This window comes from Juglans regia, chromosome 10 (assembly GCF_001411555.2).
Source record: "Juglans regia cultivar Chandler chromosome 10, Walnut 2.0, whole genome shotgun sequence".
In the NCBI taxonomy this organism is placed as follows: Eukaryota; Viridiplantae; Streptophyta; class Magnoliopsida; order Fagales; family Juglandaceae; genus Juglans; species Juglans regia.
The window spans coordinates 8,837,255-8,909,343 of record NC_049910.1 but is presented as its reverse complement, the minus strand read 5'-3'; the positions used below and the strand labels follow the sequence as shown (position 1 = coordinate 8,909,343).

Genomic DNA, 72,089 nt, shown 5'->3' with positions numbered 1-72,089 from the left:
GGTTTTCTAGTAAAATTAATCCCACCCACTTCCATCTGCATCTGGTGGTTTTGTACTTAAATGACTACTGCAACTCTGGTCTTGTGAATACAACAGTTTAGGCAGCAAACTGATATTCTTACCATATTCTCTCATATTTAGAGTTATTAGTTGGCTTGAGCTATACTATGAACCATTGTAATTGATGGACGATTGAAATGTCCAGAAGGCCAATTAAAACGGCTTTTTTTTGGTCCTTTTTTGTTTAGGATCCCCTTTCTTGTTTTGTTATGCTTTGTCCTTTTCTTTTTAAGGAGTGTGTTCCAATCGATATGCAATGACTTCTTCCCCATTTGTTGATGTTAAGTTCAATAAAACATTTGCATATATTTTAAAATTTAGGTTGCATGGGAATAATTAACTTACAGGTAGATTTTCTATCATAAGTTAGTGGGTCTCATTCCGGTCTAGTTCCTGGTTGAATTAGCCTCCGAGAGTTGCTGTACTTTGTGGACCCTAATCACTATATCCTTTCTTATGTATGTCCTATTATTTAAATTTTGGCAGGCTGGCTTGAAGATGCAGCTTATTTTGCTGCTATTGACAACAGTATAAATGCTTTCAGTTGGTATGAGTGGCCCGAACCCATAAAGAATCGCAATCTTGCAGCCTTGGAAAATATTTACCAAAGCAAAAAGGATTTCGTAAGATCCAGATAAAATATGTTATTATATTATTGGCTTATAGCTACTGAAGCATCTTTCATGATGCTAAGAACCCTCATACAAGCTCATGGTTTTTTTGTTTTCAGATAGATAATTTCATTGCCCAACAGTTCTTATTCCAACGGCAATGGCAGAAGGTTCGCAGTTATGCCCAGATGAAGGGAATCAGCATAATGGGTGACATGCCCATTTATGTAGGTTACCACAGTGCAGATGTTTGGGCAAATAAGAAACATTTTTTGCTGGTGAGTAGGTCCTTAATGAATCATGGGAATTGTGAATATTAAAACATGCTTTTGCAGTATCCTACCCTAGTGTAAAATACTGAATATTTATTTGTCGAACAGGACAGGAAGGGTTTTCCACATCTAGTTAGTGGTGTTCCCCCTGATGCCTTCAGTGCAACCGGTCAGCTGTGGGGCAGGTTCATAGTACACTTGACTCTGCCATGAAATCATTTATTCACATAAAATTATTTGTTCTTGGACTTTATTTTTTGAAGACATATATGTACGTATAGTAAGGTCAGCAGTCTAGTTTGACAGGGAATAAAGTTCCTTATTTCATGGCGATATCTCAACCTACTGCACATGATGATTGCTTTGTACATTTGTTTTTGCATAAAATTTTTCCTTCTTTTCCTCCATATTCTGCTTTGATTTGTTCTTTTTTATGGGGGACGTAGTTCTTACTTGACTATGGAATTTGTATTTGTCATTTCAATCACCTAGACCATGTTCTGTCCAGAATTGCTCACTGAACACAAGGAAATATACTGGGTTTTGCCACCAATTCCTATTCAACTAGATATGTTGTTTTATTTTGATATCTTTTGCAACAAGCCTGATCTTCCTTGTAACTCATGTTTACTCTGATTACCCTTACGTAATACTTAATCCTTTAATCCTTTTGTACTTTGCTTTCTATATTTTTCAGCTTATTACTTAACAAAAATAATTTTCAGCTTATTGATTAACTTCACTTCTAATTTAAAAGCCCTTTGTATGATTGGAAAGCCATGGAAAGAGATGGATTTTCATGGTGGATACGCCGCATTCGACGTGCGCAGGATCTTTATGATGAATTTAGGATAGACCACTTTAGAGGGTTTGCTGGCTTTTGGGCAGTCCCTTCTGGTGAGAGAATTTTAGATTATGTTTGGCTGATGGTTGTTTGTGTATGTTAGTCTAATACATTGCATTACTGTGCAGAAGCAAAAGTTGCAATGGTTGGAAGATGGAAGGTGCACTTTTTGCAATTCAGAGCTAATTATAATTTCTCTTGAGTTATCCCATTCTCCACTCCAGATGTTATTTTGTGACAGTAGGTGGGACCTGGAAAATCCTTATTTGATGCAATCTCCAGAGCAGTTGGGAAGATTAATATAATAGCAGAAGATTTGGTATGTTTGATCAGATACATTTCAAAAAGAACTTATTTCTTCACCATCTTTTTACCTTGATGTTGATATATGGCCCAGTGGCTCTGGTGGCACCATATTACGTGCTAACAATCATTGGGGTATAAAATCCTATGTTGCGGAGGCCCAATTTTAGCAATTTTAGAAGAAATTATGTTGTTGATGCGATAATATATCAACTTGAATAAAGTGACTTGAAAGCTGTAATGTTTTGTCATCTTATGGTCTATTGCACAATTTTGGTAGGAAAATAATGTGAAAGTGAGTGTGTGTGTGCATTGTGCTACGATTGTTGTATAAACAGTTGAGCTCAACTGAGCATATTTTTCTTGTTCAGACTTCTGCTCAGACACAGTCAATCAAAAGTGTCATGGTCATGATGCTCCCTTGTTTTGTTTTATAGCATCATATGGTCATGATACTTAGAACTTTCATTCAGGTTTGAACAGGTTTAAATACTTTTAGAACATTCACTGGGGTTTGAACATGTTAAATACTCTTTCTTTGGTACTGTCAATGGCTATTGTGAAGATTACAGCATGTGGCCTATGCAAAGGGAGCATCCTGCTTAACATATCCATTGATTTTGTTTCATATTTCTCATATCTTGTACTGTCGTGTGACAGGGAGTTATCACGAAGGATGTTGTCCAGCTTAGGAAATCCATTGGGGCTCCTGGAATGGCTGTCCTCCAGTTTGGTAGTAAATTATTTTTATTTATGGTACATTTGCCTTTTAAATGGCTGTGTTTGTGACAGGCCTTGAATTTTATGTGGTGTAATTTGTCGCTTTTCTGTTTTATGGTCCAGGTTTTGGAAGTGATGCTGATAACCCTCACTTGCCTCATAATCATGAACGCAATCAAGTGGTGTACACTGGAACTCATGATAATGACACAGTAAGATGCTTCCACGCTATCGACTTCTTTCAGTTTGTTGCTGGATTTGTCTTCTTAGTTGTGTAAAATGGGAAAATGTTTCACATGATATTATATAACATACCTCTTTGTGCTTGCATAATCTTTGAGACCTTTAGGCCTGGTTTTGTTTCACAAACATTTGAAATCATCTCATCTCAACATCCAAAACACCATTTAAATACAAACATTTTTAATTTTAAATTTTCAACTTTTTCATCTAATCATTACCTAATCATTACAATTTTTCCAAACTTCTAAATAAAACACAAAAAACAATTCAACCTTTTTAAATCTCAAAACAAAAATAATATTAAAAATATATATTGTAACCCTCTTTTAATTTTATAACTTTATAATTTAACTTTTTCTCTCTCGTTTCCCAAAACTCCATAACATCTTAACTTAAACCATTTCACTATTATTTTCAAATTATCTCACTACAATTCACAGATTTATCATCTCAACTCATCTTATCTGTGTAACCAAATGAGGCCTTACTGCTCTTTGATCCAATGCATATTTTTGGGCTTGTGAATTATATCTCTGGAAGATTTATTCCAATTCTGTGGTTCTGATTTCAAACTTTTCTTTTTTGAAATTTTAATGGAGCCTAATAACTGTTGTTCGTGTGTTTTATAGATCCGAGGTTGGTGGGACCTTTTGAAGCAAGAAGAGAAGTCCAATGTGTGTGGTTTCTTATCGTACCAATCACTCATCAACACCTGAAATTTCAGATGTACTTGAACAGGTTCACTTCTGCTAGTATTCTTATGTAAGTTGATTGTTATCTCAGGTACTGAACTATCTCCCAATTACGGAGGAAGATCATATCCCATGGGCCCTTATCCAGTCTGTGTTATCTTCAGTGGCCCAAACTGCAATCATACCTATGCAAGATGTTCTGGGGCTAGGTAACTCTGCCAGGATGAATATTCCTGCTACTCAGGTAAAGTATTGCTAAAACCGATTGAGAAGATAAGGGTATTGTGCAGCTTTTTTTTTTTTTTTTTTTTTTGTTTTTGAACCAGAAGGGGTTGATGGCAGATAATGTAACCTAAACCACAAAAGGGGATAAAATATTGCAGGCTCATAGGCCATCGAATCTCCCAAATCATATTTTTCCTCCGCTCAGGAGGAGATCATTCTAGCCGAGTCTATAAACTTGAACTAGAAGTCTTTATGCCCATCCTGTTTAGATAACACGAGCAGTGGTACCTTCGAATTGCATATATAGTCAGTTAGAATCTAGGAGCCATATCTTTGAGAACGCCAAGGAACCCGTTTCTTCTTACCGTTTGGGTTATAGATCTATCTTTTCCTTGTCTAATATAAACAACAGCTTTTTGGCAATTATTTCTGTTGATTTTGTCTTCTAATTAAAATTTCATGCTGTGCATATGTATAATTTCTTTGTTCTGAACGTAGCTTGGAAATTGGAATTGGAGGTTGCCTAGTTCAGCAAGCTTCGATAACCTGGAGCCTGAAGCAATGAAACTGAAGAATATGCTTTCTATATACGGCCGACTGTAATACTTACATAGAATGTATGCCGAGTGTAATAATATCATCGATGCTGAGATTTCTATAAGCGGCTACAACTCGACCCCCGGGGGGATGGCGGGGGTTTGCCATCCGTCTTTTTATTTTATTTTGTAATAGAACTACGTATATACAGTAAACCATGTATCCATAAGAAACTTTGTATAACTCAAAAATAAGACCTATGAACAAGTCTGGCTTTTTCTTTATTTGCTGATTTCATCTGTTGATTAGCCAGTGATCAAGTAAGATAGCATCAAATTCAATCTCTTCTGTAGCCAAAAACTATATAGATAGACTTTATTGTAGGCAAACAAACTGTTGTTGAAGTTGCAATCTCTCAGAGCATATAACAGCAATACCCAAGAGCATATATATATATATATATATAATGTATAATTGTTAATTAATTACATATAGGGAACAAATATTTTGTAGCCTAGCAGGCAAAGGTACTCTTGAAAACCATCTACATTGCTTCCATTGCAAAAATGACTCGAGGCCAAGAATGATGAAAAGCTACATGTTTGAAAGTTCAAGTATGATGAAGATTCTGATCTAATAACTATGAAGCTTTTTCAATGGCCTCAATGCACTCCAGCACAGTTGCCTTCTTTGACATTGCTGAGATTAGGGCATCATGAATCACCTTGTTATTTTTTAAGAGGGATCCTGCAAACAAAACCTGCAGTGTTTTCCCCAACATCAGATTCTACTATCTAAGTGCATAAAAGAACTGTTTCCGGATAATAACCATCTAAAATTTCAGTGAAACTGGATACAAATCATGTTAGGAACTTACAGCCCATCTAGTGAGATTCTGTTGCTGTTCTTTGCTAAGCTGTGGCTTGCTTCTGTTAATAAATCTCTATAGAAAACACAAAAAGAAAAGTAAATTTATGACTATCAATCACCAACTGTTTCAGAACGTAAAAACTCAGTCTTAGACAAATATTGGATATACACCTGAAGAGTGAAAAGATCAGCTGATTGACCAACCACTTTGTCATATTTCAGACCTTCTGCTGCCAGTCCAGCCATTGCTACCACTGCCAACCTGAGAAAGCCATGGCAGTTTATTTCTCCGACACCGGTCATATATAAGACAATTCAACATTATACGAATCTACAAGAATGTCTCCCCTTCTGTTGACAGTAGTTTCTTAACATTTCCTTTTATGCAATATCTCTTGGCAGTACTAATGCAAACCTTCAATACATATTTCAATATAGTGGAGTGTTTAGTGAGCTTCTTCTCAAACGTTGAATGATAAAGTGATGGCATATTTAATTATCCACTCGTATAGCTTGCTTAAAAAACCTACAAACTTAGAACTTATGAGACATAGAAACGCATCCCACAATTTTTGGAGAAGGATAAGAGACTCATAGAAACTGTACGAGGATACCTGTCTAGTTCCTTGGTATCAAGCTGCCCACTGTATATCAGCTTTTCCAGCCTTTCATCAATGAGATTGACATGCTCTTTTCCAATATCCAGCGAATAGCCCAGAATGGGAAGGCCAATTAAATAAGCAACTATAAAGTTTATGGAGAACATTATTTCGTCAGAATTGATCAATTAGGTGCCTCTTATCTTTGGCACGGGCATTAATGCAGAGAGTACCTAAAAAATGAGCTGCTTCATGACTGGTAATCCTCTCCTGATAATCAGGAAAAAATGATGAAAAGCCACCAATAGCAGCCTGAAGAAGCCTACAATATAGATTAGAGCAGCATTTATAAATGCAAAATCCCTGAGTTGTAGACCAACTACAAAAAGTAATATCTTGAGGACTTCACCCAAATTAAAATTTATATAGAATATTTAAGGAATAAAAATTATAATCCTCTAGAGCTATTTCTTACCCAGGAGAAGTGCTTCCCACAGCCAAAACAACTAAAGATATGCTTCCAATCAAGTAAGGCACAAAGAAACCCCAGTCCTACGAATGGTAGGAACAAAAGATATCAGTATGGACTCTTCAATATTTTCCCAGCAATTTATTACAAAGTGAAAGCATCCAAAATATTATAGCTCCAACCAAAACACAATCACATGAAAAAATCTCCACGGTGGGCATGAAAAGAGAACTTACATAAACCATAGGAAGGATTCATTTGAATGTGCTATCACTTGAACCATAATATGTACTCAATTAATGTAATAACAAATATATTCAAAGGCTGATACAAAGATGCACATGCAAAGAGACTCCCTTGCATTTAAAGTCCTAAATTTACTTCCTAAATATTGGTCTTGACAGAATTGGGTATTTGAGGGGTTGCAGGACAGTAATTAAAAAAAAAAAAAAAAAAAAGTGCAGCTCTCTAGTTCACTTTGATTTCTTATTCTTTGTCTAGGCATGTGGAGGGTTTTTGTTGCTTTTCCGGGTTTTCCCTCCTTGTGGATATCGCTTCTAATTATTCTGAAGGCATATAGGAGTTGATAGTATAGTTTAAAATAAAAAATTCTAGCAATTGTGGCTCACATCTACATGCAAAATTCTAAATAATTCTTAATACTCTTGGGAATATTCTTAAAATAGCTGAAGAGGAAGGAAAATTATTTCATGAATCTATACTAATTGTGCTTGTGTAAAGATATTAGCTTCATTCTTTAGTGAAGATCTTAAACAAATTGAGAGAGGTTGAAGTATGTGAGCAATCAGATCAAGTACAGAGATTTTCTCTCATAGACGTTTCTTGGTTGCCTATTTTTCTGAATTTTCTACATAGTTGCATGTCCACAATTTATGTAGAACAAGATTTCAACAAATATGAAAGGCTATTTTCCCAAATTCATTATTCTCCCGAAAAAAGAAATAGGAAGTGAGAATCTAATACCAGTTTTGTTATGATTTGTAGCCCAAGCAGAAATGAAGTGAGATTTTTTTTTTTTTTTATAGGTAATCAAGAAGTTTTTTTCATAGAAGTAGGCAAAGGAAGTGAAAAATTATTTATTGTATTGTTTAGTGATCCAACACTGTCATGACTCAATTAGCAAGAAATATTCCAACTTTCTTTCTCGATGAGCATTTTGCCCTTTCATATCAATGAATGAGAAGAGGCTGCTTGAATCTAACAATGCAAATTGATACAAGACGAATATGCCCTCTCAATCATATTGTTTAAGATCATTTAAGTTACATGCGGATATACATAACGGGAAAAGGGATATAATAAAATTTACCCCAGGAAGCTGACCAGCAAGAACGCCTAAAAATCCTGTTGTGCCAACCACAGTGAAAAGGAAAGCCGCCTGTCTCATTGAAAATTTTCAATTTTATGAACAGCAGCTTGAACCAATTCTTTTGCCGTGCAAAGAATAAGAATTGGAATGAAAGTGTACCCAAAGTTTCAGGAAATTTAATAACTTTATATCACCACCTCAAAGAAGTCCCATTGGCTATGGGTATGAAAATAGTAGGAATTAAAGAAAATATCAAAATATTGAAAATAAAAATTTGAAATCCAGATGAAAATAGTCAAGAATTTCGCTTAATTAGAACACTTGGATTGAAGCCTTTTTAAGTTTTATTTTTTTTTATATCACTTATTAGAAAAGGTTGCAACATTTTTCAAATTAGTCTCTGCACAGAAAAAAAAAAAAAAAAATCCCATTCTTTTCAAATCTATCTGCTGTGGATTGAAAACTAAACAGGTAAAAGCTATATACAAAGTACAAGTCAACAGCTAAAAAGAAAGAAAAAGATGACTAGAACATAAATCTTTTGTTCACCCTATTGCAACAAGCACAACTATAGTGTGCTAGTGTTGGATATATACTTACATCATTTCTGACACTTGGGATTGCAAGGTTCTCGGCATTTTTCATTCCAAGAGTTGTCAATTCCCGAAGAGATGTCTGGTGCATGATGAGATGGTCAAACTATTTAATCTAACAAAGGAAGATAACAGGATAAACTCAAAGCAGTGATATACGTTATTCATATACATGTATGCATGGGTTTGAAGGTGTGGCTAATGTTTTGAGTACCACTTCCCAGAACTTCATACTTGTAATGGAGACTGACCATACGGCGGGAAACATATGGCTGAGAACTCCATCTCTTGGCCCAACCAACTTCATTCAGCTGATCAAGTGCCTCTTTAACGGCAGTGCTATCTTTCTACAGCAAATATAGATACGTCAATTGGAAACAGTTACAGGACTTAGTATGCCATATATTGTTTATATATATATATACACACATATATGTATAAACAATTAAACCTATAAAAGAGTTTCTTTGAATCGGTAAGCACATCCAATTGACCTAGCATGCCAATGTGCTTGGGTCTTTTGAGAAACAAATGGATATAGAATCGAGTCTTCTACAATGATAGACTATTCGTGTAGGGTATCAATCAGATTATCAGGACATGGAAAGAATGAAGGAAAAGACAACGACAAATCTCAGCAAGTCCAAGAAAAAGAATAACTCCAATAGAGTCAAAGAGGTTCCAAATCTAAGAACCAAATTAAATCCAAAGCGAACAACCTCTCCTAACGACAATTGGAAAATACATTTGATTGTAGACCGACTCAGCCAAACCATATATAGATAGCTTCACAGGCAAACATGACATGGAACTTAGACGCGAGAAACGTGCAGTGAAGTAATGAGTTGTATTCTCAAAAGAACCTTGGCAATGGCGGATTCGAGGGTCTTGAGGTCGACGCCAGGGGCAGCAGAGGAGGCTCTGATTCGAAATTTCTGGCGGATGAATTTGGAGCATTTTGGGTAGAGAAAAAGTTCACTGGTGGCAGGCTTTGAGAGGGAAGCCATTGTTAACGACATCGTTGTGTTGTAACCTCTGAAACTCGGGGCACTGACACGATAAGGCTTGGTGCTTCGGGTTCACTGGTTTTGTTTGGCGCCACAACGACATCACGTGGATCTTACGATAGAGTTATCGACATACAATCATCATTTCGTATTAGTACATGTAATTATTTTTAAAAAAATTTTAAATTACGATAATATTTTTTTTTAAATAATATTCTTTTTTATTACTCTCATTTATCAATGGGATTGCGTGTGCAATCTCCGCTCAGAAATGTAAATAAAATTTCTCCACACGATATCCGACTTCCATTTCAATAAGATTAGATTCCTTTATTTCTTAAAGAGTAATGATACACATACACCTATTTTAATACTACTTTACTAATCAATTCTTTTTATTTTTTTATTTTGCCATTTGAATCTAGATTAAAAATCTCAGATATGACTAAGAGGGTTTTCCCCCCCTCTGTCTTAGTGGGCCAGAGAAGGGTAACTAAGTAAATAAGAGATGAAGGCCCAGTCCAGAACGAATAGACTCTTCAACCCGGCCTACAGGTAAACTCCTCTGGACACAACCTCCATAAGGGAGCGTAGGAGGATGAGACTCGCCATTCTGAAGGCCCTTTAAACAATGTCCAGCCCTTGAATATTTGTCCACGTAAATGGGCGGGAAATAAGGGAGACCCTCGATCCTCTAACAATGAGACATCGACGGACTACAAAGGATGCCAGCTAGGTAAGGCAAATCGAGGACCCACTCCACATTAATGGCACCACTACCCGAGCTACACGCCACATTAATGACACAATCGCAAAAGCACGCCGCATTAAAAGAATCTAACAAAAAGAATAGTAAAAAGGACGCGGACTCCATTGAGGCAGACACAATCTGTCCCCCCCCCCCCAAGACTCCCAGCAAAAATAGCAACTTCAATGTATGATAAAAGCTCTCTGATCTCTAAACTCTTTCATTATTTACAAACTTCCAAAATACTCTATTAACTTTGGCATCTGAGACTCCCTCGCCCTCAGGCCACCCTCTACCAGTTTCTTTCTTCTCTATTTCCACAAGCTCAGTTCTGAAGACCTAAGTTGCTAGAACCTGACCTAAAGGCGTACGAAACACGGCGTTAATAGTAGCGCCGTCTGTGGGATCCTTGTAGATCTTGCATGTATTCCGTATACCTATGACAACCCGTTCCAGACAACTCAGAAAAGACACAAATGAAGTTATGGAAACAAAACTGAAAGCTATGGAGAACTGGGTGACGAAGCAAGGGTAGAAGAGGAGGCAGAGCCTAGCGATAGCGAGCACGTGAAGTCCCGAAACACAGGAGCTAGAGCAAACGTGGAGGAGGAGGAGAGGAAGAACATGAAGACGAGCTCCACAATCTCAAAGGAAAGTATGAAGAGATTGTAACGAAAGTGGGCACATTGTTATCGGTGGACCAACTGCTCACAAGCACTAGTCTACCCTACAAGGAAGAGGTGATGGTTGTGCCCTTACCACCAAAATTCAAGATCCCTACCATGGAGATGTACAATGGAGGGAGGGACCCCTTTGAGCACTTAGAAACCTTCTAAACTCACATGACATTGCATGGTTTCCCTGGGGAAGTGGCACGCAAGGCGTTCCTGCTGACCCTAAAAGGGCCATCACAAGTATGGTTCAGATCTCTAGCGCCCGATTCCGTAAACAGTTTTGGTGAGCTGGCTCAACTATTTTTGACCCAGTTTATGTTAAGTCGTAGAAGGCGATGCCCAACAACGTACCTGCTTACCATCAATCAGGGAGATAAGGAAAGCCTGAAGACGTATCTATCACAGTTCAACAAGGAGCGCATGACCACCGATGACTAGGATGAGAAGATAACCCTGGCGGTGCTTTTAGGAGGGGTTTGACCATGATCCCAGTTCATGGCCGAGCTAGCGAGAAGGACTCCCGTGACACTGTAGGAGTTTATGGACCAAGCTAATAACTTCATTAATGTTGAAGACACTCTTCAAGCCCTAACTAAGCCAATGAAGAAGGAGTTAGAGCAAGCGAAGAGGAAGGCAAGGGCCCCAGCCAAGACTAGGGCCCACAATAAGCCAAAAAAAAGCTCCCACGACAAGAGAAGGGAGGAAGCTCCGAGCAGGGGACCGGGACCTCACTTCGATCGACCCGCGTTTACCATCCACGAGGCCAACACCTCCGCCGCCCAAGAAGACGATAACCGAGGCATTGTTCGCAGCTACTGCACATACCACAGGTCCACCTCGCACAATACTGAAGATTGCTTCTCCCAACAAAGGAGGAGGGAGCATGCGGAATGGACAAGGCAACGTTATCCCCCCACCCGAATACTGAAGCAAGAAAAGATGGAAAGATCAAGGAAAATGAGCACAAACTTAGTCAACCGACGCAAAAGGGAAAAAAAGCCCTCGGCAATGACCACCAGCATGAGGGCCGTAACAAGATCAGCCCCACTCACCACTGCAGGGGGGACCTCCACTCGGAGAAATCTGAACCATGGCGGGAGGGTTGCAGGTGGGGGCACTTCTTCCTTAATCAGAAAGGCACACGCTAGGTGGGCTCAGTACCAAGAGGTGTATTCGGTGGAATACCACCCTACCAAGCATCGAAGGGGTGAGCCGACTCCAGTCATCTCCTTTGGGGAGGCTGACGAAGAAGGGGTCATGTACCCCCACGATGATGTGCTGGTGGTGACCATGTTAGTCGCCAACTTCACCACCCAGAGAATTCTCATTGACAATGGGAGCTCTGCGGACATCCCGTTCTGGGAAGCCTTCACCAGGATGGGAATAGATGCTGCCAATGAAGGGCTTCTCTAAGAATATGGTTCATCCAGTGGGAACCATCGCACTGTCGGTACTTGCAGGCAGCACCCCCTGCACTGCCTTAATCATGGTCAACTTCCTAATGGTGAGAACCCCGTCTTCCTACAACGCCATCATCTGAAGGCCCACCCTCAACAATTTGCGGGCGGCCACGTCAACCTACCACCTAAAGATGAAGTTTTCGACTCCTCGTAGAGTGGGAGGAATCCGAGGCAAATAGGTCATGGAGAAAGAATTTTATGTCCAGAAACTGAAACAAAAGGATGATGTGGTTACCCCTAACGGCACCTCCAGGAGAGAGTAGGTCATGCACCGCTTGGAAAGCCCTGGCAAGCTCAAGGGGGAGCAGGAAAGTGCATGGTCCTAAAGGCAAAGGCAGAATAGGTGAAAACTCCCCGGCTGAAGGCTCCAATTCCCCTTATTTTGTAATGCATTATTTAAATACTGTAAAATCTTGTTGTTTAATGAAAGGCATGATTTTCGAGGACAGTGCAACTCACCTACTTCGAACTTTCGTGTTATCGAAAAAATACCAACAAGACGATCTCCAATTAATATAATTTGCAACGACAAAATCATCGTCAAATCAATGCATATCTTCCCTACGATGTCAACAGGTGAAAGCGGGTTCAATTTTAAACTGCCTGAACAGCGTACCTCCCTCGGGATCAAGGGGAGAGCTAGGCTGAAGGCCGCTCTACCCCTGCCGCTATAGAGAGTGGGTTTTGCCCCCTCAATAGCCCAAACAACTTACCCTAACCCCTATTGCAGCGAAAAGCGGACCAGCCACATCGCTGTCCGAAAAAGTTACCTCCCCCACAAGGTACCAAAGGGATGAGTACGCTAGTGGCTGCTTCATCCTTCCTGCAGTGGAGTGCGGGCCAGTTCTCGGCGGCCCAAAGACAAAGACTTACCTTCCTTGAGAGCGTCAACAGGCAAGAGCAGGTCTAGTCCCAAATTGCCCGAACAACGTACCTCCCATGGGATCAAGGGGAAAGCTAGGCCGAAGGCCACTCTACTCCTCCCCAATGGAGATCAGGTACTGCCCATCCCCCCCAGCGGCCCGAACAACTTACCTGACTTCCACTACAAACGAAAAGTGGGCTCAACGCCAGCCTGACCCAAATTTTACATTTCTTTGCGATGTCAACGAGGGCAAGCGGATTCAGTCTCAAACTGCCCGAACATATTACCTCTTCGCGGGATAGTAGGGCCGAGTTGTGCTAGAGGCAGCTAGGACCCTCTCGCGAAGGAGAGTGGGTCTAGCCTTTCGACTGCCCAAATACTTACCCTGACTCCCATCGCAAGGAAAGAGCGAACCAGCCCCACAACCATCCGAAAAAGTTACCTCCTCTGGGAATCAAAGGGGCGGGTTTGATTTAAGGCATCCCGACCTCTCATTGATGGAGTGCTGGCCTAGTCTTTCGATTACCCAATGTGAACAAAGTCTCCAAATGTGAAACGTCGAAGCAATGGATGCGCCAACTCAAAGGCCGAATAGCCTAGCTGAATAACAGACTGCACGATGTGAACGAGAGGGAACGGGTTCAATCCCAAACTTTCGGAACAAATTACCTCCCCGTGGGGTAGCAGGGAAGAGTCATGCCAAATGTCGCTCAGACCCTCCCATGGGTTAAAGGGGCAAGTTGGCCTAAGGCATCCTGACCTCTCCTAGATGAAGAGCGGGCCAGTTCCTTCGACTGCCTGAATACTGCACCAAGGAATGCGGACATCAACAACTCGGTAAAAGCGGTAAGCAAATTGCGTCACAGGCCAGAAGGCCGAGGTTTGTGAAGGCTAACTCCTACAAAGCTAAGGATAAAGTTATGATGACATGTCTATCTTTCAATAAGGAAGTAAATATGCAATGCCAATGGGTAGGAGCGGGTCCAGTCCCAAACTTCCCAGACAACCTACCTCCCCGCAGACCAAGGAGACGGGTCGAGCCAAAGGCTGCCTCGTCTCCCTATAGCGAAAAGCAGGATCATCCCCACAGCTACCCAAATAATCTATCCTAGCCCCCAATGCAGTAAAGAGCAGCCCGAATTAGTTGTATTCAACTCAATGACCACGATGCTACTTGGAGGATCATAGAGGAAGTTACATACCAAAATGAAACACATCAATGTAAAATGGAAAAACTAAAGGATTAGGTGGGGTAAAGTGCATTCAAGAGACAAATGGAAAAAAGGAGGAAATTGGCGTAAAGAATAAGTTGAGAGACATCGGTCTCTTCAAACAATATCGTTAAAGGCCCTAAAAGGACAACTGCCTAACAAAGGCGAACGCAGACAGTATAAGCACAAAAGCTGTCGGCCAGTGGGGTCATCAGAAATAGGTTAAGCGCTGGCAGGGTGGACTACAAAGCTCTGTATGACGGCAATCCCCCTACCTAACGCCAAGCCAATAATTTCTTATGACAAAACATCAGAGAAGAACACATAAAGACAAGCACCTTGACACAACAAAATATAAAGCAGTTTCATTAATGATCAGAAGTTACACATGAGCCACATAGGAACGGCATACAGGTGTATACGTTTACAAAAAGAAAAAGAAAAAGAAAAAGAAAGAAGAGCAAAATGAAATAATCGTAACAACACCAAGAAGCTAGGACGTAGTAACGTCAAACACCATACTTAGAGACCTCGGTATTGGAAGCGTCAACCTCAAGATTGCCGTGTTCAGGAGAAACAAGCTCGAGCATGGCCGGGAAGGCAGGACCCGTAAAAGTATTAGGGATCATGTTCAACATGTGACCAAACTCAAAGGCTTTTCTGTCAACGACGACTTGGGTAAGGTCAAGATCCTGCAAATATTTCTCGAAGGTACGTGAAATAGCTGCAAACTCTCCAGAATGTGGTCTCGCATCAACCTAAGGCCATCAGCACACCCATATGCCCACACGAAATTGCGAACACCCACAGCCAACTTCAGCTGGCTGTCCAGGCAGGAGGCGATGTCTTGCACTCAAGACAGGTTGCTCCGAAGATCTGCAACAAGTCGTTCCAAGCCCCTCATTCGTTGGGCGTCTTCCCTCGCCTTCTTCTTTAACTTCTTCAGACGATGGCAGAGCTTCTCTGTTTTCTTACTACCCTCCTCCAGGGCAAGCCATACCCTCCTGAGCTCTTGCTCTAGCTGTTCCCTCTCGTCCCTTTGCCACAAGCGTACCGAATGGCAGTTTGGGTCATCGCACGAAGGGCCTGGTTTTCCTGCTCAACAACCTCTTAGCGATCCACAATGAAGGCTACTAGATGACAGGAACTCTGACAATAAGAAATGTTAACATGAAACGGTCAGTAAAAGGGGGCAAAAGAAAGGAAAAAGACGGAAAAAGAAGTTGTCAAACCTTCTGGAAGAAGCCAAACAAACACTTGACGACCTAGCTAATGGCTTATGCATGGCACCCTCCCCCCTCGCGTTTCCAACCGAACCAAAGGGGGTATAACTTCTACCGAACCCTCTGCATCTGGCGCTTGTGCAGCCGCCTCAGTCCAACGAGTTCTATCAGCAACCTCCCCAGTTGCAAGCGTCGAAGGCTGACCCTCAATGCTTTCTATGTCAGTCGAGGCAACCCCTTCAGCAACCATTCCCGCTTGGACAAGCAGATCTTCACACAGATCCACCGAACCCTCGCCAGCTACAGCATCTAGAAAGAGACCACCTTTCGCTTGGTGCTCCACCTCCGCGACATGATTATTGGAAGTAGAGGCTACCGCCCTTTTAATAACGGAGTCCAAGCCTTTGAGCAACTCAGACTCCTCTCCACCCACTGCAGAAACTGGATCATCCCCTCCCACGGCAGCGAGTGGAGACATTGCAGATAACGATACTGCAGACCTGTGGCCCTTCAAGCAAGCCTGGACCTCACCTTCAAAAGAGAGGCTACTAGCGACAGAACGAGCAGAAGAAGTGGAGGGACTGCCAGAGGACGCTGCCCCGCATCATCCTGCCAGGGAACCCAGACCACTAAGGTTTTCCGGAGTAGGATGGCAAGGTCATCAGTTTCTGGTAGCGCGCCACAGACGCCAGTTTGTGGGGGCGACACTACAGGGACCTCAGTCGAAGGGCCTCTGGCCGACTTATCCAAGGGCTCTAAAGAAAAAGATTATGCCGGCACCTCCGCGCCAACAGCACAACATGTCATTTCCACCTGCGTCGCCGGGATGACAGGACAATGGGCCTCAAGTGTAGCCAATGCCCACCCTTCAGAAATCGAGGCTCTGGAAAGGAGCTTGCTGTAGACCCCAGCCCCCTCCAAGAGAGGATTCTTCCCCTTGCCCGCTGGAGAAGGATTCAAGGGATGCTTCCGAGCGGGAGTGACTAGAGGTTGAGCAAGAGTCACCCTGTCATCGAAAGGAACATGACTGAGGGGAGGCAAAGAAACCCTTATGCTTTCCTCGAAGGGAAGGGCTTCCGAGAAGACGATGTTGGAGTTCTTCTTCACTTACTCCTTAAGAATGGCGATATGCCTTGACTCGATAGGGGTAGCCTTTGGACGCACCGCCTTATCCTCAGGAACCTTTCCCCAGTTAGTTTGAACCAGGAACTCGCGACGATTCACCTGACCAACCTAGAATTTCCATCTGCAGCCGGACACAAAAAAGAACTTCAGAGACCAGTCCTTCACCTTGCGATATCATAACTCCAGATTGACTAGGGCATGCGTCGCCCTGAAGCTGCAAGCTTTCTCCTTCTACCACAAAACTTTGTGAGTGAGGAGGAACTCACGGCCGGTGAGATCAACTTGCTCCAGGTCCGACACAAGCAAGGCACGTTGCCAGATTATGTTGCAGCAAATCAAAAGCCTCCAAGCAGGTGAAGCTGGGACTGGGCCAGACCGAGATGATCCAGCAAATTGCGGACAGGGCGAGGGAAAGAAAGCCTCTAGCCACATGAAAACATAGAAGGGAAAAGTGCAACTCTGGAAGAGTGACCCTTGGCGTCGACGACACCATCATGTGGACCAGGGACCTCGCAGATCACAGTTTTCGAGACCTGGTAGGTAAGGGCCAGAGATGCTAGCGTTGCCACTTGGATGTTTGAACGCCAAGTGTTGCCCAAGTAAAACGGTCTGGCGTTGCCAACCTCTAGTGCATCTCCCACACTTGAAGCCGTGGGTTGTGTGGATCTCTCATGGGCCATTAACGAAAAGGAAGAATGTAGTAGAGAAATGAGAAATGAGTATAAGGGAAAATGAGAGGGAGTTAGAAGAAAATGAGGGCGAGAGGATTATAGTGCAAAGAGAGGAGACAAGACCATGACCCAATCGCACTTATAAAGGAGGAAGGCAACGGTTAATCTCTCATGCCCCGTGGTAGAAGGAAGAGGTACAAGATACTTTGAATCCCAGAAAATACGCACTACGAAGCGACGTGAAGGCAAAGAGTTGCCTGACGCCCTTGATACTAACACAACTGAAAATACGCCATCAAATACTAGCATAGTTATCAGGAGACGTGCCAACAAAGGCAGAAAGGGTAACGGTACCAAGGTTGCCAAGCAACAAGGAACCACCTCAGACTTCGGAGCCAAGCACACGTCAGCAAAGGGAGCTCGGCCTTGACATACAAGGTGGGTTTAAGATTTAAAAGAATTCCCACCATATGAGTCCGATGATAATTAACGGGGTAACTTTAAGGGATTTTCCCCTTCTATCTTAGTGGGCCAGAGAAGGGTAACTAAGTGAATGAGAAATGAAGGTCCAGCCTAGAACGAATAGACTCTTCGGCTCGGCCCCCGGGTAGACCCCCTAGACACAACCTCCATGAGGGAGAATACTGCAGAGGGATTGGACTTGCCGTTTTGAAAGCCTTTTGAACAGCGTCCAGTCCTTGAGTACTTATCCACGTAAATGGGTGGGAAGTAAAGGAGACCCTCAATCCTCTGACAATGAGACATCGACAGACCACCAAGGACGCCAGCGAGGTAGGGCAAATCAGAGAAGCACGCCGTATTAATAGCACCACTACTCGAGTTACATGCCACATTAATGATATTGTCGTAGAGGCATGCCGCATTAAAGGACTCTGACAAAAATAATAGTAAAAAGGACACGGACTCCAAGTGGGCAGACACGATCTGTCCCCCCCAGATTCCCGGTATAAATAGCAACTTCCAGGTATGAGAAAAGCTCTTTGATCCTTGTACTCTTTCATTATTTATAAACTTCCAAAATACTCTACTAACTTTGATGTCGGAGACTCACTGGCCCCAAGGCCACCCTCTCCTAGTTTCTTTCTTCTCTATTTCTAGAGGCCTAGTTCTGAAGACCTGAGTTGCTGGAACCTAGCTCAAAAGTATACGAAACACGACATTAACAATAACCTTCTTGCATAATCTAGAAGAAAATAAATTCAATCAACTAATTAGTCATGTAATTTAATTAAAAATAAATTCAATTTTATAAAAATTGACTCAAAGAGCAAAAGAAGGTCAATTTATAAAATTGAATTTATTTTTAATGAAATTACATGTTTACATTAGTTGATTGATTAAATTTATTTTCTTATAGATTAAGCAAAAAGGTCTTGTTTTGAAACTTTTAATAAAAATTAAAAAAAAAAAAAAATTGGGTAGTAAAAGAAATGTAAGGGTATTATTACCCTTTCTTTAATTGCCTATCTCCTCTTCTTTAAAAGTTTCAGTCAACTTTAGATCCAAATTAAAGCTCTGTTTCGATAGTGAAAGTATTTCTCATCTCATTTCATTATTACAAATTTTTTAAATTACTGCATAAAATATAATAAACAAATTCAAAAAAAACTATTGTAACAATATTTTATTCAACTTTTAACTTTTATTTCATCTCAACTCACTATTCAAATGGCACCTAAAACACTTTCAACAAATGAGAGACACAAAACTTTTAGATTTCACTATATAAAATATTGAAAAATCACATCGTTTATGGGCAACATTAATATTGTAGAAAATATTTAGATCGAAAAATTGTAAAAAAAATCTCAATTCCTATTATAATAGGAAATTCCACTATTAATGTCCTAAGTAACACTTGTGCAATATGTCTAACATGGTAGCTAGCAATCAAGTCATTTTTATTTATTTTAAATTAAGGTATCAGGTGTATAAAATCAAATTATGTCAATAATGGGATGGCATTTCATTGATGTCAAGCTCCATTAATCTTGGTGTTCAAGTCCGGATTGATGATTGACGACTACTCTCATTGGGTAAACAGACGGGTATCCTGGTCGGCCCATTTACGACCGACCATCGGATAAGTATAGCCCAAACAAACCATGAGTGTTTGGGCTATAAATCAAATATCTACGAGCCCCGCTTATTAGGTTCACTCATAGATACCCAATCATCTACTCGGGGATTTGAACTGTTTGATCTGCCGCTGTTAGAACACCATTCCATAATCTTATTTAAAAAATAATAAATCTAAATGTTGATAAGAAATGACATGTCAACATGGTGCATGGGATGATTAATGAAAGGACAATGAAGGTAATATATATATATATATAGAAAATGATATTTTCACTGAAAAATATTATCCAGAAAAGTTACTGATTGTAATTTTATTTTTATTTAATAATTAAGAAAATATTTTTTTAATTAAAAAACATAATTAAGGAATTTAAAAAGGATAATACTATTAAGACCGATAATTAACCTGTGAAATTTAACTGATAAGTGTAAATATATATATTTTTTCTTTTTTTTTAATATTTTTTATATATCTTTAAACAGTTTTAAAAATTAAAATTAAAATCAATTCATTAATAATCATTTCTTTAATTTAAAAAAAATAAAAAATTCAATCTATTCAAGTAACATTTTTCATTTGAAAAAGTGTTCGAAAAAAGAATTCACACTCGGTAACTTTTATCGGTAGTAGTCGGTGTAGCAGTATCATCTGTATATATATAATTTCTGAGTTTTAATTTGTGAAAAAATATCTCAGGTTCAATGAACTCTGATACCAGTACTCGCACGAAAGTTCAAAGGGAGGCAACCAGATCAGTCACTCCATCACATCAATATATATATATACATATGGACCATGTCAATGTGCATGGTTTGCATGCATGCATGCATGAGTAGAAAACTTTTTTGGCACCGACATAAGGACAAGCAGCTGGATGCATGCTTCTTTAGTACTCTTTGTAGTCCCATTCGTGTTCCTCAACACCAACCAGCGCGAGGCATGCATACGGCCCCAAAAAATAAACAACAATACAAATTAAACGAAAATACAAACCACATGATCAAGTTGAGTCTTTTCAACACATTTCTTGCATTTTTGGGTAATTCAATTTGAGTTTTAAGGGTACGTTTGAAACATAAACTATTCTCAATTCATTTCAATCTATCATTACAATTTTTTCAAATTTCAATACAAAATATAATAAACAATTTAAATTTTTCAAATTTTAAAATAATAATATTAAAAAATAATATTCTAATAATATTTTATCATCTCAACTCAACTCACTTCAACATCCAAACTCACATTTCAATTTTTGGATAAACCAAATCAATCTTATTTGGATGCAACACATTACCATACACAGGATGGGCCGAGTCAAGAAGGGCAAAGTTGGCCCCAAAAGCCCAAAGATGAGCAGCAAAGTCGAATGCGTGAAACGAGAATCCTTGAATCAGAAGGCTTGACATTACTACTGGCCAACAATCTCTATACACAATGTCAAGGATAACCCTAGTCCTTGGACACTAGTAGCCAAACAAACTTGGAAGGTGGGCGCGCCAGGTCGAGACCATGTCACATTTAATGAAGTTCTGGGACGGGCGCGCCACAACGTGTATCCTGGACTGCCAACGGTTGCCACGATCGATTGCCACGATCGGGCGTAGACAACCTGTTGCGTGGCAGAACGTAGGAAGAAGGCACGACCAGGGTACGAAGCGACATCACCATAATCCGCTTGCCAGGAGACCACTCCAACCGAGTATATATCCATTTCACTGGGGCAGAAAACTCTCTATATACTTTCATTTGAGTTACCTTAATCACATACTGAGAACCCAAACTGATTTAGGTATCAGAAGTATTTCTCACCACCTCGAGCTCTCATTTCCCATATTTGCATAAACAAGTCGACCCCTTGTGGAGTTATTCAAGCTGCGAAACACAACATTAACAATTGTCATCCTTTTTATCATTAATCTTGTACACTGCTTTGCTTCTGCATGCCCCCATGCACTGCCTGAAGTCTTTTGCCTACCGTCCACATGCGCCATGTGCCATAGAGACTCCTTTTGTTGGGTTGTCAGTTGGATCCCCAAGTCCTATCCACTTGGCCGGCAACCTAATCTTATATGAGGAATGCTACACACCCTCTCATATTTTACATACTACATTTTAAAAAAAATTTAAATTTTTTAAATTTTTTTTGAATTTATTCTATTTAAACTAATTCAATTTTTCTATTCATTATTCATATATTAAATATTTGATAAAAGAAAAAAAAATAAAAATTAAAAAAAATGTGATGTGTGGAGGTTGTGTAGATTTTTTGATCTTATATTACCATACTTATAATATATTTATAATTTTCTAGCATGTGTATGGTAATATGACTTATTCTCTATTATTGGAGTCGTTTGGATTCAGAGATAAGTTATGATCAGTTGAGATGGTTTGTGAATAATAGAATAAAATATTTTTAGAATATTAATTTTTAATATTATTATTATTTTGAGATTTGAAAAAATTGAATTGTTTATTATATTTTGTATGAAAATTTAATAAAATTATTTTTGAATTTAAAAAAATTAAATTATTTATCATATTTTATGTAAGAATTTAAAAAAATTATAATAATAAAAATGAGATAAATTGAGATAAATTAAAATAGTTTATGAATTCAAACAACGCCGTCTCATTACTTTTGTATATTTTTATTTTTTTCTAACCTCATTCATAAAGAATATATATATTCAACAGCGCTTAGAGAATAATAAATTAGATGCAGTGATTGAAGTCTATTTTTCTTTCCTCTTCTCTCTTTTTTGTTTTATTATATTTTCTAAAATTACTAGATTAGATAGGTCCAGTAGAATTTTTTTTTTTTAATGGCTTTTTAAAAAGTAAACTGGTTTTGTTTTTTGCTTGGGATAAATACTACCGACAACTATTATCTTCGATTGCTATGTTCAACGGTCCAAACAAGTCAGCATAACTCTTTCCTCTATATATGAGTAAAAAAATATTTTTCTCTATCGATCTGCATATATGCTGTGGCCCCCATCAGCCCTCCTGATCTGCTGCATGCATTCAGTAGGGCAACGTCGTCACTGCATCACCGACTCCGATTCGTTCACTACTGATTACCATGTGTCCTACATGCCCTTGATCACGGCAATTCTGTGCCACGTCATCTTCGAGTCAGATTCACTGCTTGGCACGTGATCTGATATGTTCGCGTTTAGCACTTTCACACTTCCAAATATCGATGAGCTGAGCTCCGTATAATGTCTCTTAAATTCTTTAATTAAAAAAAAAAAAAACGAGAGAGAGAAAGGAAAGAGCTCCCTATCATGTCAATGAACCTAGAGAGAAGTCGTTTTACAACAATTTGGAGCTATGCCTGTCTCAGACTCTCACCTGTCACGCACGCTCTTGGCTAGTTTCAGGGTGAAAGGCAGGCCAGCATGCGGCCCATCATTTGAAGGAAAACAAAGGGACGGTTGAATCACAGCGTGCTATATTATGCAGAACTATTGTGCAGAAACGTCCCAGAAAGTGCATATATACATTAAGGATACTGTTTCTTATATATAGGTTTGTATATATATACCTTATAACCTATTGATGTGAATAAAATAAATCTGAATAGTTTTTCGGTGTACGAAGGAAAATAATTATGGAAATGGGATTTTGCATTATGAAGTGTTGCAGAAAGCAGTGTATGCATCGATGCTTTTAACACAGAACAGGGTCCAAACAAACGCCTTAAAGCTACACTACTGCCAATGTCGCTTTGACCAATAGCATTATAAATATAAGGAATAAATAATGGATGGATGGTCGACATTGTCTTGAATGACAGTATGACACCAACTTTTGGCACACACTCCATCCAAATGCAAGGCCAGGGCTGAACTCTTTTTTAACTTTCTCAGTATTCGCGTCGGCAGGGATAGTACAGTCTGATTGGTCAACTCACATTGCTGGAGTAATCTCATTGCTGCGAAGTAATCTCCCAACCGAACCAAATGCGTTGGCATTTATTTTCAGCACTTTTACTCCAAAACTACACCCGACACGGCTATCATGATCCTACACCAAGCTTCTCTCTCGTAAATGAAATGAAAGGGACGTAACTGATGACAAATTTAAGAGGAGTGCAGTAAATAATTGCTATTTTCACGTGGTTTTGTTGCTTTTCGATCTCTGAGCTTATGTATGCTCTCTCTCCCCCTCGTCTTTGTGTGCTTCAAAGCCGTGAATCTGTGTCTGACACTTGCCAAAAGAACGAATCTGGATCTGACGTGCAAAACAACGACCCAAGATATTGATGGGCACTAGGGTTTAAGCAGAGTACAGAGTACAGACAAGTGAAAGTGATTATCGCGGTGTAGATCACCAGCTGGCCTAGGTCTGAGAAGAAGATATAGTAGGATCCTCCAAGATCGTGATGATCACTTTGTGTGCTCTGAAATTAAAATCGTACGATTATTGTTGTGGCCAGACTTGCCGAGTATCCCCATCTATCTGCACTACAGCTTTAGCCTTTACGTAACGAGAGATATTTTTCTTGGGTTGCGAGCAAAGTATGGTATATCTGACAGAGCAACACTGCTAACTTTTTTTTATTTTTTTAACCACCCTTATCAAACACTTCATGCAATATGTAAATATTATGAAATTATTTAAAAAAATTAAAATTTATTATTAAAAATTTATTATATAAATATCATATTTTTTTAAAATAATTATACAATATTTATTACTGTAACTAATATTTCTCATCAAACACGTACATAAACGTATCCTGAGCCTCTAATCGCCAAGAAAACAGTAAGGTCAAGAAAAAGAAAAAAAATATATTTTAAGAAAATTAACTGCTGTACCGATACATCTTCTTTATTACTTATATATATAAATTATCAATTAATAAAGAGGATATGATTTCATAAAAATCTTATCCAATAGAAAGGCTCATGCAGTACCGTTAGAATGATACATGCACGGTGCCATTTGCAAGCACAAATCATTAACTCTTAACTCTTATAGGGATTTTTATCCAAGTGGGTGGTTCATGAATCTCTCAACTTGATTATAAATATAAGCTCTCCATACTGATCTCGGTTTATATCTTCTTGGTGTGCTTGTGGGCCGTGGCAAGAATGGATGGCAAAGCATATTTTGGCTACAAAAGTATTTTAAAAAAATAAATTTATAAATTGACATAATTTGATATAATATGTTATAATATTATAATTTTTTTTTATAAAATAAAATAAATCTAACGTATTATATTAAATTATATCAATTTATAATTATCACTGATAATTATTTAATAAATATATATAACATAAATTGGATGAACCATATTATAAAAGATATTTTATATAAACTTGAAACTGGATGAACCAATTTTTGATAAGGTAACGAAAGACGGTAGAGTGAAAACTCTGGGCCTTGGCCTAGCCATCCATTGGCGGGTGCCCTCGTCCGGATGTCGGAGGTGGATTGACCCTCAATGTTGTCAACATGCCGGAGGAGAGAGAGAGCCGAGGTAAAGATCAATGCACGAGAAAATTTAAAAAAAATGATTTTTTTAAAAGAAAATAGTAGTATGATTTATAAATGTGCCTATCAAATATGTTCACTCGTATATTTTTATTTTTTTAATAATTTAAAAATTTTTAAAAATATTTGAAAAAAAAAATCTATTTACATTAGTTCGCATATTTGGACTGCACCCTAACACCACAGCGGGAGCCTGGATTATCAAACTTGATTTTTCGTGTTTCAAAGGGTTGGAGGATGCGTTGAGTTGGATTTGCGGCAAAGAACAACTTTTTGACCTTCATAGGATATCGATGGGCGAAAGGGTCGCCTTAGCCAAATTTCACCTTGAGGGAGAAGCAAATGTGGTTTCAGTTATTAAAGCAAGAGTGCCGCGTACTCACTTGGTCTGACCTTGTCGAAGGGTTGCAAGTGCAATATAGGGTCATGCAATTTTTTGACCCCTTCGCCAAACTAGTCAAACTCCAACATGAACGATTAATGTTTTATTATCAACAATGTTTCCAAACATTACTGGCTAAGGTGGGGATTATGCCGCTTGAGCGGCAAATAAGTTAGATGATTTTAGATAAAAATTAAAAGTTAAATAAAATATTATTAGAACATTATTTTTTAATATTATTATTATTTTAGAATTTGAAAAAGTTGAATAATTTATTATATTTTGTGTGAAAATTTAAAAAATTTGTAATAATTAGATGAGATGAGATTATATAAGATAAAAACGTTTCTATATCCAAATAAGATATAAAGTAGATGTTACGAGAAGAAGGCCTCAGACCCTCTCTATGGCGATTGATCTTGCCCACATTTATGAAGCAAGTAATTCGGTTTTTAGAAATCATCTGAACGTGAAGCAAGAAGGCCTCACAATGAACCACACAACACCAATGTTAGCACACCCACACCTATTAACGCCGAATAGAATTTAGATTAATTCTGACAGTTAGTTTTAACAGATAATCAACACAAAGAATACAAGAAATTTGTCCAAAAATACAAAGAAAATAACCTTGATGTTCAATTGAAGATTATCAAAACTCAAGAACATCAAAATCAACCCACAAGACAAGTTGTAATAGTTGTAATTCGAAAATATCATATTTTTACCAAAAATATCAAAATTCTAATAAACACACAAAAAAAATACATAAATAAAGAAGTAATCTGCCAAAGATCTGGCCAAAATCGGGTTCAAAATTATTTCATAAACGAGAAATAAAATATTACCATAAAAAGCAAAAAAATATCTAATAAAGGATATTCGAAAGGGAAACAACTGATTTTGGCCTAAAAACCGATGCACACCAAGCATAGTTGGGTGACAACAACGTGCGCATCGAAAAGAGTTTTCCAAATTGGGGCAATTCCGATACTCATAGTCAAAGTAATGGTCAAAATACTGACACCTACTCAAAAGTGCAAATCATGGAAAGATCATTGTTTCCTATTATACTTGCATTGATCTGTCGTCTCAAGGTAGTTCAGTGTCATCAACGTGCAATCTGACAACTCAGTATCATCTGACTCTCACAAATATAGCATTTTTTCAAAAACTCCATAACTTGACGCTGCAACTCTTCAGATTCTTTGGGACTGAGCCGATACCTAGGTCAATTTGGCAAACTCGACCTTGGAACAAAGTCAATCAGATGCTGAATATCCCTCGTTGGTGCCAGTCCAGGAGGAAGATCTTTAGGTATCAGATTAGAGAACTCTGTTGCAGCTACTGCACCTTTGGTGGCAAATCTGGGCCTATGTCTGCTACACTAGTCCCACAAGGTAGCAAAACATAAATTACGTCTTCACGCTCAATCACCTCTAAAAACCTGAACATAGAAAACATGTTAGTATGATTGGCTATCAGGGTAGGTGTGGTTCCTTTCCAGCGAGGTCCCAACACGATTTTCTTCCCTTTGATACTAAGGAAATATGTATTCTTCCGCTCATCTTGAATAACAATGTGATCATGCTACCAAAGTTTGCCTAATAACACATGTCATGCATCCATAGAGACGACATCGCACAAAACATTATCAAAATATTTTCTGTCGATCGAAAAATATATTTGGCATTGTCTATCTATTATTAGCTCATTGTCCTTATTCGGCCACAACAACTTTTACGGCTTTGGATGACGGTTTGTCTTCAATCAATTGTAACGTCTACACAGCTTTTTCAAACATCACTTTTTCACAATTTTCACTGTCAATAATCATCTTACAAATTTTATCGGCAGCTGTGTAGGTAGTGTGAAAAATATTGGTTCTCAACCAATCGTCTCTTGAATTGAAAGCCAGTAGACTCTTGTGAACGACCAAGGTCTCATGACCACCAACACGTCTATATTCTCATTTCATGGCCCCGTTCCTCAGGTTGGGCCAAAGCCAACCCAAATCCTATATATATATATATATATATATAAAAGATTTCGTTAACCAAAACGATGTCGTTTTGGTTATGAAATCTTTTTTATTTTTTTAAAAAACAAACGCCAAAACGATGTCTTTTTTTAGGGGGGTGTTAGGGTTCCACTTCCCTCTCTCTCTCTCTCTCTCTCTCTACATGTGTCGTTTTGAGCTTCTCTCTATCGTGCGCTGCTGCCCTCTCTCCCTCTCGCAGTGGCCACGACAGTACGACCCACGTCTCCATCTTCTCTCTTCTCCGCTCTCTCTTTCCTCTCTAGTGGAGTAGACCCATGGACGACGTTTAGTTTCCTTTTTTTTCTTTCCTCATATCCTCAAACTTCTGGCTATTTTTGGTTTGATATGGTTGCTAGTTTTGGTTTTTGATGTGCATTATTATGGATTTAAGATGATTTTGTAAATTTATTGTGGATTTGAATTTTGTTTTACATGTATTTTATTTTTGGCTGGGATAACTCAGCCATGAGTGGCGGTGGACAAGGGGGTAGACGGATGAAGGGTTCGTGCTCGCCCTTAGCAGGATCGCAGGGGCGGAACCCCCCGCCCCACATGCAGGGGCAAGGGTTGGGATGGGGAAACCCCACCCTGTAGGGTGCGGGTAGCACCCCTACCTCAATTTCATCATACAGATTCCCCTAACTCAATTTCTTCTTCCACTTCTTATTCAATCAGGAGATTTTTGTCTTTTTGATTAGCAAGTTTTCTACACTCAAATGATCGGTGTCCATCTTCGCCACATATGAAACATCTGATATTGGAGTCAAAACTTGGCCTTGCGATGACTTGGGAGTAAGAAGATATTCTTGAGGGCGAGCAACGCGATTGTTTTGATCGATTTTGATTATTAGCCTCTTGATCTGCTGTTTCTCCATAGAGAGTGAAGATTAAGGACATCCTACATAGGGTGAGCCGCAAGCCACTCAAATAATGTGCCACCATCTGCTCCTCTATCTAAGACATCATTTTGGTTTATCAATTGATAGAACCAAAGTTTTGAATACCGTTTCGGGTACCATTTCGAGATAGTCTATAAATAATAAATTAATTATATATGTATAAATTATATTTTAAAATAACATCAATGCAATTCTTAAAAAATTAAAATCTATATTTATAAAATTCAATAATATTTATAAGTTCCCAATCAAACTATTTAAAAAAATAATTACTCATCTTCATTAATAAAATGGAAGTAGAGATTTTATTTTTAGTTCTCTAGAAAAAGAGATTAAAAAAGGTTAAGAAAATAGTTTTCAGTTTTGAGAATTGGAGTGAGAATTATGAAAAAGTCAGAATTTTTATATTAATTATCAAAAAAAAAAAATAGCTTGTACACTGAAAATCGACCGATATTGACCGAAACGCACCGGTACGACCAGTATTTGACCCGGTATGAAACACATACCTTTCATGTACCAGTCACTACCCCGGTACGATAAATTCTAGTCGTACCAACCAGTACGGTACAAAATTTGAAACATTGGATAGAACTATTCTGTGTAATCATCAACTGATCTCATGCCTTATCTCAATGTGTGAAGTTGCTAAAACAAGATTTGAGTGTAGCCAAAAGAAAGTGACCCTTCATCTCTTTCTTCATCTTCTCTCAATTAGTAATCTTGGACTTAGCCTGCCTATCTTGTGATCATTTGAACTTTGCTCCCACCAAGCAAATGCTTTACTCTTTAGCTTGATGGCGACCAGTTTTACTTTCACATCATCTAGGACTTCCTTATAATAAAAATTTCACTCTACTTCATGCAATCAATCAATAAAACATTCGGGCTGTAACGTATCAAAAAACTCGGGCAGATCCACTTTGAAATCGAGGTCCCAATGACGCTCCTCTCGACTATGGTGCTCCCAAAATAGAGCACGATTATGATACGAGTTCTCAAAACTGAAATCAAAATCATAATTTTTCATCTCACGACCACATATCCTACATCGCTATACGCTAGGTTAACTCTGTAACCTGTCTCTTCAAATCTTTAATCATCACATCCTGAATACTACAATCACAGTGTGAGACTTCCTTGTTTAGAACCAGTCCACGAAGACCACGACCTCCAGCTATAGAAACTAATCAGATATAACCCTGGAGAAGATGCTTAAGAAAGATGACTATTTCCTGTCCTTGCGCATATATTTGAATAGTTCATAATTTTTCCACTCATGCATAGTTCATTTGAGCAATGGCTTAAATATCCACCTAGATTGTACAACAGAATTGTCATATGATCATCTGGGAGCAACAGATGTGCTTCCATTTGCCAAAAACGAATTACCATCTAAAGATAAAGTACCACGATATTTATCCTCCAAGTTAAGACGGTATGCATACAATTTATTTATTTCTCATCTCGTCTCATAGCAATCTGATTATAAACACAGCAGGTTACCCACAACCAAATCAAGTTTAAACATTTAAAGACCAACACAATATATATGGTAGCCGATTCCACACTTCATTCATTGCAAAATTAGTAATTCCACCACCTATATATATATATATATGCTTAACAAAATGTAGGACTCCAAACAAACCCTTCCAAAACTGGAGCCCCCACTTTCCACTCATTAAGACCATACCGGCCTCTAACTTCAACCACATATTCTAATAATCAAGAACGTCCGGAAAACAGGAATCCAGTATATTGTAGCAAGATATACAGCTAGCTTCCACATCAAACCCTAACACCCATTGACGAATTAAAATAAAACCTAGCTTAAAAGCAAATACCAGCGACATTCCTGCGAACAGCTATAGCATGCAGAGGATACTTCATTTCGCAAGACAGCTTCAGAACCTCACTGAGATTAACTGGGTGAACAACGTCTTGAACCCACCTATATTCCTGCACCAACCTGGCCACCCAGAGTGTGACCGTAACGAGCCCTAGGTTCTTGCCCGGGCACACCCTACGGCCTGCGCCGAAGGGTGCCAGCCTCGTATCGCTACCCCTCACGTCCATGTCTGCACCGCCGACCTCGGTCTTCAGAAACCTCTCCGGCCTGAACTCCAGTGGGTCCTCCCACACGTGAGGGTCGTGGGTGATGGCCCACATGTTCACCATGGCGGTTGTGTTCGCGGGAATAAGCATACCGTTGCTGAGCTGGACGTCCGATGTGGACAGGCGGGCCCAGGAGAGAAGTGGGCCGGGCGGGTGGACACGGAGAGTTTCTTTCACCACAGACTGCAGGTAGGGTAGAGCTGCCACGTCAGCGTCAATTACAGTTCTATTTCCCACTGCGCTGTCCATTTCTCTCTGTAGCTTTTCTTGGATCTCTGGATGTAATATCAACTCGGCCATCACCCACTCAGTCAACAGGGCGGTTGTGTCAGTGCCCCTGAATATCATTTCCTGCACCACAAAACTCGGTCGTTAACTCAGTGAATTAATACTAAAGAAAAAAACACAAATAATTAACTAACAGAAAAAGGCAGCGTATATACCCATAAGACAGCAACCATGTCATCCTCTTGAAGCTTCTCTTCGCCTTCCAGAGAAAGCAAAACATCAACGAAGTCAGCATCATCAGAGATCTTTGTCGATCTTTTGACTCGGTGTTCCTCGATTATGTCTCGGACGAGTTTTCTGACTCGGGGAACCAGCTTGGAGCAACGTTCATTTATACGAAACGGGTCGTAGAAACAACTCATCCACGGAAGATAATCAGACCAGTTAAAAGCGCCCAAGAGCTCAAAACCTTCTCGGACCATGTCTTTGAGATCTTCCAACTCCTCACTATCACGTGCCGGGTCGTACCTTTTGCCAAAAACGCTCCCCATGATGTTGTTCAAAGAGGCGGCTTGGAGGTGCTTTCTTAGAGATACGGTGCCATGGAGTTCCTGTTCGGTTGCTATGTTGCTGAGCATGGCGGCGCATTCTAACTGCCGGCCAGATTCGTGGGCCATAATGCGACGGGGCGCGAAGAGGTAGGACGAAGCGATCCTTCTCAAAAGCCGCCAGTAGGCGCCGTTGGGGGCGAACCCAATGGCTCGGCTGAACATGAGGCTCTTAGCAGACTGCTTGAGCGGGCGGTCAGCAAAGTGCGGGGATGCCAGGATTTCTCGGGCAGTGCAGGGGTCGGAAGCCACGACCACAGGAGTTGAACCGAGGCTAAAAGCCATGAGGGGAGTGTTACCTCTGCTCCAGGCCATTGCCGCTAAGGAGCGATGTGCCAGGCCACGGCTGAGGGTGAATAGGCTCCCAAGGATGGGAAGACCCCGAGGTCCGGGAATGGAAAGACGACCTTTTTGGTTCCTCCCGTTTTTCCACGCAATCCCACCAACCGCGAAAGCCCATGTGAGAAGCGCAAGGGACACGAACGCCATAAAGATCGCGAACAAAACATTTCCGTTGAGAAGGTTTTTGGAACCGAGAAAAGCTGGCAGTGTAAACACCCACCAGCTTGTATCCTTTGCGTCCAAATTCAACATCATTCTTATGCAAAAGATACAGAAAGATAGAGAGAGCTGCTCTCAAGTCAAGTATACTTAATTCGTTTGGTTTTTTGCCTGTTGTATTAGAAAATGATGGTAAGTAGCAGAGAAGAAGGATGCAGACTATATATAGGACTATTTTGAGTAATTAACTGATTGTATATTCATCTGAATCATCTCAACATTTTAATACGTTGAAAATATAAATATCAGCTTACTGTTTATCGAAGCTGCCACACATTTAAGTTGCATTTGAATGTTGAAGTGAGTTGAGTTGAATTGAGTTGAGATGATAAAATATTGTTAGAATATTATTTTTTAATATTATTATTATTTTAGGATTTGAAAAAGTTGAATTATTTATTATATTTTATGTTGAAATTTAAAAAAGTTGTAATGATGAGTTGAGATGAGTTGAGAGATGTTTGTCATCCAAACGAAGCCTAATAAATTAAGAAACAAAAAATCTGTATGGTATGCTGTGACTTTTGACTGATACGCAACATCGTCCTTTAATTTATTATTATAATTTTTTTAAATTTTAATATAAAATATAATAAATAATTTAATTTTTTTAAATTTAAATATGATAATAATAAATAATAATATTTTACTATTTTAACTCAATTTAACTCAAATCAATTAAATATCTAAACTCACTCTCAGAGACGCATTTAGGAGACATTTGTGCGGCGGGGCGTGATCAGTGGACGACTTTATGACTTGAAAAAGACTTATTATTTTGTCCATTGAGTCAATTCAATAGTTACGAAATAGTTAAACCATTGACTTTTAGGTTTGGTAAATAAATTCATTTTAATTTATCTTAATTTTTTATTATAATTTTTTAAATTTTAATATAAAATATAATAAATAATTTAATTTTTTTAAATTTTAAAATAATAATAATTTTAAAAAATAATATTTTATCATCTCAACTCAACTCACTTCAACATCTAAACATAATTTAAAAAATAAATCTGTAAGCAAAAACTTGAATCTTGACAAGAATAAAAGTGTAAATACTCTTAGAAGAGAATGAGTTGTACAAATTCGAAAAGAAATAATTTGTATAAATTTTATATAAATTCTTGTAAAAATAATAGATTTTACTTTAAAAAATATAAAAAAAATTATTCTTTATTAATGAGATTCACTTTTTTATAAAGAGCTTGTATTGAGATTGTCTATTTAAGACTTATACTTAACATTACTCATCTATAAATGTTTAGGAATGTTTGGATATCAAAATTATCTCAATTCATTTCATCTCATTTTATTTAATAGTTATAATTTTCTTAAAATTTTAAATTAAATATAATAAATAATTGAATTTTTTTAAATCTTAGAATAAAAATAATATTAAAAAATAATATTTTATTTAATTTTTAATTTTCATCTCAACTCACAATCCAAATATTTCTTAAAATTTAAATAACGTAATGAGATTTGTGATGATTTTAATTGAATGTGCAACGATTTGTGATAGATCCCAAAAAAAAAAAAAAAAAAAAATCAAACTAACTAGTTTCTTGTAAGTTTTATAATTATTATTATTATTATCAACTCTCACCGCGAAAATCATAAAAATAAATTATCATTATATATTTTATTGGTAACCATAAGTGTATACTTATAACTATATGTGTATGCTATTTATTGATAAAAAAAATTTGGGAGTCAGAGGAATCAGTGTGGAATATTGTTGGGTTAACATCAACCGTTCTAGCAATATTGTATCTAAATTTATGACTTAACGATAGGAAAAAGAAAATGCATGGCTTATTTATGAATGTTTGTAAATTTTTTAATTGTTTCAACGGAGACAATGAGGCAAAGACTTAGGTGTGATTTAAATAATAAATTGAGATAAAATGAATTGAGATGAAAATTAAATAAAATATTATTAAAAAATTATTTTTTTAATATTATTATTATTTAAAAATTTAAAAAAATTAAATTATCTATTATATTTTATGTAATAATTTTAAAAAAATTATAATAATAAAATAAAATAAAATACTTTCATTAGCTTTATTTTGACAACAAGAAATTAAAAAGAAATATCATTTATGAAGTAGTGTGGATAAAGGTTTTTTTTTTTTTTATTTAAGTAATATGTCATGATGATTTGGAGTTAAAATGGGCTCGCATCTCAATGTTTATGTGTTATCTAATGGATATAACAATCAGCTCACATAATAAATGTTCTGAGCATTGTAACCAAGTTATTCGGCTTCTTGTCTTCTGAGACGACATAAAAATAAATAAATAAATAAAAACAGTATTATTTATAAATCTTATAATATATTTACTTAAAAATATATCATTTTATTTTATTTTATTTATAAATATATTTAGAATCATTTTTATTAGGTAAATAATAAAATAAAATAATATATTTTTAAATAAATATACAAGATGTGAAGTTTATATCTAAAATTTTTCAAAAAAAAAAAAAATACTTCCACAAGACAATATATTTATGCTCGGATAAGTGTTATGTGACTAATAAAACACGAAAAGGGATAGATGCACCAAGAAATGTTGGTCCCTCGTTTCATTTGTCTTGACGTTATGCCAAGAAAATGTTACCTTAGGTGTGATATTTAATAAGAAAAGTCTTATAAAATATACTTCTACTTCTAAAAAAATGTGTGATTTTTTAATGTAATGAAAAATTGAATTACTGTGAGAAGCCCTTTGTGTTATGTTGTCAAAATGATTTCGGCTTAATACTCATTATTCCACATTATTGAAGGAAGAAGATTATAGTTTTTATAAAACCGGATGCAAAAGACAGTACAGCTTAGCCTATCATGAATATCACAAACCGTTCATTTTTAAAAAAGTTGAATTATTTTTTATATTTTATTTAAAATTTTAAAAAAAATATAATGATTAAGTAATGATTAAATAAAAAAATTTAAAATTTAAAATTGAATAGCATTTGTGTTTATGGTGGTTAGATATTAATATGAGATGAAATGAAATAGAAATATCTTGCTATCCAAACAGGTCTAAGTGCAACTGAGATTGTATTTTAACACAATATATTTTACAATATATTTTACATACAACTATGTTTTAAAATAAGAGATTTTTATAAAATGGTATTACTTTTCTAGGATATTTGATAAAAATATCTCAATTTTAAAAGATAATTGTGTAAAGTATCATGAGTTTATCATTTTCTATTTTTTAAGATTGTATCTCTAGCTTGTCATCATGTGTAAGTGATAACTCTTCAGAAACTAACAAATCCAAAACCAAGTCAACAACATCAACAAACACTCAAATTCAAGATGATGATAACAACAATAATATCCAATTGAGATAACAATGTGATAAAGTGTTTTAATTTCAAATTTGTATTTCAAATATGTATTATTATCTTTGTATAGAATTCTTATCTACAAATATAAAGTTTTCACCTCTGTTATGGTAAGGCAAATAGTTTATTTATTGTAAAACTCTCATATGATATCAAGAGTTTAAAAAGACTCACGTCATTTTTTGATCCTCATGACTTCTTCCTCCTTTAATGACGGCTCTTATTCCCACCACACCCACCCCAATTAATTCGCATTCCTTTATCAATTGTCACCATCAAACTCAACAAATATCATTATCTCTTATAGTGGGCCCAAGTTGTTCCATATCTCAAAGTCACTCACTTGTTTGGCTATGTCGACGATACTATGCCAACACCATCTTCCTCCATTAACGTTCAACTCAATGGTCAAGATGAGGTTCAAGTGAACCCTAGTTTTCACCACTGGCACTTACAAGATCAATTGATTCTCAGTGCTCTCAGTTCTTCTCTTTTTGAGAAAACTCTTTCTCATGTGGTAAAATGCAAAACCTCCCGTGAGATGTGGCTCTCTCTTGAGCGCATGTTTGCCTCCACCACTCACGCTTGGATTACAAATATTCTTTTCCAACTTGCAACGTTGAAAAAAGGAGCTCTATTCATTGCTGATTATTTTCAGCAATTCTCCACTCTTGCCGACACCTTGGCTGCAGTGGATCGACCTCTTAATGATTATGAACTCATCTATTTTCTTCTTGCAGGACTTGGCCCGGAATATGATTCATTTGTGACATCTGTCACAACCCGAGTTGAACACCTCTCTGTTGAAGACCTTTATGATCATCTCTTGGCTCATGAAAAAGCCTTGAACAGCACCAGTCGATAGTTGAATTATCTGTTGCAAGTGTACATCTTACTTCTCGCAATTTCACATCTCGTGGTGGATGTGGTTGTACATATTCTTGAAATGGTTGTGGCCGTAACTCCAAAGGCAGGGGGCGTGGATGCAACTCCACCTCTTCTTCCAATCAATCTCAACCAATTTGCTAAGTATGCTACAAAGCAGGTCATGTTGCTTTAGATTGTTGTCATCGGTTTGATGATTCTTATTAGCGAGACAACACCCAAGCTCAAGCATTTTTGACAACTCCTCAAACCCCATATAATGCAAATTGGTATCCTAATATTGGCTTTACACACCATCTTACCTCTAATTTTGAAAAAATGAATATCAAAGCTGAGAACTACAATGGCATCAACACAATTCAAGTTGGCAAGCAGTTACAATTTACTCCTTCTTTGACCCAAATAAAAGTACCTCTAGAATTAATTTATACTAATGTATGGCGCCGTGCTCCTTTTTGTTCAAAATCTGGAATGAAATATTATGTCTCATTTTTAGATGCTTTTAGCAAATATTCTTAGCTTTATCCCATTTCTTTAAAAAGTGACGTTAGCACTATCTTTCTAAAGTTTCAAACATATGTTGAACGTTACTTTAATTAAAAAATTAAAGCTGTTCAGTTTGATTGGGGTGACAAATATCATTCCTTACACAAGATTTTTGAAACTTAAGGTATTCTTCATCTTATTTCTTATCCTCATACACACCAACAAAATGGTGGCATCGAACGTAAATATCACCACATCGTCGAAATTGGTCTAACGTTATTTCACAAGACAACATTCCTCATTCTTTTTGGGATGATGCTTTCCTCACTACATGCTACTTAATAAATCGCATGCCAACTCCTACTCTAAAAAATCGTTGTCCATATGAAGTCTTATTTAGTTCAACGCCTGATTACTCCCTTCTAATAGTTTTTGGTTGTGCGTGTTAGCCAAATCTTCGTCCTTACAACTCAAACAAATTCCAACCTCGATCTCTTCAGTGCGTCTTTCTTGGTTATAGTCCTCTTCATAAGGGTTACAAATATCTTCATATTCCATCAAGTCTTATCTATATATCCCAAGAGGTTATCTTTGATGAATTAGTCTTTCCTTTTCCAAATTCAAATCTAATCCACTCGAGACTCTTTCTCATGTATCGTCTAACTCACACTATCTTTTATCTCTTGCCCATTACACTCGGACCCGGCCTGCAGCAGAAGTACCTCCAGCCAACCCATCCCTCAGGAGCCAAATCATTCATCTCCAGCACCTTTACCTTTATCATCTCCTTCATCTCTTGAATCAACTCAATGTCCCATTACTGAACCCTCCTACCAACCTCAAAATCCCATTCTTTAGCCCTCACCTCCATGTCATCCCATGACAACTCATTCTAAAAATCAAATTTACAAACCAAAACATCTCCATTCCGGCATGATTCGTTACCCCATTCCAAAAGCCATTCTCGTTGAATCTTCATCCAACCCAACTGAGCCAACCTGCTATACCTTAGCTATCAAAGATCCATTGTAGCGCCAAGCAATGAACCTTGAGTTCGATGCATTACTAAAGAATCGAACTTGAAAATTGGTTCCTCTCATTGCTGCAGGTAATATCATTGACTGCAAATGGGTATTTTGAATCAAACAAAATGCCAACGGTTTAATCGAGCGATATAAGGCTTAGTTGGTAGCTAAAGGCTATCATCAACAGCCTGGTGTGGACTAAGTGAAACATTTAGTCTGGTTGTTAAACTGGCAACGGTATGTACAAGTCTCTCCATAACTATATATGCTGGTTGGACTCTTCACCAAATTGATATTCAAAATGTTTTTCTTCATGGCACTATATCGGAGGAGGTTTACATGTCTCAACCTCTTGGGTTTACACACCCTCAGTTCCCACATCATCTCTGCAAATTACAAAAGACCCTGTATTGTTTGAAACAAGTCTCGCGGACTTGATTTGCTAAACTCAATAACAAATTGATTGACATTGGTTTTCATGCTGCTCGATCAGATTCTTCCCTTTTTATCAAAAGAAATTCATCTCTAACCATGTTTATTCTTATATATGTGGTTGATATTGTTATTGCTATTTCAAGTCCTACTATTGTTCGTGACTTATTGGCTACACTATATCATGACTTTGTTGTCAAGGATTTGGGTTCTCTACATTTTTTCTTAGGAGTTGAAATTGTCCGATTTTCCACTGGAAGCATTTTATCTCGACGTAGGTATATCATGGATATCGTCAAACGTACTAATATGCTGGAGGCATAACCAGTAAGCTCACGTATGGCTGCTTCTGCTCGTCTCTCGGCTTATGAATGTGATTTTTTCTCAGATACTACACTGTATCGCAATACTATTGGAGCCCTGCAGTACCTTTGTATTACACAACTAGACATCTCTTTCTCGATTAACAAGTTGTCTTAATTTCTTCAACAACCAACTACTCTTCATTGGCAATCAGTTAAACGCTTTTTATGTTATCTTAAATAAACTGTCAACTTTGGACTTCATGTTTGACCTTCTTCTTCCCCATCCATTCAAGCATTCTCAGATGCTGATTGGGTTGGTAGTAGCATTGACGATCTATAGGTGGTTACTGCATCTCCCTCGGTGATAATCTTATATCTTGGAGCTGCAAAAAGCAAGTGGCAATTGCTAGATCTAGCACTGAGGATGAATACAGAGCCCTTACCAATGTTGCTACTTAATTGTCTTGGATTTCAACTCTCTTATATGAACTTGGTGCTCTACCAAAAAAAGCATCCTATTCTCTGTTCGTGATATGGTTACTAATGGTAACATTGAAGTACGTTTTATCTAAGTAAGGTTTAGCTTGCAGACAATTTCACCAAACCCATTTCTTCCCTACGATTCTCTTTATTTCGGGACAAACTCAATGTTACCTTTGCCCCGTTGAGTTTGAGGGGGTGTGTAAGCGATAACTCTGTTTCAGCAACTAACAAATCCAAGACCAAGTCAACAACATCAACAAACACTCAAATTCAAGATAATGATAACAACAACAATATCCAATTGAGATAACAATGTGATAAAGTGTTTCAATTTCAAATTTGTATTGTTATCTTTGTACAGAATTCTTGTCTATAAATATAAAGCCTTCACCTGTGTTATGGTAAGGAAAATAGTTTATTCATTGTATAACTCTCATATCATGTGTTACTGCTTCATTATACTTTTTAAATATTTCGCTACTCTATTATTGCTCATTTTCCTCACAATTATGTAATCATCTTTTCATCAAATCTCTTAATTAGGAGTATAGTTCATTACTTCATTTCTTTTTTCGAGTGCCATTGAAACTTGTACGTGTTGCTACCTTATATACAATGCTACACTAAAAATAGAAAAATTTAAGGTTTTTTTTTTCTTTAGTTAAATATTTTTATATTAGACCTTTAATTGGTTTAAGTGATTAATTTAAGAATTCACCTAAAACATGATTGTAAGCATATTCATACCTCGAATGTGTCCTAGTGGCTTAACAAAATGACGAGCTGCTAATGAAAAATCACGAGTTTGTGTAATCGGTTCTACTCAATTTCATGAAACGAGTGGAATCTCATTTCATCATAATAAATAAAACATAGTCACATACATGAACGTGATAGAAAACACTATTGAAATCAAGGCGAGCATTCTTGAATTTTTTTAAAAAATTACTACATACCACAAAAAATGGAATAACACTACGATTAAGCAAGATAAAAACAAAGGCTTGCAGAATAAATCTGTAAAGAAATACAAAGATAAATGTCATAATTGTGGTATGAAAGGGCATTGGTCACGTACCTTTTGTATGTCCAAATATTTGGTAGACCTATAACAATCATCAATGAAGGAAAAAGAAATGAGTCAAAATGAATTATTGTCCACAATGTTCTAGAAGATTATCTAACTTATGTATATAATTGAAACAGATTGGACCTAACACATCTCGATGTTGTTTATGTCTATGTGGATCATAGTGAAAATAATGATATTTTAATTAGTAATGCATATTGCCATAACAATTAATCACATTATATTTGAGTTCTTATTTTTTAGTACATCTTGACAAACTTTTTTTGCATTAATAAAACTTTATACATATTTTTGTTTACAAGGGGATATGGATTCTATTGTTACATTGACCAATTCCAAAATAATTGGTGGAGATCTATGTTTGACTGATAGTTGTACAACACACAATTCTTAAGTATAAGAAATATTTTCAATATTGAACATTAAATAGAGACAACGTCAATATAATATTTGGTTCATCGAACCTAATTGAAGGCTTCGAAAAAACCAATATCATATTACCAAAAGGAATAAAGTTTTGTATTGACAATACTTTGTATTATTCAAGATTTAGAAGAAATTTACTCAATTTTAAAGATATTTATCGTAATGGTTATCATTTTGGAACTACCAATGAAGATAATTTTGAATATTTTTATATTATAACAATAAATTTGGGCTTGAAACACATTTTAAAAAAACTCTCAGCTTTATCTTTTAGGTTAAGTTATACAACAATGAAAACAATTGAATCTCATGTTATAACATACTATAACTACTCTGATCCAAAGATCTTTATGTTTTGGTATGATCGTCGTGGTCATCTGGAATCAATGATGATATGTGACATAATTGAGAATTTATATGGACATCTCTTAAAAAACCAAAAAATTATTTTTTCAAGTACTTATCCATGTGTTGCATATTCCAAAATAAAAGTAATTATCAGATCTTCCCATTCCTAAGGTAATTATTGAGTTTTCATTATTTTAGTAAAAACTGTATGGAGATATATGTGGATCTATACATCCACTGTCCATGCGGGGGCGAGGTATCCCGTCTGCTGCCCGGAGTGTGGGGGTGGACCTCCATTCGTTCGCCCTCCTGCCCCTATTGGGCCTTTATCCCAGTTCAGTTATCTGAGCCCAAAATGGACCAGAATATGCTTTTGTACCATTTTGGGCCCAAACTTTAACTAAAAAAATAAAATATTTAAAAAATAAAAACAAAAAATAAATTATATAGATATAACTATTAACTATATATTAAGTTTCACCTAATACTTTTAAATATTAATTAATAGTCATCACTAAGGCACTAAACTGTTACAAACTTACAATTATACAAAGTAAGATAACTAATAAACTATTACAATATTACAAATTCATCTAAAAATAGTAAATATTACAAATTGTACTATTAACTATTGTAACAACATTATAATTAATTTGGGGTATTAAGAAAATCATAACATTTCAAATTTGATCAATTTGGGGTGGCGGTGAGTTCACTAAGACTAAGTTGTGTCAACTGCCATGCGACTGAGAATCGAGATCATAAAAGTATAAAACTTGCAATATTAATAAGTTAAAAATAAAAGAAATTAGAATTATAAAGTTATAAACATGAAACAAAAATTTAAAATACAAAATATTAAAAGTACTATGCAAGAAGAGATTGGGTCTTTGGGATGAAGATGAGCATAGATCATTGGGTCCTTAGGATTTGGATTTGATTTCGGCATATGTATATTGAGAATCTAAAAATTAAAAAACATACAAGCAAAATAATTAGATACTAAAATATTATATAAAATTATAAATGCAAAAACAATTAATGACAAATTGTGCAAACCATGGCAATGGTGGGTCCAATACATACAAAGTCATACTGCATCGGAGGTAGTCGTAGACGCCATCACATATATCACTATAATAATTAAATTTAAAATTAATACCGATTAAATAAAAATAAATAAATTAAAATAAGAAAATTAAATTCAAGTCCCACGATTACAAGATCCAGGCTGATCACCACCCTCCTCCTCGATGTTGGCATTCTCATAGTTAAGAACATATGGAATATGAATTCGAGTCCCCGTAATCCAATTCTGCGTGCAAATCAAGACCTCCACAGTGGTAGGAGCTAATGAACTCCGAAATGAATCCAATACGCGCCATCCGGTGCTAAAGTCCGATTCTGAGGCTATGGTACTAATATGTGTGGCCAAAAGGCTGCGGGCTATCTCTCCAAAGATGGGATATTTCACGACATTCACTTTCCACCAACTTAATATATCAAACTCTCGTGAAAATGGTTAAAGCTTCGCTTATAAGTATCTATTTATCTCTGACTGAGCTTCTGTAGAATTTCGGACGAAGGGGGTTTGCTGCAAACTCTCACCCAAGCCTAATTTACGTCTTTTCCCAACCTTGGCTTCTAAAACTAATGGGGGGTAAGTGTAGGTACTGCAATATTACCACGCTGGAAGAATGTAAACTCAACAAATAATCTACCAAGGGTTTCTCTAACCCATGCTGCAATATGTTCCGTCCATGCTTGCCTGTACGCAATTCCCAATCCAAATACCATGCCATCCACCTTAAACCGAGGGTCAAAGACAACAACTATATATAACAAAATATTAGCCCGAGTGAAATCTCCCCAATACTTGTCGTACTTTGTCCTCGTAATCAATGACATCTCCCGCAGCCTAATGTGACCATTTGTGACCATGTCATCTAATTCTTCTTTTACTCTATATATTTGCTGATAAAATTGATGGGACGTAAGGTACAAAGTGACAGATAGCGTCGTGGTTACCTCGTAGAAAAGTCTAAAAAAATCTACAAAAGTAGATACAACTTTCCAATCATCATCCACCGGTTTCCCCAATCCCCTGTGATCATCAAAATATTTTACATATTGAATGTCTTCATCACTCAATAATGCAAATGCCAACTTATATTCTTGGGCCGCCTTCAAGATAAAAAATGTTGAGTTCCAGTGTGTAAGCATATTAGTACCAAGGTCATTCTTGGATGTTAGGCCTGCAATGTTGTGCCTCCACTACTCCTATCTGCCATTTTTTTAAGTCAAATTTCTAACCTAGGTTGGCTTTTCTCTTGTAATGATCTTAATATTGGACTTTTTTTGCATTGCTCTTTTAAGTGCACCTTTAATTGTGAGGTACCATGTTTCATATAGTGACATCCATAAATTTTTCCACAGTGGTTACACTTGGTTTGGGGGTTATTGGGGTCACTACCCTCTAGTTTTGTGAAATGAGACCAAACTTTGGAATCAAGTTTCTTACTAGGCTTGGGGGCGGGATAAGGTTCCATAGGGGTAGGTGTTGGGCCACGAGTAAGAGTAGGAGTAGTGGTAGGGGTATCCTGGGCCTGGATAGTGGCTCTCGTCTTAGAATCTGCCGGGATATCCATGAATTCAAGTAAACAACAAATATGAAATTATAGCAAATATAACAACACGCCAAACAATTAACATCCAAGTATTAACATCCAAACATTAATTATGTTAATGAAAGTACTTCATCGTACTCTTCGACTACGAATGATATAGTACTCAATTTTTATACTACATGTCATGTAATTAAAATCTAGTAATACAAGAAATATAACTAAATACTCTATTATAGTTAATGGATCAACTAGAAATTAGATAGTACAAATTGGAAGAAATTGGTAGTTATTTGGTTTTGATAATTTGGAGACTTGAAGTACTGTAATTTGATAAAAAGGAAAAAATGATAATTTTGAGTTGCAAAATGAAATTAACCAAAAAGAAAAAAAAAATCAACAAACAAAAAATAGTTAGAAGCTTCTGCTGATGCTTTCAAGTTTCAATAATTTATTCCAAAATTTCAAATTAATTCATAGGCATTATATTCACAGAAGTTTGTATTACAGCCGCTACCTTCTTGTGATTCTCATTCAAGCATATTGCAAAATTTACCATCCAGAAACATATAGAAAAAAATACTATTATTTTCAGAAATTATTGTTCCAGTTGAACTCAAAAAACTTAAAACATTTTTAACAAAATATATATTGTGTATCTTATACGAAATATTACCTATATTAACTAGCATTTGAACCATATATATATTTGAACCATCAAAGTATTAACATCCAAACATTAATTATATATAAGGGTCGGCTTGTATGGTTAATCTTTTTTTTTTTTTTTTAAAAACAAAATTTTCAAATTTAATCCAAATATCTTTAGGATATTTAATTCGAAACCATAAATTAATTTAGGGTTCTAATCAGAATTAATTTAGCCACAAAATCACTATCACTGATTCATTGAATCACTATCACGTATTCAATCATCAAAATTCAAAACACATTACATAATGCAAACCCACAAAAATCAAAATCATACATACAGATTCACACACATCAGTTCATCAATCATCAAACCAAATGCACAATCAAGTCTCCACAACACGCAATTCACAAACACAATCCCATCCTCTATCTCCGATTAAACCCCATCATTTCTCCAATCTCTATTCCATAAATCAACAAAAAATCAAAATTTTAACCAAAATTCTTACATTCGGCGATGGAGATGCAGACGGAAGGCTATGATGACGGTGTAGTGGGAATGACGACGACGTAGTGGCGTCTTCGACGGCGATTGAGAATCAGAGATTCAGAGAGTCAAAGTAAGCGAGACTCAGAGAGAGAGAGAGAGAGAGAGAGAGAGAGAGAGAGAGAGAGAGAGATTCAAAGAATTGAGAAGGAATGGGCTAACTTGCGGGGTGAGGGGAATCTTAACAGATGACGCTGTTTTGTTATTTGTTATTAAGTAAAAAAAATCCAGGCATGCCTTTTTTTTTTTTTTCTTTCTTTTCGCCCCGCCTTAAAGGGAGGGGTGGACAGGGGTGGCACCCCTAACATGGAGTGAAGGAAGTTTGATAGACACGTTGAGTGATGAGACGTTTGAGTGATGAGAGTGATTAGCGGACAACTTTATGACATTAAAAAATGACTTATTAACATGTCCAGAGAGTTCCTTCAATAGTTTATAAGACCATTTATTTTAAGGATGAAAACAATGAGCAAAAAATTTGGTAGATAAATGCGTAGAAACTCTGTAGTCGCTTAGAGTTCAAGTAACATATTGAGACGTGTGATGGTTTTAATTGAATGTACAACAACTTGTGATAGACACAAAGAAAAAGATCACTCTAAAGTTTTTTTTTTTAATTATTAGTATTACTTCCCGCCACGAAAAATCATAAAAAGTCATTACCATTGCTTGTTTTAGTGGTAACAATACTTTTAATTATAAGTGTATTCTATTTATTGATAAAATTAGTTTGGGAGTTGAGGAATTGGAGATAAATATTGTTGGGTTAACATGAACTGTTCTAGGAACATTAATGTACCTAATTAAGCTTATACCTTAACGATAGAAAAAAGAAGATGCATGGCTTATATATATATATATATATATATATATACATATATATGGATGTTTGTAAATTTGTTGATTATTCTGGTGGGGACAACGAGGCAAACCTTCTTTTGACTGTTAAAAATTAAAGAAATATCATTTCACGACTGCTATATCTATAAATGAACTATATAAAAATAATTTTAGAAACTGACGTGGATTCATCTGATTCGTTAGATCTATTTTATAATAAAAATAATTTTACAATCTGACAAATCACACCAAGCTACGATAGTTTATAACTTTATAGTATTACTTTTGTGTAATCACTTTGTGACTAGAATATTTCTCTTTGTGAAATGGTGTGGATGAAATTTTTGTTTTATTTTACTTGAGCATTATAATTTGATGATTTCGATCGAGTTAAAGAGGGCTTGCTTCTCAATGTATATGTGTTATCTAAGGGACATAACATACTGCTCACATAATAAATATTCCGATAGCATTAAGCATGCATGTCATTCAGCTTCTTATTTTCTATAGACAACAAGAAAAATACTTCCAAAAGACCATATATTTTGCTCTGATAAGTGTTATGTAACTAATATTAAATAACTAATATTTAAAAATGAGTCAACTATGACCATATATATATATATAATATATATATATATATATATATATATGAAACATCATTATTTTCTGGAGGAATTATATTTGAAGGGCATATGACAACCAGAGGAGGAAGACTCCAACAATGATTCCCAATAAGTTCTTATAAAGCAAAAAATAATAAAACACAAATTGGGATAAATACACCAAGAAATATTGGTCTCTCATTTCATGTTTCTTGACGTCGTGACAAGAAAGTGTTACCATATGTGTGATATATATTTAATAAGAAAAGTCTTATAAAATGCACTTCTACTTAGCTTGGTATATATCGATGTGTTATTGCTTAATTAATTATACTTTATAAATATCTTGCTTCTCCATTATTATTGCTCATTATAAATAGAGTTCGTTATTTGTTTTTATTTTTTTTAATTTTTTTAGTGTAATTGAAACTTGTACATGCAGCTACCTTGCAATGCAACAAATTAAATGCTTGGCTATCATAAATATAGAGAATTTAATTAGTTTTTTTTTTTAATCTTTAGTTTTACCATCCTCATTCACACCTTTTTGATATTACAAATTTTAATTGGTTTAAGTGATTAACATAAGATTCCACTTAAAGAATGAAAACTTTTATGTGTGAAAGAATGATAAATTCAAAATGAAAAATAGCATTACTCTAAATATAATATATATATCAATTGTTTAAAATAAATTCAGATAAGATGAGTTGAGATGAATTGAGGTGAATTTTGAATGCAAATGAGGTACATATTTGGAATCACAGTAGGTAATATAGCTTTTCGTTTAAAGCTTACATGAATTGTAGATCATAAAGTAATAATTAATACTACTATTAAAAAGTTATTTAATGTTTGGTAACCAAATGTAGTTTGCTCGAGGCTTAGAAAATAGGAGACAAGTGCATGCTTACACTATCAAGGCAAACCTTGAGTATGATTATTTTGTGAAAAATGGTTTAATTGATATGTATGCAAAGTGCAGCTCATTAACAGATGCTAAAAGAGTTTTTTATGCTACGGTTGATCATAATGTGGTCTCTTACAATGCGATGATTGAAGGATACTTGAGAGAAGAGAAGCTAAATTAAACATTGGATCTTAGAACTGAGTAAGCAAATTCACAGCCTGATAATCAAATATGGGGCGTCTCTGGATGTATTTGTTGGGAGTGCTTTGATGTATGTGTATTCCAAGCTGTGTTCATGTATAAGGGATGCAAGGTTTATCTTTGAGGAGATAACTGAAAAAGATGTTGTATGGAATGCAATGTTTTTTTGTATATACTCAACAGTTGGAAAATGAAGAGGCTCTCAAGCTCGCTCTACTCGAAATTACATTTATCAAGACAAAGACCTAATTAATTCACTTTTGCTGCCTTGATCACCGCAACCAGTAACTAAGCAAGTCTCCAGGATGGTCAATAGATCCAATCTTAATTCCACAATTTGGAGAGATGTGTGCTGGAACTCCATGATCTCAACTTATTCGCAATACGAGGAAGTAGATGAAGGTCTTCAAGTGTTTGAAAGGTGATAAAGGAGGGAATAAGACCCAACTATGTAACATTTGTGGGGGTGTGCTCTTGGCATATAGTCATGCGGGGTTCGTAGAAGATGGGCTTTGCCATTTTGAATCGATGGTTGATTTTGGAATAGAACCAGGCCGGACAGAACATTATACTCGCATGGTTTCTCTTTTGGCCTGAGCAGGCAAACTCGTTGAAGCAAAGTAATTTATTGAGAAAATGCCAGTAAAACCACTAGCAGTAGTATGGAGGAGCTTGCTCAGTGTGTGTAGAGTAGCTGATAATGTTGATATGGGGAGATATGCAGCAGAGATGTCAATTTCACTTGATCCAATAGATAGTTGGTCATATATTTTACTTTCCAATATTTTTGCATCAAAAGAAATGTGGGAAGATGTCAAAAGGCTGAGGGAGAGAATGGACTTTAATGGGGTTGTAAAAGAGCCTGGAAGCAGCTTCATAGAATTATTCTAGAATTAAATAAGGATGTTCATACATTTATTGCAAAAGACACAACTCATGCTGAGGCCGATCTTATATACTCAGTTTTGGACAATATAATTCTGCAGATCAAAGGGATTGGTTATGTGCTTGACTCTACTACGCTTTTCATGAATGATTAATGAAACAATGGTGGTAACAATACCACAAACCTGAGCTTTGATCTGCCGACTATTTTGGAATGAGTTCTCGATCATCCAACTTATGTGGGGGATCTTGAGCTTGAAGGGTTTTGCATCACAAAGATGTTTGTCCTTTGGGCTTTTTATGGACCATCCTTGTGGAAGGTGGAAACTTAGATGCTTAATCTGTTGAATGTGAATAGGATGTCGCTAATCCCTAAAGCTTGACTCAAGTGCTAAAGGCTCCCACCAAGTTGAAGGTTTAAATCCTCTTTTGGTACAAACAATTTTTAGGGGCCATCGGACTAGAGAACTTCTCCTTAAATTATCTGATATGCACTTGCGGGTAGGGCTGTGCAGATGACTCAAAAACCCGTTAGACCCGTTCAAAATGACCCGACCTGACATTTAGCGGTTCATTATCTAATCGGTTTCTAGTCCGACTTGTTATGGGTTAGTGTCAAACCGTCCGACTATAAATTAGAAACTTCTCAAACCCTAGCTAGTCGCCCAACTCCCAAGTCCCATGAGCTTTTCGCATCTTTCTTATCTTTCTCCCTCAATACCCAAATCCAAATATTCAACAATTCTGCACATACAAGTTACAACAACAATCACAACCACAACCACAACCACCCATAAATGCTAAATCATAATCTCAAAAGTCGAGCCTTCTATTTCTTCTATGAGATACAATGGATGAGATACAAACCGAGCCTTTTATTTCTTCTTCTCGGAGAGGTTACTTGGCATGGGTTTCTCCAAGAATGCCGTAACTTGGGTCTCTAGACGGATCATATTCTGGGTTAGATCGTTCACTTTCACAGTAGACTTCATCTTCTTCAGACTGGTAAGCGTCGGATTGCTCAGAGAAAGCCATCGTTTGTTTCTCAGCCTATTTTGCTCAGAGAATTTTTTTTTCTCTCTTTTATTTGTCTCCTGTCGATAGTGTAAGAAGAGACGGCTGAAATGCTACTATTCGAGATTTCGAATGACTCACCACAGTGAAGCCATCGACTATTCGACGACTGCATCGAGTTTTTGCAGATGGCTTCCTTCTGCAAATGACTACATCCAAATGACTCTTCGCAAAGTTTCGCTCTTTTCATCTTTTCATTTTGTATTTTCTGGTGTTTTTTCTTAAGATTGAGAAGAATCTGAGAGAGATTATATTGTCATTTGTCCTTAGATCTGAGATAAATCGATGTGGAGAAAGTTTGTTTTTTTTTTTTTTAGTTTTGGTAAAGATCGGGTCATACGGGTTCGATCCAGTCTATTTTCTTCGGGTCGGGTTGGTTCGGTTTGGTGCCAAAAACGAGCGCACTCGGGTCGGGTATAAACCCAGTTGTACGAGCTCGGGTTGCAGCCCTACTTGCGGGAAACTCCTTACCGAAAATCTGTGCACTCTCGAGATTAGTCAGAACTTTATTTTCGAACACTCGTGCCAATAATAAAAAATAAAGAATGTTAACATGTTGTCGCTTACTCATGACTTTACCGTAGAGTAGGTTATTAGAATATTATTTGTTAATATTATTATTATTTTGAGATTTGAAAAAATTAAATTTTTTTATTATATTTTGTGTGAAAATTTAAAAAAGTTGTAATGATTAGATAAGATGAGATGAAATGAAACATTTTCACTAGTTGCACTTTTGCTATGAGACTGTTACAATAAAAAAATTAATTAAATTCTCTGCCATTAACTACTTCTCTATTCTTGCTTTTACCCATCAAACTATAGCATCTTTCATTTTCTTCGAATTTTTGAATATTTTTATTGAGGTTATTTGTGTAAATTGATATCAGGGTTAGTTTTTTGTACCATTGGAAGAAATTATTAAAATTAAAATTTTGATGGCATTACAAATTACACAGCAGTTTGAGAACAGTTTGGCTGTGCCTATAACATATATTTGAAAAAGAACTAATGCAAAATTTTTTTAAAACCAGAAGTAAAAAAAGAGATTATTCTTAAGAGTCTATTTATATAGTGAGATAAAATGAATTGAGATGAAATAGTAATAAAATTATTAGTTAAAATTAAATGACATGAGATGAGGTCACCTCTATCCAAACGGACCTAGAAAATGAGAAACTAATAGTCCTAGAAGTATATTATATTTAAGAAAAATGATACTTACAGTTGTGAGTATGCAAGCGCCGTTCAGTCGCTTTGAAAAAAGTGAATAAATATGAGACTCACATGAAAATAAATTAATTTTTTAATAGTAGACTCTATTTTTTTTCAAAGTAACTGTATAACGTTTACGCATTTCATAATTATACGTAGCATTACTCTATATTTAAATATAACAAAAACAGATTTGCTTAATGCAAATTTTTCTTTCTTGGGTCAAAGGACACAGTTTTTTTTTTTTGTTTTTTTTAACCAAAGGCAGAGATGGAACATCATTTGAGCACAACCTCGTCCTAGATCACAGCGTAGGCTGACAGGATAGAGGTTTGGACCTTGTGGCCCAAGATTTATTGGGTTTGGGCCTGACACGTAGTACACAAGGAACCAATCTCATTACGCAAAACTTTTGCGGCAAAAGAAGCCCGGACTTCATTATTCTAGTACCTTCGTCTTCTTCTTTCTCCTGCTGCATAGGGAACCATTTCACGACCGTCGCAGCGCTATCGCAGCCGTCGTACATCTTGATCCGGGACACACTCATATAGATTCTCTCTATCTTTCTCTCTCTATATAAGATTATCTGCTTCAGAAATGTCGACGGTTATGCAGAAAATCAAGGACATCGAAGATGAGGTAATTATTTTCTTCTGAGCTCTCAGTAAGAAAAGTTACAAGATGGTTCTAGGGTTTTAAAAAAATGTAACATGTTCTACCTGTTCCGATTTCAAGTTAGCGTACAAGTGTTTAAGTTAAAATTTTACTTCCGCGTTTAGAATCTATTTGGTTGCTAAAGAACCAGAGGACTGTGAGGGGAAGCAAAAGCATAATTTCCAGCGTTTTTGTGTAATTCAGTTACGGTTTTCTTATATTAAATAATTATGCAATTAGGTAACCTGATTTTTTTTTTTCTTTTTAAGCGTTTCTGGTTTTCGTCCTCTGAAGTCCCAAATAACGACAATGTACAAAATGCTGTCCTGATTTGCCCTCTATCTTTAATCTTAATGAGAAAATGGAAAAGATAAAGAATAGGAATTAAGTTCCGTATCCTGTGACTTGTGTCACCGTGATGCGAACTTTCAATTGTCATTTCCATAATCTGAGTTGAATGGTGGTTTTGATATGACCCAAATAACTAGCGATCTTGAGAATTAAAGTGTGTGTTTATTTATATATGTGTGTGTACGTATGAATCTCATTTCTGATTCCTTTACGTACACTTTCTGCAAATATAGAAGAAGAGTAATGACTCGCCAGTTTGTTGTCATAAAATATGAATTTGTCTTGTAGAAGAGTATGTATGTAGTTATGTGAAGTATAAAGCAAAATAATTAACACCGTACACCTTTTTTTTTTTTTAAACTAACACCTTAAACTTAAAACATGATGAATAAAACTTATACACAGACTGTAAAACTCCTTGCAATGGATCAACAAAGCAGTAACTGGTTGTTTTGCTGCTAAACAAGCTTGTAATCATATTTTTCATCTTAATAAGATTCTGGACCACATGTCGAATGGATAGATGATCTTGTATACTGGTCAGGAGATAGATGTGAAACTTGTTTGATTAATTAAAATGTGAATATGGCTTTCTTGTTTTTGGCAGATGGCAAGGACTCAAAAGAACAAGGCTACTGCTCATCACCTGGGTTTGCTCAAGGTAGATATTTATGCCCCTCTATATTTTCAATGGGAGGATGTTATGAATATGTATATTCATTTATCACTTCTTTCTTGTACTTAATGTGTGTGTATATATATATATATATATATGTATATGTTCTTTTCTTTATGTGGAAAACTTAGTAGAGTGGTCTGTTTTGGAGCATTTAGAAGTTTTGCGTTTGATAAAGCTATCATTGGTGTCTCAGGAAAATATATGCTCATTGAAGTCACCTATCCAAGCTAAGTATTGGCTTGTGCACGATGTAGGTGTTGGTACTTGGAAACCATTTCAGCAGAAATGACCAACTCACTAGTCGTAACGTTTTCGTATGTAAACCAGACCCTACGAGTTTGAATATCTCAGTAAGAGGCAGTCTCTAGTCTTGTTTGGTGGTCATGTTTTGAATATGTCGGTTTAAGATGGTATGATTGGGCAGCTTGTTAACCTATTTTAGGCTGTGTTTCGACATAAACTGAGGAAAATGAGAAAATGTACTCAAATGAAAATGTTTTCTAGAAGAATTGTTGATTTTCTGAAGTTTGGTTGGCACCTTGAAAACGATGCATAAAAGAATTTCTGATGTTTGGTTGGATTGAAAATCATGATTGTAATTATATGACTTCATATATATAATTTACCGATAAAAAAAAAAAAAAAATTATATGACTTCATATGTTATAATTTGATTCATACCTAGGAACATTTATTCAGTAAACAATTCACTGTAACAACCCCTTGTGGTATGATTTTATTAGAAATAGAATCATCCGTTAATATGTTATAATTTGAATCATCCGTTAATTTACCGAAAATAGAATATTTTCGGCTGTAACAAAACACCGCATTAGTCTTTTCTGGTTAGGGAAAAAAAGCAGTTGAAATAGATTGTGAAAATGAAACATATCCGGGAGGCTCCTATGATTCGGGATCATGTGGTGGATTTCTTCGAACAATTGCTTGTAGAACGAGAGGGGTGGAGGCCAAAACTTGATGAACTCGGTTTTGACACTATTGAGCCACATACAGCGTCTTGGTTGGAGAGACCTTTTGAGGAAGCGAAGATCTACAATGTAGTAAGAAGAATGGTTAAAGACAAAGCACCAAGTCCAAATGGCTTTTCGATGGGATTTTTTCCGAACATGCTGGGAGGTAGTGAAAGAGGACATAATGAATGTGTTTCAAGAATTGTTCTCGACTGGGAAGTTCGAGAAAAGCCTAAATGCTATTTTTATTATGTTGATCCCGAAGAAGACCGGAGCATCGGAGGCGAAAGATTATAGGCCCATTAGCCTCATTAATGGGGTGTACAAAATTATCTCCAAGGTGCTCGCAAACAGATTAGGGGAGGCCTTGGGCAAGATAATTACGAAACCTCAAAATGCATTTATAAGGGGTTGACAAATCCTGGATTCAACCCTTATAGCTAATGAATGGTTGGATAGCAGATTAAAGTCTGGTATCACAAGGATTATATGTAAGGTAGATATGGAGAAAGTATATGATTATGTAAATTGGGAGTTCTTTCTATATTTGCTGGGGAGATGTGGTTTTGGAGAAAGATGATATATATGGATCAGATGGTGCATCTCAACGGCAAGGTTCTTAGTTTTGATTAATGGCAGCCCAGTTGGTTTCTTCAACAGTTCTCGTGGCCTAAGATTAGGAGATCCGTCATCCCCACTTCTCTTTGTTATTATCATGGAGACCCTTTGTAAGATGCTATCAGCCATGGTTATGAATGGTTTTGTAGTTGGATTTTCGGTTGGTGGCCCCAATCAGGGCCTTATTACTATATCTCATTTATTATTTGCAGATGACACTAATATTCTGCAAGGTAGATCAAAACCAGCTAAGGGCACTGGAGGCACTCTTAATATGCTTCGAAGCAACGCCAGGCTTAAAGTAAACTTCGATAAATCAGAGTTAGTGCCAGTTGGGAATGTCAGCAACACTCAGCAATTGGCCAGCACACTTGGGTGCAAGGTAGCCTCTCTTCCCATGAAATATTTGGGATTGCCGTTGGGGGCTGCCTCATGGGTTTTATCAATTTGGGATGTAGTTATCGAAAAGATAGAATGAAGATTGACGGGGTGGAAGAGATTGTACTTGTCAAAAGGTGGCCGGATGACTCTAACTAAGAGTGCTCTCTCTAACTTACCAACATATGTTCTATCTTTATTTCCACTTCCAACTAGTGTGGTGACACGAATTGAAAAACTCCACCGTGATTTCTTATGGAGCAGGGTGGGGGATGAATTCAAATTCCATCTAGTCAGTTGGGACAATGTGTGCAAGCCAATCTCTTCAGGTGAGTTGGGTATAAAAAATATGAGAACTTTCAATCGGGCTCTACTTGGAAAATGGCTATGGAGATATAATATGGAACCAGAAGCCCTATGAAAATTGGTGGTTGATTGCAAATATGGAAGCTTGTGAGGTGGTTGGTGTACTAGAGAGGTGAATGGGCCTATGGAGTGGGGGTTTGGAAGCACATTAGACGAGGGTGGGGGGTGTTTACTCGTCATACTAAATTAGTGCTGGGTGCGGGTTCTCGGATAAAATCTTGGAGGGACATGTGGTGTGGGCATGAGGCTCTAAAGGATTCTTTTGCATCTGTTTTCCGGGTGGCATGTGATCAAGAAGGTTCAATGGCGGACCTCATGGTTCGATTGGGGGACCAAGTCCAGTGGAATATCACTTTCAGTAGAGCAGCTCAAGATTGAGAAGTAGACAACTTTGAGGCTTTCTTCAGCCTATTGTATTCTGTGAAGCCGAATGGACAATGAGCCAATACGCTGTGGTGGACACTTGCAAGTAAGGGTGCATTCTCGGTTCGATCCTTCTTTAAGTCCCTCACACAATTACCGATAATTCAATTCCCATGGAGAAGAATTTGGAGGAATAAGGCACCCCCTAATGCGGTCTTCTTCTCTTGGACAGTTGCCCTGGGCAAGATTTTGATAGCCGATAATCTGAGGAAGTGCTGGGTCGTTAGTCTAGATTGGTGTTGTATGTGCAAGAAATCCGACGAGACAGTGGATCATCTCTTGTTTCATTGCGAGAGTCTTGTGGATTGAAATGTTTAGCCGAGTTGAGTTAACTTGGGTAATGTCTGCCAGCTGGACACTTCCGGGAGAGGTTCCACAAATCAAAGCGGTGTGGAAGCTGGTCCTTATCTGCATTATGTGGTGCATATGGCAAGAGTGTAACGATCGGACATTTGAAGATAAGGAGCGGACACTAGAGGAACTTTGATCTTTATTTTTCCGTACTTTATTTCTATGGGCCATGGCTGTAGACTTTAATGGCCTAAATTTTCATGATTTTCTTGTTTTTGCTATTGTGACCTAGATAGGTCTTATTTCTTGTATGCCATCTTGTGTACTTGGGCCATGTCTATCTTTATTAATAATATCGTTTACTTATAAAAAAAAAAATACTATCATTTATATTCATTTAATGCAACATGTGGCCATTGTGTTGGACGGGGTTAACTGTAATGATTTTTATGCTGCTGCTGTTTCTAGCTCATAGGCTGTAATTAGGCCTCTCTCTTGTATACTACATGTGTAATTGGGCTTTGCCTAATTATGAGGATCAATAAACTTTCTTAGAAGGAAAAAAAAATATTTATGGGATTTAACTGTCCAAAAGGGTACTGATAAGTCTAAGGTCCCTTGTATTGTTTGCCTTTGCCATTTAGTGCATTATATGAATATTTTTGTATAAAATCACATGGGTCCCTTGGTACATGTAAGAGTGACTACTCTCACACATTTGTTTATGATGTAATCATGTAAAACAATCTAAGTTATATTGTGTTGAATTCATGATTTTTTCTGGATATTTTAATTTCGTTGCTCTAAGATGCCCGGTATTTTTTTAGCTGGAAAGTATGGTGTTTTCTTGTACTTTATAAGTTATAGATGTGGGTTTATATGCTGATTCCATGGTGCTTTCATATTTTATAGTTAAGTTTCTCAATTTCTTCTTTCATCCACTAGTATTTGGCAGAACTGATCTATATGTCAATGATCATCTGTTGCAGGCTAAACTTGCAAAGCTACGGAGGGAACTCTTGGAACCTTCCTCGAAAGGAGGTGGCGGTGCTGGTGATGGATTTGATGTTACTAAAAGCGGAGATGCAAGAGTTGGTCTAGTGGGATTCCCTTCCGTTGGGAAATCTACACTGTTAAACAAGTTAACAGGGACATTTTCAGAGGTATGTGTGTTGTTTGTCAACTCAGATTTAATGCTTTCATCAGTGAGCTTTGGTAAGGCTAATATTGCCAATTGGCTTTCTTGTTTGTATGGAACAGATTACTTAGTGTTATACTTTGTTGAGGTTTGCATTCTAATGGCTTTTGAATATTTATCATCTTACTTGAGTAACGAGATAGAAGTTGTTGGCTGCTCAGTGCTCACCAATTCTTCAGATAATGGGCACATGATGGGAAAAATTGCTTTGGGAAATTTAGGCTGCTCTCAAATTTAGTTTATTGTGGTTTCCAATGACTTTCGTGCTGTTTTTTAGCTTTAGTTTGTAATTAAGTTTTTTCTCTTGTATACTTCTTGTGTACTTGAGCTATGCCTAATTACGTAATTTTTAATAAATTTCTTACTTATAAAAACAAATTTAGTTTATTGTGATACTTGGTGGCAATAGTATCATCATTACTTATAAAAAAAAGTTGGTGGTAATGTTATCATTATCATGATTATACCATTGATGAAAAATATATTACTATGCAGTTGGATTACTTAGATGTTTTGAGTGTAGTTCCTTTAGTTCTGTGAATTATCAAATGAATTAATGAAAAGATTGTGTAACATCCCATCGGATGCCCTAACCACATTTGCGCCTATACTCCAAAAGGATTAGTCAATAGTTCCATTGGAACCATTATAAAGAGCAAAAACTTCTTCCTCCCAAGCAATGTGAGATCTTATATACCACATATAATCATCAGTCAGTATGGGGTATCACAATCTCACCCCCTTAAATTCCTAACATTCTCGTTGAGACAGTTCTTCGTACATGACACGGCTCAAGTCTCACATTTCTAGTTGGGATAGGCTTTGTTACCAGTTGCAACGTCTCATGGGAAGTCTTAGCTGCTTTGGGCCGATGCTCCAAAAGGCCTAGTCAATGGTACAAGTGGAGTCCCATGGTAACCATTATAAAGAGCAAGAACTTCTCCCTTCCAAGCAATGTGAGATCCGATACATCACGTACACTCATCCGTCAGTAGGGGGTATCATAGATTGTAGGTGCAGTGTTTCTTAGATGTAAGTTTATGCTTCTATCAATTGCATAACATTACGGATTATATTCCTGCTTTGAGTTAAAAGAAAAAATCCAGAAGTAGATTAAGGTTAGGACTGGGTTGACATTTTCAAGATTTGGCGATTTGAATGGATAAAGATATATTGGAAATTGGAAGTTTAATAAGTACCTCAAGTAACAGGTGAAATATGCTCGTTTGAAAATGTGCAAGTATTAATATCATTGTGCACAATATCTCATGCAAGCGAGCAGCTCACAGGCTCTAGAGCATCTGTCTGGATGGATATCCAGGCTTGTTTATTATGTACACATGCAAGCGAGCAGCTCACAGGCTCTAGAGTGTCTGTCTGGATGAATATCCATGCTTGTTTATTATGTACACATGCCATTCTAATGTTGAACATGTTTATTCTTGTCATTATTTCCTTTTGCTTCTGTTGGAATGAAGGAAGGAAAGGGGATAATGGTGAAACTTTTTTATCACAAAATCTTCTTGTAGGTTATTTCCATGGTTCTTTTGAAGGCCATATGTTTTTTTACCCCTATGGTTTGCAGGTTGCTTCCTATGAATTTACTACCTTAACTTGCATCCCAGGTGTGATCACATATCGAGGAGCTAAAATTCAGGTAATATCATCCAAAACAGCTTGTTCCTTGTGTATTATTTTCTGGAAGATTTGATCTCTTTTGGAAATCAGCTATCTGATATTACCAAGGGGAGACTGGGTTTTGATCTCCCCTGCTGTTTTCCCCTTTGAATAGTTGTAAATTCTTAAATACAACTAATGAATCAGACTTCACTCAAAGTAAGATTCAAATTTACACCTCTCATATTCTCATGAGATGATTTGTAAGGTTTAGATGATTATACTATTTTTCCCTGCATTCCATGCTGTTGATCATCTGTTCTATTTTATTTTTTACCAAAGATATTGTCTATTTTGGAACGTTAATGGACACAGATTTAAAGAAAACTTCTAACTCATTTTCCCCAACTCTACTCCTAATTTTTCAAGTATGATACCTTATTCTGTTTAATGTTAGCTTTAAATTTCCATGGTTATTGTGTCTATTCCTACTCAGATTTGTCACAGATAGCATATGGGTTGTGCACTTTTTTTGTTTTTTCTTTTCCATATGAGGACCACCACTACCATATGCTAGCATGGATGTCATCATCTGGTGTGGCTTCCTTGCTGGTGATGGCTTGTATCTGCAATTGTATAAATGAAATCCCTTGATGAGTAAACTCTAACTAGGTTTTTCCCCTTCATGCCTGCATTGTGGATGCTTGCTCATTGAGATAACTTTCTCTTTCTCTCTTATTTTAATTTTGATTGGCAGTTGTTGGATCTCCCTGGAATTATTGAGGGTGCTAAGGATGGAAAAGGTAGAGGAAGGCAGGTAAAACCTTTCCACCCAACTTGGATGTCTGTTATTATTTGTTCGATTTTTTTTTATTTTTTTCCTTTTTTTGCAAACTGGTGATTTTGTTTCAATAGGCTGGTCTTGAGGGTGCAATGTGTCAGTTTTGATACTTTGGGTGCAAAGTGTAAAACCCCTAGTAGTTTGAGGGCGTCAGAGTAATTCTTCATGAATTGACTTATACTTGTGAGATATTTGTCTCTGGATATTTTCATTATTCGTTGTGACCTTATTCTAATTTCATGTTTATTTAAAATAAGTAGTGCTTTAACACCAGGTCCTCAAAGAACTGTAGTAGGAAATGTTATGCAGCTTAGATGTATCATTATGTGGTTGGATCCGAGCATTGGCAATGGTCTAGCCAGAGCCAAAGCCAAAATTTTGCCTAAAGCCTTTGCCAAAGATATAACCCCACATTGGATTATCCATCTATTAGCCAAAATAATAATAATATTATTTTTTTACTAATTTTTTTTTTCATATTTTGCAACTACACTAACCATATTTTAATTAATAATTTAATTTTTACTTAAATTATTGTTTCCCAACTATTTTTTTTTTCTCAACCTAATTATCCAACAAACATGGTTATTTGTACTACTATTATTTAAGATTTCCCTTTTTATTGTTAAAATGGACATTGATTTATCTTATTTATAAGCTATTGAAAAACTTTCATTATCTTCTAACAATCCTGTCCAATACATTCACAAAACTGTCCAATCCTGTCCAACAGATTTTCTGAACTAATTATCGTGTGGTTGCTGCAATTTTCTGAAAAAATCTGAACTTTCCAAGCCATGCACATTTTGAGTTACTCTGTTACTGTAAAAGAAAAGGACCAGAAATTGAACCAACTATAAAAGAGATGCCTTTCAACATTAGAATGCCAAAAATCAGAAGTCTGGTACATGCAACTTGACCATACACAAGTTCAAGTTTGGAAATTAAATCCAAACCATACACAAACCAACCCACAATCCAAATACAAAACATCTTGGAAATTAAATCCAACCCACCAGACCTGCCCACGAAAGAATAACATCCATTTCCACAATTCCAAAAATTAACAACCAGCCCACAAATGAATAACATCCATTTCCAGCTGCCAAAGTTGATCTAGTACTACTCCTGCTGTCCTGCCCTGCCCTGCATGCATGCTGTAAAGACATGAACATGGAGGGGTGGGGGAAATAATATTACAATATCTATTATTCACATGCAAACCACATTAAGTTCTGTTGTGAGGAATGTTAGTAATAACTTTGCTTGTGCAATGATTATATCTGCTCTTACACATTGAACTAATTATCTTGTTTACACTGGAGTAGTCAAATTATCTTGTTTACACAAATATCCACATGCTAATTCGTGTCTAATTTGTGTATGACAAGAACGAAGCCTACACAGAAAGAAATTGAACCAAGCCTACACAGAAAGAAATTGAACCAAGCCTACACAGAATGCCAGTCAACCAAGCCTACACAGACCAGAAATTACGTACCAGACTACAACGAATTTAACAATTACGTACCAGAGTACAACAATTGTGCATGCTAAAAAACACAGCAATCAATATCCTTTTTAGAAAATGGGTTAAAATTTGAGCATGGTGATTGTTAGAACCACTGTGCCAGCACAGACCAGCTGCCATACCAAAGCACAAAAGAGATGCCACAATGTTATGAACAACAAATCATTAAACCAGCAAAACCCAAAGCAAGAACACTTTAACAAAACCTAAAATAAAAAATCCATCCAATAAACGTACGGAACAATCACACAACCACTAAAATCAGCAAAATCACAACCAACAAGAGCTAAGATCAGCACAAAAGGAAGTAAGATCAAAGAGAAATTCCAGAATTTCTTACCCTTGCATGTATCAAAACCGAAATAGTCTCTCAGAGAGGTAGTCTAGGGCAAAATTCGAAGATCCTCACAAGGCGCCGTAGCACAGGCCATTTGGTTCTAGCTGCCGATTGTCCGTGTAGATTGATTGTCCTAGTTGCCGTTTGGTTCTTCACCCAGGCCGAGATAGATGATATTGCACAATGGACAACGAAACGGAAAAAGGGAGAGAGAAAGGAAGTGCCGGGCAAAGCTCTACGAGAGAAAGGGAGAGAAAGGGACTTTCGGGCTCGAGAGAATGGAGAGAAACAGAGAGAAAGGGAGTGTCAGGCTCGAGAGGAAGGGAGAGAAAGGAGAGAGAATGAGACTGCGGGAGTAGAAAGCGTGGGAAAATTGGCCCAGCCGTTAGATTTTATTTTTCAATAAAATATGCTTTTGGTTGGTGAACAGTGACTCACCAAGTATGACTTTTGCTTTTTATTTACTATAGCTCATAGTCTCACTTGAAGGACTTTAACTAGTCCAATGCAGCTGATTTAATAAAAAAGAGCCATATTTTTGGCTTCATTGGCATTTGGCTAGTCCAATGCCAGTGCTCTAAGACTTGGGGCTTACATGGATCTGACGGATACACGCACCAACCTCCAGCACCATACATTTAAGGGGACTTCTCTCAGTTAACATGACTCATTTTTTCTTCTTTCTCTTTGATTGCTGGTTCCTTTCAAGTTCATATAGTATGGAGCCATACAACTAGACCTACGTAGTGGAATGGATTCTGAATGTCCCAAAATGGTTATGAAAGGTTACATATATTGTTTCTGGAAGGATACTGTATGTTGGTTATATTCAGCACACTACCAGAAATTTTGATCTTGGTGGTTCATGAGTCATTTTAAGATCAATTTCAATTAGAATTTTACAGACAGCGAACATATCTTTCACATATTGCGTGCTTAATCATGGTAGTTTTTTTACCCTATCTCTGTAAGACCATAGGTGCATCTAGGGTGTGAAATGGTTGTGTTATTGAAAAAACCCCAATATCAACAGTTTGGCGCGGTTGTTGGATTGTAAGGTGTCCTCCTTGACTATAAAATATTTGGGACTCCCTTTGGGGGTGACTTTCAGGGCTCGAGCTATATGGGATGGGGTGGTGGAAAAAGTAGAGAGAAAGCTTGTGGGGTGGAAACAAATGTATTTATCAAAAGGGGGGCGACTCACTTTAATTAAGAGCTCTTTAACTAATTTCCCCACATATTTCCTTTCACTCTTTCCTTTGCTTGTAGGGGTGGCGACTAGAATTGAGAGATTATTCTGGGCTTTTCTCTAGGGGGGAGTGGGGGAGGAAACAAAATTCCACCTGGTTAATTGGAACAAAGTTTGTTCTCCAATTCCGAATGGTGGCTTGGGAGTTTGCAATTTGAGGACTTTCAATAAAGCTTTGTTGGGAAAATGGTTATGGAGGTACTAGCTAGAGGAGGACGCGTTTTGGAAGGAGATTATTGTTTCTAGACACGGGAGTGCGTGGGGAGGATGGTGCTCCAATGTAGTGAGAGGGGGGAGTATGGCTTGGGTTTATGGAAATTTATTAGGCAGCAGTGCTTCAAAAGTCATATACGGTTTGTGGTGGGAGAGAGGTCTAGAATCAAGTTTTGGCATGATGTTTGGTGTGGAGAGTGCGCTTTGTATAAGGCTTTTCCAGCACTTTATCGTATTGCATCTAACCGTGAGGCTTCAGTGGCAGATATGCAAGTATTCTCTCTTGGTTCTTACCAGTGGAATGTCCTCTTTAATAAGGATATTCATGAATGGGAATTGCACGCCATGTCTGATTTTTTCAGATTGCTTTATTCCATGGGAAATACCACGACACAAGAGGATAAAGTGCAGTGGAGGGCCAATGATAGTAAAAAATGCACAGTCAGGACATATTATAAGATTTTATCAGCACAAGGCAATGCTCCATTTCCATGGAAGAGGATTTGGAGGTCCTGGGTGCCTACTAAAGTAGCTTTCTTTGTGTGGACTGCGGCCCTGGGGAAGATCTTGACTATGGACAATTTGAGAAGGAGGGGACTTATTGTGATAGATTGGTGCCATTTGTGTAAAAAGCATGGAGAATTTGTAGATCACTTACTTTTGCATTGTGAGGTTACAAGGGGGTTATGGGATGAGATCTTTAGAAAAATGGATATTGCTTGGGTAATGCCCTCGAGGGTGGTGGATTTATTGGCTTGTTGGAAGGAGCTTCAAGGCTGCCCTCAAGTGGCGGCAGCGTGGAAGATGATCCCGTTGTGTATCATGTGGTGTACATGGTCGAAAAGGAATGAGAGGTGCTTTGAAGATAGGGAGCTCACAATGGCGGAGCTTCAGAATTTTTTTATGCACACTTTAATGCTTTGGTTCTCAGCTATTGTACTTGATGGAAACAATGTCCATGACTTTCTTTCCTTAACTTAGAATGTATCTAGGTGTTTTCTTTTGTATGCTTCCTGTGTACATGTGCTATGCCTAGTTCATTCGTATGAATAAAATTTACTTCTTACTTTTAAAAAAAAAGTCTGGTGGACAAATCTGTTTGGCACACATAAGTTTACATGGTACAGATGCCTATTATGCAAGTGTATTCTTGATATGCCCGTCTATTTAGATTTTCCTTTTAACTGTTATTGCAAATGCAGGTTATCAGCACTGCTAGGACATGCAATTGCATTTTAATTGTTCTTGATGCAATAAAGCCAATAACTCACAAACGCCTGATAGAGAAAGAGCTTGAGGGATTTGGCATAAGGTAATGCATAGTCAAAAGTTCTCTCGTTTTACATGTACTTGTGCATCATGTATACTAATATGGGTCTTCTTTTGGAAATGAGTTTTCATATATGGTTAAAGTATCATATTTTTTTCGTCGTTCATTTTTGCAAAGTAATACATGCTGCAATCTATACTTATAAAAAAAAAAAAAAAATACATGCCGCAATCTAGGGCCTGGCTTGGGCGAGTCTTTAAAAAATATGCGATACGAAGCAACCCTTGGTATTCTTCCCAAAAGCCACCTGAAGAGCACAAGCCGCTTTATAAGACGAGTGAAAAGCTGAATATCTTGGGTAAATTACTAGAAAAGATGTTAGTAACTTCTTTTAAAAGCTGGAGGCCCCTGAAAAAGCGACCAAACAGGGCCTAAATTTGATTTCTCACCCACACCATTCATAAAATACAACCCTGAGATCTCTATCCGCTCTTTCCATTAACTAGCAGCAAAAAAATTCTCAAAAGTTGGGACTCAGGCAATTTTTTAGAACTGTTAACAGCAACAGCACATAGCTGTTTTCTCAGCTATGGTCATTTATTTTGCAACCCTACCAGACCTCTCATCACATCCTATATAGATGTTTATCCACAATATTTTTCTGGGCCTCTTCCCACCAACAAACTCCAACCCTAGCATTCCAAAGAGTTAACCATGGGTGATAGCCAGTCGGTAGCATTAGAGGGTGAAAGGGATCCCTAGTGGCAATATATTGAATTAGTATGTAGATAGATCAATTTTGGTGGCTGGTTGGAGGTTTTCAGATTCATGTTCCAATAATCTGTGGACACGTGCAAATCTTGATCTCAACCACTTGTCAAATTTGCTTCAATTTCAGGCCTTTGCTCCTCCTCTCTCTCTCTCTGCCATTTTTTCTTCTTCTTTTTTCTTTTTCAAATTTGTCTTTATTAACTATTTGAATTTTTTATTTTTATTTTCTGGGTACAGGTTGAACAAGGAACCACCTAATCTGACTTTCAGGAAGAAAGATAAGGGTGGAATTAATTTCACCTCAACGGTTACCAACACACTTCTAGACCTTGAAACTGTCAAAGCAATATGTAGTGAATACAGAATTCACAATGCTGATATTACTCTTCGTTATGATGCAACTGCGGATGACCTCATAGATGTCATTGAGGGCAGTAGGATATATATGCCTTGCATCTATGTTGTGAACAAGATTGATCAAATTACCCTGGAGGAGCTGGAGATTTTGGATAAACTTCCTCACTACTGCCCTGTCAGGTATGTTTTTTTCCCTGTACTGAAACTGTTCTTATTTTGGACCTCCCTGCTTTTTTATAATTCCATCATGAGTAGTATGTAAGATAATTGTTGCAATAAATTGGAAATGTCGGTCATTATTTGTAATGGCGACAGCTTTCATAATTTGCTTGTATCCATCATTTGTGCTAGTGGTAATTAGGTGTATTCTGTGTATACTTCTTTTATACTTGGGCTATGCCTTTTTCTATTAATAAAATTTTACTTTTACTCATCAAAAAAAAAATTATGGAGATGTCCTTTTGATATGTAGATACAACTTTTGCTTCCACACAGTCTCTCTTCCTCAATAATTTGGCATTCTTCCACACATTTCTTTTGGTTGATTTTTCATAATTATCTGCAGTGCTCATCTGGAATGGAATCTTGATGGTCTGTTGGATAAGATATGGGAATATCTTAATTTGACTCGCATATACACAAAGCCTAAAGGGATGAATCCTGACTATGAAGATCCTGTAATCCTGTCATCTAGAAGGAGGACAGTTGAGGACTTCTGCAACCGAATCCACAAGGATATGCTTAAACAATTCAAGTAGTAAGTTTTCCTCTTCAAACGTTCATGCTGCCAACGGTTTTAACTTGCAAAATGTAGACAATAAAATGTGAAGAACATGCTTAAACGATTCAAGTAGTAATCTCCGAACTTTTGATGCTATCAAAGGTTTTAACTTACAGATGTGGAAAATAATATGCTCCCCTTGCTCTCGTTTGTTTTCTTAGTTTTGTAAAGGTAAAGGAAGTTCACGACTGGGATAAGCGTGAGTTCCTTCTTTCAATGGATCTTTTCCAAGAGCACAGTAAAGAAATTTTAGGCACTTGTCCACACTCTTGATTAATTAGATACTTTGAAGCCTTTTGTTTTCCTAGTAATTTTATTTAGCTTTATCAATTAAGGCTTCCTTTACACTATTTCTATTGAAACAAGTGATAGGTGGCTAGCTAGCTCACCTTCTGCAAAGCGGCACCCAATATTTCCTATTTTTGTGGCTTCTTTTTTAAAATTCCGTTCCTTATTGTAGTCATCTATTCTGCTTCAGGAACTTGGAAACTCAATTTACCAAGTTAGTTATAGAACCATTTGATGTATAGCTGATTTTGTCCACAGTTTTTGGACAACGCCGTCTTCTTCTTTTCTTCTATTTTTAAATTTGGATTTTCTTGGTTTATTTATTGGGAAACAAATCATCTCATGCTTGACATCCTGTGAGAATTGGCAATGATGACCTAAGCTACTTGTCAGGTAGCCGTTTCTGTAATTAGTTTGCGTTTAAAAAACACTTGATCACAGGAAATGTGCCTATCAGAGATTTGGTTTAAGGTTTTTTCTTCCACGTTTATAATTTTCAATGATTGCTTATTCTGGCTGATGTACAGTGCTTTGGTCTGGGGTTCAAGCGCGAAACACAAGCCACAAAGGGTCGGCAAGGTTTATTCAATACTTCAATACCTTGTACTCATCATTTTTTAAATGCAGTTTTTTTTTTTTGTGCTGATTGAATACATGATGTTTCGTTCTTTCTTATACGGCAGGAACATGTGCTTGAGGATGAGGATGTTGTTCAGATAATAAAAAAGGTGTGATTGTTGAAGCTAGAATCCTTTTAAAAGTCTTTTGGAAGCAACTGACAGGATTTTCCAGCAGTAAGGATCTTGCTACGAGATTTATCTTCAGTTTCCCAAGCTTTGGTAGACCTAAAACATTCCCTGTCATCTTCTTTTTATTAGCTGATTAGGAAGAGCAGCGGAGAGCTTTGATATGTAATTAGGCTTTTTGGTGATCAAGCTTCCTTCTCACTGTTGACTGCTCGGTTGTATAACACCGCACATAAAATCTATTATGAAAGGGGTAGGTGTGAATTACAACCAGAAATTAGTATGCTAGAACATGTTGTCACATGCGCTTTCAATATTGATGCATTTTTAACTCGTTGTAGGATTTAATTTCGCAATCTTCTACCTAACTGAAATGTGATTTGAGAGCAAGGATTGAATTGCATGAAGCTTGATTCTCTTTACTTGAACATCCCATTATCTAGAACTGCCTTATCGATCAAGAATTTTGTTCATTTTTTCTTTTATCGATAAACAAATTTTTTAGTGATCATGACATTATCCCATCTTTCACACTGTTCCAATCAAAGGATTGCCCGGAATGCCTCGCCAAAAAGCTAAGAGATCGATTACTTTTTTTGGCATCACCCAAGCTAATCCATATGAGCAAAGAAGTCATTTCTCAAGATCGTAGTAATCTCACAATGAAGTAATAGGAGATCCACAGACTATCCACTCTTTTTGCACATACAATACAAATCCACGACTATGATGTGATGTTTCTATAGGTTGTCTATTGTGAGGATCTTTCCTAATGAAGTTGTCCATATGAAAAAAATCGCCTTCATGGATGCTTGTCCTTCAAATACTTTTACATGGGAATAGATTTGTATTATGCGTGATCATGACTTGATAGTAAGAGTGGATTGTGAACTTTCCTTTCTTAGAAGGGCACCAAAAAGATCCTGTTCAACTCCACTCATTATATGGACAGAGTACATTAGGTCATAAAACTCTAAAAAAGTATTAACTTCCTAATCTTGCACGTCTATTAAGAATGTAACATTCCATTGGGGGAGTACCATGAGATAGGATCACCTGTGTTTGGTTGTTGGATCCAACTTAACTTATCTCAAATCAGTCATTGATGATATTCACTACCTTTTCAAATTCCCATAAAAAAGTTAAACTCATATCAACCTACTTCATACATTTCAATCTAAAAAGTTAAACTCATCTCAACTTAAAAAAGTTAAACTCATCTTAATGGGATCTACAAAATATTACTATTCACAACTCAACTCACTTCAACATCTAAATGTAGCCTAAAGTTTGGTTTAACAACCAAACACAACTGTAGAATTCTGAATAAGATTCTTTCAGTATCTTATCACCACACCATACATTATGTCAAAATTTGATTTTGGATCCATCACCCACCTCAAAACGAATATTTTGTGAATATGTGTCCTATACTCTTTTTGTGTTTCCATGGTCCCACCCCATATGACCCACTTATCTCATTCATTCGAACACCATTCTCCCAATGGTTTACCATACTTCAATTCTATGATGGGTCTTCGTAATGCTACCCGTCCGTTGTGATATCTCCATAGCCATTTACCAAGCAAAAGTTTTGTTAAAAAATTACAAGTTTCAAATACCCAATCCTCATTCCGGGATAGGGGAGCATGTTGTGACCCATTTTACTAAGTGGGATTTAAATTTATCATTCATCCATCCCCACAAGAAATCCTATTGAAGCTTCTCCATCCGATGAACCACCTTTGTGGCAAGCAGAAAGAGTGATAGAAAGTAAGTTGGCAAGTTGGAAATGATACTTTTGATTAAAGTGACCCTACCACCTTTGGATAGATACATTTTCTTCTAACTAGCCGATTTCCACTCTATTTTTTTTAGTACATCATCCCAAATTGATATCGACTTGAACATGGCACCCAAAGGAAGACGCAAGTGTTTCATCGATAGCTGGGATATCTTGCATTCTATAATATTAGCCATGTTCTCCACTTTCAGAACATTCTCTACTGAGGCTACTTCTAATTTAGCCAAGTTCATCTTCAATCTCGAAGCAACTTCAAAGCATAAAAGGAATGCTCTCAAAGCTCAGATTTGGTCATGATTGGCACCACAAAAGATTAAGGTTTCATCAACAAATAATAGGTGAGATATGTGAAGTGGTCCAATATTTACCTCCCCTACTAAGAATCCACCTTCCACGACACCTGAAATTATCTTGTTAAAAGCTTCAATTACAAAAACATAAAGTAGTGGGGATAGGGAGTCACCTTGTTTCAAGCCTTGTGAGCTTTTAAAAAAGTCCTTTAGTGTGCCATTCACTAAGATAGAAAAACAAATAGTAGAGATATACTGTTTGATCCAAGAATACCATTTCGAACCAAAGCCACATCTCTCTAGCATGTAAAGCAAAAATTTGCAATAAACACAGTCATAAACCTTCTCCATATCAAGTTTACCCAAGGAGCTTTGACACTCCCGACTTGAGTCGACTATCCAAACATTCGTTAGCAGCACTGAATCAAGAATTTGCATACCTTGGACAAAGGTGTTTTGAAGCTTTGAGATTAACTTCTCAACCACCATGCTCAATCGATTCACCAAAACTTTCGAAAGAATCTTGTAGATCTCACTCACCAAATTTATAGGGCGGGTCTTTTTAGTTTTTACCTCTACAATGCCAGGTTTTTTTAGAATTTGAGCAATAAATGTTGCATTGAGACTCTTTTCGAACAAACCATTTTCATGGAACTCATGAAAGACTCCCATTATATATTCTTTGATCACTTTCCAACAAGTTTGAAAAAAAGCCATAGAAAATCTATTAGGGCCTAGAGCTTTGTCACCCGCCATACTTTTTAACGCTTTTCTAATTTCTGTTTCTTCAAAGGCCTTTCAAGTTGTTTTGTTTCCTGCGATTCAAGAGCGTCAAAGTGAAGCCCATCAAGTCGCGGTCACCAAGAGAATTGTTCTGAAAGTAAGCTCTTGTAGTAGTTGACAATGTGATGAAGCATTTTGTTCTTTACCCCGACCCGATGAAGAAATGGAATTACTTCTTATAGACTCACGTCAAATTCTAAAACAGAAAGTGCTAAGGAGCAAACATGTTTTCGTTACCATCATAAAGCAAGGAGCATCGTTCGTATTTGGTAAAACGCTGATGGAAAGAGCTCGGAGAAACCATATTATATAGGCAAAAGAAACCAGTCTCCCACTACAATATCATTACATCGAAATCATCTAATAACATTCCCTCAAGTCTAAGGCTTTAACGCAACATTGCTCCTCCTTGTCTGTAAAAGAAAGTCAAAACAATTAGCGTTTGGATTTCATCAACCAGAAATTTTGAAATAAAAAACCTAAATCATTTTCCTAGTGTTTGGTGGGTATATCAAACAATCAGAGCACTCCCGACAAATTATTAATGGTTTTTCAATCATTAAATGCCGAAAAAATCTATATAACCTCCACACATCACACTTTTTATTTTTATTATTTATTTCTTTTTCAAATATTTAATACATGAATAATGAATAGAAAAATTGAATTAGTTTAAAAAGAATAAATCTAATTTTTTTTAAAAAAAATATTAAGAATTTTAAAAAATGTGATGTGTGGAGATTGTGTAGCATTCATCTTAAATGCCATGGGATGATGAAATGATGGATAAATAAAAAAAAAATGATAAATAACATTACTCTTTAATAGGTCTCGTGTAAATACAAAAAGTGTTTCATTTCATCTCATCTCATCATTATAAATTTCTCAAATTCTCATATAAAATATAACAAATAATTCAACTTTTTCAAATCTCAAAACAATAATAATATTAAAAAATAATATTATAATAATATTTTATTCAAATTTCAACTTTCATTTCAACTCATTGTCAAAATAATACCTTAACCTTGGTCCTTGAGCATGCACATCTACCATTTCCAAGACTTGCATTGGTGTTTTGCTAGGTACAACCGGGATATGCAATTGGGGGGGAGGGGGGGGTGTAATCGGGTTATATTTGACAATTTATGTAGAATAAAATATAATAAATAGGATAAAAGACAAAAAAAAGAAAGAAAGCTTATCGTAAACAAACCTCTATTGTTTTCCTGGATAAGCTCTTTTTCTTCCTTCTTCGTACATTAGTCTTTGCATTTATCGCAAGCAAATTTCTCTCTCTCCCAGCTCTCTCTCACCCTCTCTTTTCCCTCTCTCAACTTTCTTTTCTCAACTCTCTCTCACAATCTGTCTCTCAATGTCTCCATTAGAACCCCAACTTCACCCAGTTGCAACAGATCTTCTCTCACCCAGGCATTGATTCTTGTTTTTCTCATGTAATTTTATTCTTTTATTGTTTTTGTTTTGTTAAGCATCATTAATAACAAGTTAGCAAGTTGAAAAGTACCTGAATGAGCAGTAGTTGACGCATAATGGTGGGCTGAAATGCCATCCCTAGTAACACTTCCAATATTTCTCAACCAGAAAAATGTAAAACGGGCTCCCCTTTTTTTTTTTCCCGATTGCATTTTTTATTTTTTTTAGTTTTATTTTGACTTAGTGATTAAGAAAATAAACATTTTTTTAACATCATTTTTTTAACACTTTTAAATATTTTTAAGAAAAGAAAAAAATTCACAATATTATTAAAAAATATTTTCTTAATCACTAAGTCAAAAAATAAAACTAAAAATAAAAAATGCAATTGGAAAAAAAAAAAACGAGAGCCCAAAATGGGCTCCCTAGCATTGCTCTTCTCAACCATTCTGGAAATAATGTGGGTTAACTTCTTTCCATAAGGAGCACTAGAATAAAAATGGAACTCAAGAGGTCCTTCATCAAACCCAGGCTTAATAGCATCTATTTTTCAATCAAGAGAAGAAAAATTTTCCCAGGTGAGAAGCTAGAGCACGAGAAAGAAGGCAATGTCAAGAAAATTGTATTGAAGAAAAAAGCCTATCTACATCTCCATCTTTAATTAAAGATGGATATCTAGCCATTGGTGACATGTTTTTAGGATGTTTTAAACTAGTCGTTCAATCCATGCTCATACATAAACACTCAGATTTGATTAGAAAAAGAGGGAAGGATTACAATAGATAAAATTGATAGAGAGAAGAAACAAAATGGAGAGAGGGAGGGAGAAAGAAATGAAAAATTTTATTAAATGGGGGCGCCGGTTGCACCAAGCGGTTGCAACAAGTATTTTTGTTGGTAATTAGGGCTTTTCGCGATGTATGGTATAAATACATGTTATTTTTTATTGTATTGTGACTTTGAGTAGCCATAATACAGAGAGAAAAATAGATCATTTTGTGAGATTCATGAGAGTTTATTAGGTATATTGGGACTTTGGGATTGAGAATTTTTGTGATTGGTCTCTTGTACTCCACTTTTGTTTGTTTTTAAAGAGCGAAGGTCACATGTCCATGAGTGTGACCCCCTCTTGATTTTATTAAAAAACCCTCACTTGTGGTAGAGAAATACCCTGAAAACAATCCAACACACCTAAGCTATTACAACTCAGATGCCAAAAAATTTCGTAAAACCAAAACCAATACATAAGAGAAAAAATTATAAACGTAAATAAGGAAGTTCTCAGCAATCTGTGCACAACAATCCTCTAAGCATCCCGCTTCCTATTTCTACTCCATTGAACGACCAACAATTATTATTGGCACCTTGCTTGGCAAGAAAATCTGCAACCATATTAGATTCTCTGAAAATATGACAAATATTGCAATTCAAGGCACCAAACAACATTTTAATTTCTTTCCAAAAATTTCACAAATATCAAAAGTTACAATAATTCACTCTACTTTTGTTGATAATGAATTTATTGAGACCGAGTCCGCAATGGACGTAGACTCACACCGAGATTAATCACTTAAATCTTGATATTTTGTGTGTGATTGTTATTTTTTATTTTTTTTAAAATTTGCTTCCGCTATTTAAC

The 72,089-nt window shown here is 36.7% G+C and overlaps 4 protein-coding genes across 7 annotated transcripts in view; 2 read left to right on the top strand and 2 right to left on the bottom strand.

Annotated features, from left to right (window-relative positions):
- Positions 1–4,815, top strand: part of LOC109012780 (4-alpha-glucanotransferase, chloroplastic/amyloplastic) — a 7,207-nt gene extending 2,392 nt beyond the window's left edge. The window contains exons 6-16 of the mRNA XM_018994584.2: positions 547–683; positions 791–949; positions 1,052–1,128; positions 1,701–1,840; positions 1,916–1,947; positions 2,032–2,106; positions 2,751–2,823; positions 2,934–3,022; positions 3,683–3,727; positions 3,837–3,989; positions 4,469–4,815. Coding sequence (XP_018850129.2) covers positions 547–683; positions 791–949; positions 1,052–1,128; positions 1,701–1,840; positions 1,916–1,947; positions 2,032–2,106; positions 2,751–2,823; positions 2,934–3,022; positions 3,683–3,727; positions 3,837–3,989; positions 4,469–4,573 — 1,085 coding nt within the window. The 3' untranslated portion in view covers positions 4,574–4,815. The remainder of the gene's footprint in view (positions 1–546; positions 684–790; positions 950–1,051; positions 1,129–1,700; positions 1,841–1,915; positions 1,948–2,031; positions 2,107–2,750; positions 2,824–2,933; positions 3,023–3,682; positions 3,728–3,836; positions 3,990–4,468) is intronic.
- On the bottom strand, positions 4,555–9,471 carry LOC108982841. 4 transcript variants are annotated; one of them, XM_018954303.2, is made up of 10 exons: positions 9,232–9,471; positions 8,620–8,715; positions 8,376–8,450; positions 7,776–7,844; positions 6,452–6,528; positions 6,210–6,298; positions 5,992–6,067; positions 5,549–5,639; positions 5,385–5,450; positions 4,555–5,267 (listed from the first exon to the last, which is right to left on the bottom strand). In XM_018954303.2, exons 1-10 carry the CDS (start codon positions 9,385–9,387, stop codon positions 5,148–5,150), a joined length of 915 nt encoding a protein of 304 aa, XP_018809848.1. In that variant the 5' UTR covers positions 9,388–9,471; the 3' UTR covers positions 4,555–5,147. The 4 variants fall into 4 exon arrangements, with proteins under 4 accessions (XP_018809848.1, XP_018809850.1, XP_018809847.1 ...); XM_018954305.2 differs by having other exon boundaries at positions 5,992–6,121; positions 8,603–8,715; positions 9,232–9,470; XM_018954302.2 differs by having other exon boundaries at positions 5,992–6,121; positions 9,232–9,469.
- A 20,353-nt stretch (positions 9,472–29,824) lies between these two features.
- LOC109022106 (cytochrome P450 78A7-like) lies at positions 29,825–31,942 on the bottom strand. Its single transcript, XM_019004912.2, has 2 exons — positions 30,851–31,942; positions 29,825–30,758 (listed from the first exon to the last, which is right to left on the bottom strand). The coding sequence occupies exons 1-2, from the start codon at positions 31,838–31,840 to the stop codon at positions 30,123–30,125; spliced, it is 1,626 nt and encodes a 541-aa protein (XP_018860457.1). The 5' UTR covers positions 31,841–31,942; the 3' UTR covers positions 29,825–30,122.
- An 18,693-nt stretch (positions 31,943–50,635) lies between these two features.
- On the top strand, positions 50,636–66,546 carry LOC109012785 (developmentally-regulated G-protein 3). Its single transcript, XM_018994591.2, has 10 exons — positions 50,636–50,848; positions 51,822–51,875; positions 55,930–56,103; positions 57,724–57,795; positions 58,513–58,572; positions 63,129–63,238; positions 64,205–64,504; positions 64,890–65,081; positions 65,921–65,972; positions 66,077–66,546. The coding sequence occupies exons 1-10, from the start codon at positions 50,807–50,809 to the stop codon at positions 66,125–66,127; spliced, it is 1,107 nt and encodes a 368-aa protein (XP_018850136.1). The 5' UTR covers positions 50,636–50,806; the 3' UTR covers positions 66,128–66,546.
- Positions 66,547–72,089: the final 5,543 nt, after the last annotated feature.

Bases quoted from the DNA above. Each gene is read 5' to 3' on its own strand.
- LOC109012785 (XM_018994591.2), top strand. From the start codon at position 50,807: ATGTCGACGGTTATGCAGAAAATCAAGGACATCGAAGATGAG. The intron at 64,505-64,889 runs GTATGTTTTTTT...AATTATCTGCAG, and splicing joins CCTCACTACTGCCCTGTCAG to TGCTCATCTGGAATGGAATC. The intron at 65,082-65,920 runs GTAAGTTTTCCT...GCTGATGTACAG, and splicing joins ATGCTTAAACAATTCAAGTA to TGCTTTGGTCTGGGGTTCAA.
- LOC109022106 (XM_019004912.2), bottom strand. From the start codon at position 31,840: ATGATGTTGAATTTGGACGCAAAGGATACAAGCTGGTGGGTGTTTACA. The intron at 30,759-30,850 runs GTATATACGCTG...TTTGTGGTGCAG, and splicing joins ACATGGTTGCTGTCTTATGG to GAAATGATATTCAGGGGCAC.
- LOC108982841 (XM_018954302.2), bottom strand. From the start codon at position 9,387: ATGTCGTTAACAATGGCTTCCCTCTCAAAGCCTGCCACCAGTGAACTT. The intron at 7,845-8,375 runs GTAAGTATATAT...TCAATGAGACAG, and splicing joins TCCCAAGTGTCAGAAATGAT to GCGGCTTTCCTTTTCACTGT. The intron at 5,640-5,991 runs GTATCCTCGTAC...TGGCTTTCTCAG, and splicing joins GATACCAAGGAACTAGACAG to GTTGGCAGTGGTAGCAATGG.